The sequence below is a fragment of the Sorex fumeus genome, unplaced genomic scaffold (genome assembly GCF_029834395.1).
Source record: "Sorex fumeus unplaced genomic scaffold, SorFum_2.1 ptg000054l, whole genome shotgun sequence".
Classification (NCBI taxonomy): domain Eukaryota; kingdom Metazoa; phylum Chordata; class Mammalia; order Eulipotyphla; family Soricidae; genus Sorex; species Sorex fumeus.
This window is the reverse complement of record NW_026606111.1, coordinates 51,120,007-51,192,095: the sequence shown is the minus strand read 5'-3', so window position 1 is coordinate 51,192,095 and position 72,089 is coordinate 51,120,007. Positions and strand designations below refer to the sequence as shown.

General features: G+C 39.0%; 2 pseudogenes; both read left to right on the top strand.

The window, feature by feature from the left end:
* Nucleotides 1-22,018: 22,018 nt before the first annotated feature.
* LOC130033683 (uncharacterized) lies at nt 22,019-22,117 on the top strand (annotated as a pseudogene).
* A 17,671-nt stretch (nt 22,118-39,788) lies between these two features.
* Nucleotides 39,789-39,887, top strand: LOC130033712 (uncharacterized; annotated as a pseudogene).
* The last annotated feature ends 32,202 nt before the right edge of the window (nt 39,888-72,089 follow it).

The window sequence follows — 72,089 nt, the reverse complement described above, 5'->3', positions numbered from 1 at the left end:
ATTGGTGGTTAAGTCATATACCTCATCTTTTTTATGCTGTCCTTCCTGGATCAATGCCCACTGACACCATGTAGGGGAAATATATGAGAACAAATCATTAAGCTCCAAATTTATCAAATAATCTTTAAACAATTCTGATCGAAAAGAAAATAGTGTGAACTGGACGGGACTACCCTCTGGCAGCCTGAAAAGTCTTTTCATTTTTCCACATTAAAAAGAGGAAATCAGTGAAGGAGGTCAGTCATAAAGCATGTTAGTTGACCCTGCTGAGCTGTGGTCAACAGGGTGTTTTGTGCTCTTTTCCCCTTCCACCAGAAGTCCCAACCCTTTTAGTTTTGCCTCTTAAGTCTGCATAAAATGAAAAATGTTTTACCACACAGGCACCTATGTAATGAGCCCAGCCAAGGTGATAAAAATAAATTTCAGCAAACTCATAAGTGAGTCACGGTGGTAGAAACTAAATATCATGTTTTTGTATTGAATCTGCAAGAGACACATATTACAAACCTTTTCATGATTCAGTTTTAATCATAGGATATTTTAACAACCAACCTCCACTAGTATACAGTTCCATTGCTACTGTCCCCAGTTTCTCTCCCACCACTCTCTCTCCCAACTCCAAACCCCAAATTTTAAAAGACTCTGGGAGTGGGGAGGACGAAAAGTCATGGACCCATAAGGATCAGTACAAGTCTTTGGGAGTGTGATAAAGGGAATGTCTAGAAAAGTTCCGATCACACTCAGCTATGTGATCTAATCTCTATATATCTATTCTCTAAATTAGATACCAGTGATGTATCCACACAGGTGTATTCATATGACTATCACGTACACTAGTGAGATCCAGGGAAATAATTCTTAGCACTGACATTCGTGGAAACTTAAGTAGTAATCAGGTTTTTATGATTAAGTTGTTATGATTTCATACCCAGTGTTAGTTTCCTTAACCAACCTGGAATGTCTTTAAAAGACCAAATACAGGAATATTAATTCATTTTAATTTAATATAGAAAATGTTGAATTTACAGTTTAAATAGTGAAGAATATCTTTTTCGATAGTTTATTTGGGACAATGTCCTTTACTAGTATTATTAGGAACTGAATGTGGTACCCTATAATGTCTAATCCCATTCCTAGTCCTCCCATTTCTACTTGTACCAATCAAGACAAACTTCACATTAGACCTAGTTTTCAGTAATCTCAACTAAACATTAAAGTAAAAAATAAGTCTAATCAAATAATTCTGTTATCGAGCAGTTATTTAAAATGCTTACACAAATGAACAGAATATTGAGAAAGAAATGAATACTCCAAATTGTGTTTGAAGAAGGCTAAGAATACGTGTTGTAATTGACCATATATAAGAAAGAAAATTAAAGTAAATTACTTGGTAAGTTCTGCTAGTCTTGGAACCATGTTTCCCATGGGGTAGTCAGCTAGATAAGTCTTCGTTAACTAGGATTTTCCTTGTTCACATCCCTGATATCACTCTTTTCCTCCTCAGATCCCATTTCCAGTAAACCATGTTCCCACCAGATCTTGTTTCAAGCTTTGTTTTCAGAGGAACCCCAATTTCAAGCCCTTCCTTTTGCACTTATTGTCTCTTTTCCCATCATTTCAGACTTTTCTCCCAACATTTTTTCCTTAGTGAATACAACATTACTTCAAGAGAGTTGAAGCTTGTTAGTTTTGAGAGATTACTGGGATCAATTCCCTCCAGCCATACATTAAGGTAGCAAAACACGTTTCACGTTTTTTTGTTCCCAGCCAGTCAACTGCCCTTGCCTGGGAAAATCTATTAACAGGTCAGTCTCAGGTCAATCAGAAACTGCGTTCATTTCCCCCCATTTTCAACAAATTAGTTACTGGTACCAAGCAGAGTTAGTTAAATATATGTTCCTGTTAACATATATTTGTACTTGGGATCCATGGGAACACCTTCCACCTGGCTTTTATTGAATTTGGTCATCCAGTTTGCTTTTCTGGTGGCATTTTGTTTCTCACTATTCCTCTCCACAGCTAAAGTGATGTGAAAATAACATATTTAGTAAATGGTATGATTCAAAGCCCAGAAGGAATGCCAGCCGTATCAGCTATCTCGGTCTTATATGTAACCTGTTATTTGGAAGCTATCTTATTTTCGTATTTTGTCGTACTTGATCAAGTACGACATCATTGGTCTGAGCGAGACAAGAAGGCACGAATCTCATCATGCCGTTTTCGACACTGGAGAAGAATTGTTCCTCGGAACATGCGATAAAAGAGGTGTTGGAGGCGTCGGTGTCCTTGTCAACACAAACTTGGCCAAGAGCATTGATTCATTCGAATGCCTAACAACCCGAATCGGACGTTTACATTTGAATAGATGTAGCTCACTGCCTGCAGTTTCTATCTTCGTTGTCTATGCACCAACATCTCATTATGATGAAAGTGAAATCGAGAAGTTCTACATGGAGCTAGAGAAGTTCTATAAAGAAGACCACACCTTCTACAAGATCATTGTGGGTGATTTTAATGCCACGATAGGACTGAGAAGATCAGTTGAAGAACTTCACATCGGGACCCATGGCCTAGAATGGAACGAACAGGGTGAGAGACTGTCAGAGTTCATCATGTCGACCAAGACCATCCATGGTAACTCACAGTTCCAGAAGGCAGAATCTAAACGATGGACATGGGAGTCTCCCGGTGGACGATTCCACAACGAAATAGACCACATCATATTCAATCGACGGTTTTGCCTGACTGATGTCGCTGTTGTCCCAAAATTTCGAACGGGATCGGACCACCGTCTCCTTCGTGCAAAATTCTACTTCACAGAGCGGGGAGAAAGGGCTGCAAAGTTCAAAAAGAGAACTCCCAGAATGACCACCAACTGGGAACTCTTTGGTACTATTGGGGCAACATGGGAAGATGCCATTGTTGACAACATTGACGAGGAATATGATCGACTTGTTCAGCACCTCCATGAATGTGCGAGGAACGCCAACAGAGAGATAGCCACAAAAAATCGCCTATCTTCGAAAACTCTTGAGCTAATTCGCCAGCGTGGTTTGGCGCATGCCTCAGGCAACCGCAAGCTAACGTCTGAGCTCGCAAAGCAGTGCAGAGATGCGATCAAGGAAGACCTCAAAGAGAGAAGACCAGAAGTACTGGTAGATGCGGCAGAAGCCGGGAAAAGTATTTGTAAGGCCCACCTGTCCTTCGCCAACTATAAGACCAAGATGACTGCCCTCCGACGCCCTGATGGATCCATCACATCCTCCAGAACGGCAATGGAGAAGATTATCCATGACTTCTACTCAAATATCTTCGACAGCCATGTCAACTTGCCAGCATACCAAATTCCACAGGATGGGTATGTTTTTCCCAATGTTCTCTCCTCCGAAATCCGACACGCCATTTCGTTGGTAAAGAAACAAACAGCACCCGGCCCAGACAAGGTCAGACCTGAACACCTGAAGAACCTGCCCTCAGTACTCATCAATACACTGGCTCGGCTCTTCACTCGCTACCTGTCTGAATGCAAGGTTCTGTCCCAATGGAAAACCAGCAGAACCGTACTACTGTTCACGAAAGGAGACATCCATGACATTGGCAACTATCGCCCAATCTGCCTATTGTCTGTCATCTACAAACTATTCACTCGATTCATCCTGAATAGGATTGGCAGAACATTAGATGAAGGACAACCATGCGAGCAAGCAGGGTTCCGCAAAGGATTCAGCACCATCGACCATATCCACACGATAACCAAGCTTATTGAGGTTTCTCGGGAGTACAAGATGCCGCTCTGCTTAACGTTCATTGATTTAAAGAAGGCCTTTGATTCTGTTGAGATGGAAGCGGTCATTGAAGCCCTAGCCAATCAGGGCATTCAAGCCCAATACAACAGGATCCTCCTTGAGCTTTATTGCGGATTCACTACCAGGATCTCACCATTCTACAAAGAAGTGATCGTTGATGTCAAGAGAGGGGTGTGGCAGGGTGATACCATTTCACCAAAACTCTTCAGTGCCACCCTCGAGAACATCATGCGACGACTGGAATGGGAAGGAATGGGAGTGAAGATAGATGGTCGGCAATTACACCACCTCCACTTTGCTGATGACATTGTTTTAATAACACCAAACATCAGCCAAGCGGCACGAATGCTGGTCGACTTTGACCGTGAGTGTCGAATGGTAGGACTACAGCTGAATCTTACGAAGACAATGTTTATGAGAAACAGCCTTGTTCCTGATGCCCCATTTGCTCTCAATGGAACGACCATCTCCGAATGCAACAGCTATGTCTACCTAGGTCGAGAGGTCAACATGACAAATGACCTGGCACCCGAGCTGTGCAGGAGGAAGAGAGCGGCTTGGAACGCCTTCAAGAACGTCGAAGAAATAGCTAAGAGGACGAAGAACCTTTGGCTCCGGGCACATCTCTTTGATTCCACTGTTCTTCCTGCATTAACATATGCCTCAGAGACCTGGGCCCTACGCAAACAAGATGAGAATGCCTTTCAGGTCTCCCAAAGAAGAATAGAAAGAGCTATGCTTGGAATATCACGTTTCACTCAAATGAGAGAAGAATCCGGAGTTCTGACATCCATCGACAATCAAGGATCAGGGATGCTATCTCATTTGCCAAGGTGTCGAAAATCAGATGGGCTGGTCACGTAATGAGATTTAAAGACGACCATTGGACTAGAGCTGTTACTGATTGGATTCCACGGGATGTCAGGAGACCGCGTGGCCGACCACCTACCAGATGGTCAGACTTCTTCGTCAAGATCATGAACGATCGGTTTGAGGCCCTTCATGTTCCCGGAGCGAACAGATGCCATTGGGCTACACTAGCATGCGACAGGGACAAATGGAGACATTACTGGCGCCCGCTCGAGCAAATCGACGACTAACGGGAAGTTAAGTGATTAAGTGATTAAGTCTTGAATCTCATTTACAAAATATATTTTAACGTATTTGAAAAACATCCACCAACTATCCCATGATGATCACCAGATTTCCAGTTCCCTACTCTTCCGGTTTCCTTTCCATCCACCCATCACCCCATTAACTCTCCTAGGATGATCTCTTTCCACCATCACCTTCCAGGCTCAAGGTCAACCGGTACCAACTGCTTTGGGAGTGGTGACCTAGGACACATGTTTTAGTACGGTACCTACCGCAACACAGTCACAACACCATTTATAAAGCTGGATCTTGTGTGAGCTACATTTTAAAGCGATGTTTAGAGAAACCTACAGGCACCAGGGACCATGGAAGACCAAAGACCAGCCCGCTGAAGCTAATATAATTTGAGCTCCCGCCACCAGAAATTTCCTGAAAGCTGGCTTGGCTACCTTGGGGAGTTTACAAATCCAAAGACTTAAATCGGCACTGGATGTCATTGTTGAAACTAGCTAGTAAAGTGTCACCGTGATAAAAACTATGAATATTGTTGGAAATAAGTGAAATGATGCAGCTAGGGGTGCTGAACAGAGGGCCCGAGGACATGGTGACTTATTTTGAATCTCCCAGGAGCTTATCTTCAGGCTTCATGCTGCAACTGTTCTCTTGGCTTTGTCACTGTTCAGAGTCATCATTGAATGACTCTGAGGGCGTTGATCACTCATCTGGTAGGTTTATTACCCAGTGTAAGTGTTCGCATCCCCCAGCCAACATTTATGGATAGACCAACCAAACATTTTAGTGATGTGTCTCAAATTTGGTTATCTTCCAAAGGTGACCATGAGGCGTAAACACAGCCTCTATGGAAGAATTTTAACTTTTCTACTGGTCATATTAGACTCATCTGCCTACCTCAGCCTATTCCAAATTTATTTTTTTAACCGAAAACCGCAGACTGTGCCATTTCTCCCATTTTTTTTTGGAGGACAACAGGGATGGGGCATACTTAACTGTGCTCTGGCCTTACTCCTGGCTCAGTGCTAAAGTTTCACATCGGGTGGGTCTCTGGGGCCCATAAAAGATTGCAAGAAATGAACTGATTCCTTCTTACTTGCAAAGCAAATGCCCTGTCAGCTATATTCTTCCTCTGACCCTACCCCAATCTTCCTCAGGTCCATGCAATTTCTCGCCTCTTATGGGCTTTATAACCCTGGACAAAGTTTGTATTTCTTGGAGTCTTGCCTATTCCCCCTTTTTCCTCTCTCTAACTTCCCATTCTTTCCCATCAAATCCTTCAATCCCCAGCCACTCCCAAATCAACCATAGTGGACTGCATCTCAAAATTCTGAACTTTTATTAAGAACCAATTAACTATGTTACATCTATTTAATTTGAAAAATATATTAGAATAAATAAAAGGTGTATGGCATTTTAGTGTTTGCCTAGGGCAACCATCTGGTACATAAATTGGAACCTACCATTCCAGCTCTCTAATTACGTAGCCATAGTAGAGGGAGATGTTCATCGCTTTTTCCCTCTCAATAAAGAACTGCACTTTCCCCCAACGAGGTGTGCTTGGCAGCATTCTCACGCTCCTGCTGAACCTTCCTTTTCATAGCCTCAGGCTCTGTTCTCTGCTCTTTGGTGATGGGCTTTGACATGACTTGCTCGGGAACATTGGGCTTTCTCCATGGAATCTGTTGGAAACGGAAGTCTTGGAGGAGAAAGTGACTCTGACGTTTGGGTGGCGACTGCCGCTTGTTCACAGAGACAGGAGGAGCCTCCCACTGGAGAAATGTGCCAGCTGCTGTCTTGTAGGGAGCAGGTATTGAAGCTGCAGGGTGACGAATAGGCTGGCTACTGGGTTTATGCAAACCTGGTTGAGATGGTTTGGTTGAAATGGACTGAGCAGGTTTGGCAGAACCAGACAAATATGCAGTGGTTGAACGGGAAGAATTGGCAGCAGTTGACTGAGCTGCATTGGTAGATCCAGCTTGGCAGGGTCAGCTGCAGCAGGATGATGTGAGGCCACAGATTGTCGCCTCTGAGGAACAGGTCGAGCTTGCAGTGTCTCCATGTTAAGAAAAGGCAAAGGTACCAATTTGACCTATCCAAGGAGGTGGCAGCTCAGACTGGGTTGGAGATGAGCGTTTTTCAGCACTGCTATTTGGTTTCTGAGCTTTGACCTGCGTTTTCTCAAGGACTTTTCCATCCTGTGCAGCACCTAGCCATGGCTTGACAGCTGTGGGTGGCTTGATATCTGTAGGCTTCTTTGAGCTACTCAGGACCTGTGAGGAAGAGATTCCAGGTTTTGGATCACTCTTCTTCCCAGAGCATGAAAAACTTTGACAGAATCCAGCAGGTGTATGCCTAGGTAGCGGCGGGGCTTTTTAACAGCATCTTGGCAAGCATTGGGTTGACTTTTCTTGTGTTTCATCTTGCCAATGGTGGGCTTTTCTTCTACCTTGACCTTGTTCCCTGGATGCTTACACTCGTTAGATTTCTTAGATTTTTCTCCGGTGTTTTTTATCTTCTCTTGCCCACGGCTCTTTGTCTTGCTGATCCTGCTGGATGCAGCTTTGTGAGGTTTGCTGTTAGTTATGGCAATGGTCACAGGACACCTATCACTGACTGCAGCATTATGAACAATCCCCGCTCCCCCTAGCAAGCAATCTCGGACTTTTGGCTGGATTTTGGCCTTGGGTTCTCCCTCAAGAGGCTCAGAAGCCTCCTTTTTGTTCTTCCGTTTTGCATGGGAGGTCCCCTTGGTGCCACTTGAATTTTCTTGCACCTGCTTCAGAGTGATGGTGTCACTGGTGTTCATTACCTGCAGGTCTTTGCATTGATCTACGTCGACTGGGATCTGGTAGGTCTCCAGAGCTTTTGAAAGCCCATGGTTCATCTGATCAAAATTTATACCTTTTTGTTCCTGAGTTGGAGTAGGGGTCAGCGCCAGGTTACTTTGGGCTGGAGATATTATGGGAACTTTCCCAATCTCAGGTGGTGGATTACTCAAAGGTCTTTGAATCCTGCTACTGCAAATGTGGGCAATTCGGAAATTTGTGTGAAACCAAATGTCTGACCTGAATGTTGCGATGGCAGGGAAGTCTCCATCCCCAGGAAATTCATCACTAAAAAGGAACCAAGGAAGAATTCAGTCCCTGCAAAATGAGATATTCCCTCCACAAACCTAGTGCTGCAACATCTGTGCACCTACCAGCCATAGGGAAAGCATTGTTACTGAGTATTCTACGGATAATGGACAAGGCCCTGTGCTAGAATATTGGAGGTAACTGTTATAGTTGTTACTGTTGGTCATGTGATGCTGTTGATTTTTGGTTTTCTTTGTATTTGAAAGAGTTTCTGTGTAAACTAACTTAAAAAATAAGAGACGTGGACAGAGGGATAGTACATTTGGTAAGGCACTGGCCCTACGCACAGCTGACCTCCGTTTGATCTTTTGTATCACGGATGATCTCCTAAGCATCTTCAGCAGTGATCCCTAGCACAGACCCAGGACTAATCCCTGAGCACTTCGGACTGTGACACAGATTCAACCTCCTCCAAACAAAAGCTTTTTTTAAAAGAAAACTTACAGTCTTTTAAACTAATAAATGCCATACAGAGCTTAGCATTGTAATGTATTTTACTCTCAATTTATTCACTTTCATAGAAAAATAAAAGGACGTTAATATCATAGAATAAGAGTATGAATGAAGCACTCCTTCAGCATGATATTTGTGCTGAAGTACAGATTCTAGGTTTCATGATTTGAGACAGAATCTCTAAACCACAACTGTATTCAGAACCTTGCTGCTCATTAATGGAAGGAAAAGTTAAAGTGGTACCATTACAATAAGAGTTCTGAAACTTCTTACGAAAATAACAAAATACTAGTTTAAGACTTGTATTTAACTTTTAGTGTGGTAATTCTGGAGGACTGCTGAACTAGAAGAGTGAAAAATGTGGCATTCCATGCCACAGATGCTGGGTGGGATGGGGGGTATGGGTGGTGGCAGGAATACTAGTATCCGTGGTGGTGGAGAATGGGCACTGGTGGAGGGATAGGTTCTCCATCATTGTATAAATGAAAGGCAAGCACAATAATTTGTAAGTCTACAACTCTGCCTCATGATGTTTAACTAATAAAAATTAAAAAATAAATGAAATAACTTGGGAAAAAATGTGGCATTCTTTTGTGTGCTCCTGAAGTTCATTATAAGAAAAGTAGTTTTCCAATATACTATCATACCTTCCAATGTGCATTCGGAGCTCTTATGTTGAGTGTGAAAATAATATGCTATAAAATGGGTGAGGGGAGTAAACATGAACTGAGTTTAGTTAACTTCATTTCATAAACTTAAAAATCTCAGTGTATTTAAATACCACCTGTCTATGGACAGTTTTCCTCTTCTTTGACCCCAATTTTTGAGTTTTCTTTCCCTTCTCTCAGTTTATCTCACCTTGATAACTCGATTCTGTGATGGGTTGAGCAGACACAGAGAAGTGGATTCCAGAGGAGGTGGCTGGAGGTTGGTTATTTGGGGGCAGGACCTCCTTCAGCACAATAACCATATCTCTAGATGAGTTCCTGTAAGCTTGGGGGGCAGAGCCATTTTGTCCTGTGTATGAAATGGAGTCATAGGACTGCAGGCCGAAAGGAGAGTTCCCAGACCTCCTTGATGATTGTAATACACCTGGTAAGGAAGTGACAGACTTTGACTCTGATATGGATACCGAGACGGTGTTCTCTCAACAAGACTGGCAGAAAGTGATGGGTACACAGACACCGTGTTGTAGGTATCTAGGGTTCTCTCATAGCAAGCTGCCTTAGACATGGAAGAGACAGCGGTGACTTGGTCAAGGACAGTCACAGAAAAGTCTCCCATGGAAACTTCCTGCAATATCCCATTCCAAAACACTCGGGTAGGAAGCAGCTGAGGTGGATATATGACTCTGGTTTAAACACTCCAGATAGCATTGTTGTGCTGAAATTTTGGTAAAGTTAGACACTACCCATCAGTGGTTGGAAAGAGGTGCCAGAGGCTGAGGGCAGGAGCCAAGCAGAACTACCAGCTGGAGCAGATTCTCTGGAGTAGTTGCAGGCACTTCCTGTTAGGGAAGCTGCATAGTTCACCATGGGAAGGGAATGCTGCCGAGTATGTGAAGTTCCAAATACAGATGGATTTTGAAATTTTTCTGTAAGGAACAATAAGGTGATGAAAGAAATCTGTGAGACTAATAATCTCCTTCAACGCTGAGAGGAACAATATAAACTTAAAATTTAAGCCATTGAGATGCTTCTAGTACCAACAGTCAAGTGAGTTTCCAAAATTCCAACAATATGGGGTGATTCAAAGTCTGGAACATTTTGGCACTTTGTGTATTTGGTATCGTGCTCCCAAATGAACACAGAACTGTAGAGCCACCAGGTGATCTTTTCTGTATCTGGATTTCTTGGTTACAGATCGTTTTTCCTTACCCTAGCAATGCCTGTAGCTTGCTCTCCTATTGATTCATATGTTATTTCCTATAAGGGAAGCTTTTCCAAACTAGGAAGTCTAAGAGAATGGGTAACATTCTTTGGACAAGAAGAAACCTGAGGGCCAGAAATGACAAAGAGACTTCATGTTTTCCAATAATTTTTATTGGTCATGTTATGGAGTATAATTTGGACCAATAACTTACAGTGTTCTTGGGCTCTTTCTGGCTCTGCACTCTGAATGACCCCTTGTAACATTCAGAAGAGTGTATGCAGTGACAGAGGTCCAACCTGATTGGCTGTGTACAAGGCAAGTGCCTTATCTCCTCCAGTACTCTCTCTCTGTCCCTTATGAATTTCCAAGTTATGGAACCTAAGCATGTGGACTTTTTTCCAGGACTCTGCATGATCACTACAATGCAGAAATGGTTAGGAAGATACCTTACATTAATATAGGCATTTGGGGTCGGTCTTTACAACTATTACCATTGTAATCATCAGGTTTCCATTTGACTTGTGCAATGAATATGTGCTAGTACGGTTCACTTATGACTTAATCATGTTGATGCATTGAAAGTTACCCTGATTTTTGATCCACTTCAAAAATGACTACTTGAGTTTTTCCCATGAAATGTTTTTGGAGGGAAAAATTTATTTAAATTCTGTGTCTTAAGTTGTTTATAAATAACTCTAAGAATAATAATGCATACACAAATATAATTTTTCCACTTCATGTGTTTTCATAGGAGGAAGTATAAAGAAAACATCATGAAAAATATGTATCACAGAACTGAAAAAGAAGTATATAGATATCAGTGAAATCTGGGCTATGTAGCAAGCTGTATAGTACAGTAAGTTATTGAGAGCAGACCCAATAGTAAACCCTTAAAAACTGTGGATGTGGTCTCAAACAAAACCAAATAAAACAGTCCAATAAGTTTATTAAAAAATTGTTACACATCGATTCCTCCGCCCCTGTCGGAGAGCCCGGCAAGCTACCGAGAGTATTCGATATGCCAAACACAGTAACAACAAAGTCTCCAATGGAGACGTTACTGGGACCGCTCAAGCAAATCGATGATCTACGGGAGGGCCTTTTACTTATACAATATGAATAGTGTATTCTGTTTTAGAAAAAACTGCTAGCCAAGAAATGGAATAGAAGGTGATTTTTGAGAGCACACTTTACCAGTCCATTAAACAGAAAAGATTTACCAGTAACTACATAAAAAAAAGAAAATAGGAATAAACTTGATTGTATTTCATAGGTAAGCAATGTTTTAAATGAGTAAAATAGAGAAACTTCGTAATTACAAAAAATTATTCTCATCAATACCTCTGAATATTAAACAGCAAACAACACGTGTTAAACCTAGCATATGATTTCAGTTTATCACACAAATAGAAAAGACCATATAAAATGATCACAAAATATTGAAAATTGCTTTCAAAACCTAGTGTTGAATTATCTTTATTAACCTGGAAAACGTTCTTCTCAATGTTAATAAATGAGCACCAAAATTCCATTAAATATTCTTAATGTGGAACAATCAAAATGAAGAAATATGACAAAAATGTGTAATTCGACATGTGTGACTTGATTTTCCTCTTTCCTCTTAGGATCTAAAAACGGAAGTTGACTATTATCAAAATACTCTCATGTTAGGAAGAAAAAAAATCACATGAAATAATATTTGTAAAGATGACAAGCAGCTTTAACCTGGAACCTACTTACAACACAAATGAATCAAATCTCCTGATTCAAGTTAGAATATATCATATTTTTTATTTTAACAGGCAGCGCGTACATGTACTTAAAAACTAGAACGTCATTAAAACATTGAAGATTCTATTTCTTCCACCCACCTAGATAGCCACTATTAGCTATTAATGGGATGCATCATTTCTGAAGCATGTTCATATTCCAAATTGTCATGTACCAAGTACTGTGTTCTAAAAGGTAATAAGGAAAAAAGTCACCAAGGATGGCTTTCTGATATACTGGTTTTCCTATTGGTACCCTACTCAAGGAATTGTATACTTTCTAGTCCTGGCATTTATTGAAGTAAATTGCTTTGACTTGCTCTCAGTGTATTTACCTCAGCATATTTAACATATATTCTTTCTTTTTTGACTTTAAATCCTTGGTTTTCTTCAACATTCAATCCAGATGGTTTCCCCTTCCTTGATAATTGCCATCCATATTCTTTCTTTCTTTCTTACCTATTTTATTCTCTCTCATACAGTCTTGGTTTCGATTGGTCAATGTTTGAAGAAAGTGATCCCAAACTTTCTTACCTTAGAGGGCTTGCCTCCCTACCGCTCAGCACTCCACACCTTCCCCATGCCCCAAATTTTCTTATAACCTGGTTTAAATAGAAAACTCAAAGATAAATGATTATTACTGTGTAATAGCACTATATTTAAACTACTGAAGTATAAATACAAGAGGAGAGACCATTACAGAGAAACCATGCGGGTATATATTAACAGGTTTCCACAGCATCTACATTTTCTGTTTCGGTAAAAATACTGTCTTTGATTTACTTTTGTCAATCGATATTTTATAAAATACACGATTAAAAGAAAAAAAACACAGAGAATCAACATATATATATATATGTTTGTATTTGAGCTCGTAAATACGTCTAAAATATAAAGTAATCAATGAGGAAAAACAGTTTGTATGTGAGAGAAAGAAAGCCAATGTCTAAAATCACACAGGAAATATCAAAGTCAAGCTAAAATGAGACTTATAAAATTCTACTTGAACACTTTCTGTCATTACTACGTGCTGGTTTTACTAGACTTCTTTTAAGTTTAGTGATGATAAATCTAATTAAAAGCTTTGAAAAGTATTATACCTTACCTGACATGGTCAGAGAAGAGGAAATACCGATGAAAGGTAGACGAGAAGAGGAGACGGTAGGAGAGTAAGTCTGAATACTGGAGCGGCTAAAGACCACAAGTGTCCAGTACAGATGACTGGTCAATGTTGATTGGTCATTTGTCACTGGTCACTTTCCAGTATGATTCAAATTTGTTTACAAACAACCGTATGGGAACCCCAACATTCGACCAATTGGTGGTTGGTTTGGTGGGAAAATGATGTCATAAAATAGGCAGTTAAAGGTAGAGCCTAGCCAATCAGGAGGTCAGATTCCCAGGAAGAATACCGGATTGGATAGAGAGAGGGGTAGAATGAAGCAGGCTAGGGAGATGGAATCCTGCAAGACAGTTATAACAGTTTCAAATTCCTCAGACTATTGTGTTAGAAAACTACTCCCATTATACTCAAGAGCTTACATATTTCATTAACAAATCAGGAAAATTACTAAATAATCATTTTATTGCACTGTTAAAGAAATAACATTCGGTATTACTAGTATATTTTATATAACGTTTACAGCACAGCGCGTACAGCATTTGCCTTGCAGAAGGCCAACCCTGATTCCGATTCCTCTCCCGGCAAGCTACCCAGAATATCTCGCCCTCATAGAAGAAACCTGGCAAGCTACCCATGACGTATTCGATAGGCCAAAACCAGTAACAACTAGTCTCACAATGTGTTGTAAGATGTTACTGGTGCCTGCTTGAGCAAATGGATGAACCACGGGAGGATAGTGCTACAGTGCTATGATTGAAAAAAATGGTGGTTTCTTTCAATATGACAACACTTACTATGATAAGTTGTAGATGAATTGAGATGTGTTAAAATATAAAAATAATGAGAAGAAATTTTAAATGCACAGGTATCTCTATTTTACAAAACAAACAGTTGTTCTCAGTTTAAAACTGTAGAAGATAAAGAAAAACATATGCTCATTTCTGTGAAAATCTTACAATCTGAAAGAAAAGATAAAAGGTAAATTAAGTGATCAAAAAACAAGGAAAACATACAACTAATGTCAATTAATATAATAGATAAAAGATGAATGTTTTTAATAAATTAGTGCTGTGAAATAAATCAGTATTTAGCTATTAAACTTGTATAGAAAAAATAAGCATAAATTATGATCATATAATCTATATTCAAAGAAGTGTAAATAACTTGTAAACACAAGAGCAATTTTCAAGCTCAGTAGTAGACAAAGAGCACAAATTAAAATGACAAATTAAAATGTGTCCCAAATTACAAACATTTAAAAATCAGGTAACATCTTTTCCTAGCAAAGATGCTAAAAATAGACCTTTTCAAGTTATTTTATTGATAATTAAATCTGTATAATAGTATGGCAATATATACTTAGTTTTAAGCAGTTTAATATTCTTTAAGTAAATTAGCTTTTGTGTGCGTATATGGAAATTCAGGTATCAAACCCATAACCTCACAAATGTGAGGCAAATATTTTACCACTGAGATATGTTTTCAACCATAGTCAGTGATTTTGGTTTTTTTTCTATAGTGTGAGGGATAGAACCCAAAATTTCATATTTGCAAGCCAAGTGCTTTAGCCCTGAGCTACATACCCAGTCATAAGTAAGTTAGCTTTTTTTTCTTTTTGGGTCACACCTCGCGATGCACAGGGATTACTCCTGGCTCTGCACTCAGGAATTACCCCTTGCGGTGCTCAGGGAAACATATGGTATGCTGGGAATTGAACCCAGGTCGGCCGCTTGCAAGGTAAACATCCTACCAGCTGTGCTATGGCTCGAGCCCTAGTAAGTTAGCTTTTAATATCAGATCTTAAGTTAACAATCAGAAAAGTAGACAAATAGATATAAATGTTCACAACAATATCATCTTAACAGTAAATCATTACAATTATAAAAAACTCAATAAAATGTTATAGTAACTGAAATTTATTTTTTAACGATTATACTTGTATATATACTAATATAAATACATAATTGAAAGACTTCAAAGAAATGTACCTTCATTTTACTTGTATGTTTATTGTGGTTCTTTTCTCTTTTTAATATAGTTATCCCATCAACAATAAAAATTTGGACTTCTGTATGATTTTTTTGTCAAAAATTATATTTTGAAACTTTTTTGGAGATTGGTAAAGGAAAAGGCCCACCCGTTGATCATCGATTTGCTCGAGCAGGCCCAGTAACGTCTAAAGCCCTATTTACTATTGTTAGATCTTTCTCTGGTTTTATTTTTACTTTATGTTCTAATCTTAATGCTACCACCATCTACTCAGTCAACCTAGCTAAACCCTAAGGTCTCTTCCACTTTCTCCTGCACAAGTTTCTGCTTTCTGACAAAAGGGAGGACCTCAGAATGCTGACATCAATCTAATACCCAGGGCCGCAGGAGATAGTGTAGTGCTTATGGAACTTGCCTCACATGCACTCAATTTGACTCCCAGCACCACCTGATTGCCAGAGTATCAAAGGCTGTATAGCCTCGGAGGACCCCAAGCACCATGGCCACGTTTTCTGAGAATTGTCTGTAGAGCCCTCACACCTCCTGAGCATTGCTATAGAGACTCTCCCAGCAACCGAAAAATATGTAATGCCCCAGAAACATGTACTTGTCTTAAATAGGGACCCTCACTTGAGGTGAGGTTCACAAGGAAATATTGTATGAAAACATAAATCAAAGAAGCAGGGGAGAAAGGATATATCATGTGAGAAGAGATCATATATTTGGTGAAATGTGTTAAGATTCAGATGCCCTAGTCTTCCCACCAGGGATATTCCTTCAAAAATGCCCCCATTATACTGGAAGGGTGCTAGAACATTATATGACTGAAACTCAATTATGAGCATCTTTGTAACTGTGTATCTCTTGGTGATTCTAATTTTTAAAGTAATTTTTAAATGCACCCATCAAAATTACCTTTTTACCACTAAATGGGAAAGATACTTTCTAATACTTATCCTGACCAAAAGCTCAACAGAGTGTGACACTTGCCAGGAAATGTCCTCCCTTGCATTTTTCTCATGATACTTATTAGTACTTCACTCTTCTGTTTCTTCCCTCTTCTCATGCCAAATCTTTCCGTCTCCCTTGCAAGCTCCTCAAACATTATGTCTCTATTCAACACTGATGCTCTTTGCCACTTGCTCCTCTTGATTTCTTGTCCATGAACTGATTCTAAAACATAGCATAGCTGCAATTACAATATTCATGCCAAAGACAGTCATTGATGTATCTTTGGGTTTAGCATTCTTCAAGCTATTGGCACACAGGGGAGTAACATTATTTTCCTACAGAGAACACAAAAATAGTTATGCTGGGTTTTAATGTTCTATCAGTAGTCTGAGTTACAAATTAAGGATATATATTTGTAATGTTTTTTTGAATATCTGTGAGATAGACCATTACAAATCTATTCATAATTTGCTTCCAGTCATATAACGATCCAATATCCATCCCTCCACTAGTGTACATTTCCCACCAATGTTCCTGGTTCCCTAAAGCCATCCCCCAACACCCTACCCCCAACGCCAGCCTGTCTCTATGGCAGGATCTTTGATTCTTTCTCTCTGTCTCCTTTTTATTTTGTGCATCATGGGTCTCGTATATGTACTAAGAGGTCATCATGTTTGCTCAAGGAATTTAGTATTTTTTACAGGAAGCTACGACTGGAGTAGCTTTGAGGTATGGAAATGACTGCTGAGGCTTCCATAAGTACAGGGCAGTGGGGATGGGATGCCCATTGTGACCCAGAGAAAGCCTGGAGATTTCAGTCACAAAACCCGCATATCCGAATTTTCAGCTGTTATATTTCAGTGAGAGCCATCCTGAGAAGTTGGAAACCAGATGAGGGCATGGTGGCGATTTTCGATTGTGGGAGCAAGTGGCTGCACTGGGTTCTGGTTGGGTGGGCACCCAACTAACCTGCCTCCCTCGATTTACCCTAGTGTGTTCATCCTTTTGCAGGTCCAAGATTAACTGTGGCTTTTGATCTCTTTCAAGATTTGTTTATGGGTCTCTGAAACGAGACCAATCCATTAGCTTGTATAGCTGAGCCAGGGGTGGTTTGTGAACATGGCTCCCACATATCTTTAGGGAGTTTAATTTCTCGGGAAACTTAGTCCTGAGGTGTTGGGATCCAGCCAGCAGCACAGTGGCAATTTGAGGTTATCAGGAAGCATGAAGACACCATCAGACTGTTGATGCACTCACCTAAGAGTCTAGGTGGACTTCCTGGAGGCATTGCACCACCAGACTAACAAAGATTCATTGAATTAATAAGCGAATAATCAACATTTTTAAAATGTGTCACTTTATTGCATTTTAGAAGGGTAAATTCTAACAAGGAAATAATATTCAGGGTATAATCAAGATATAGGATTTATTCTTAATATGTTTAATAAAAGCTACACATTTTGGAAATTTATACAAAGAAATTTTTATAGTATCTGTCTTCATAATTTACTTGTAAATTACTAAGATATCACTGTATATTCCACTGTTCTTAGCATAGAAATTTACAGACAGAAAGTGCTACGTAAAAGTTCATTTTGGCACTTCTGTTCAAGGTGGTACTGGAAGTACTTGCAACAGAAATAAGGTAAGAAAAATATATTAAGGGTTTTTATGTATGAAAGGTAGCAATAAACTCTCACTATTCACAGCAGATATCATACTCTATTTAAAGAATACTAGAACCTCTACCAAAAAAGCTTCTAGAAACAATAGACTTTCATAGTAAAATTGCAGATTATAAAACCAATACCCAAAAGTGTATGGCTTTTTTATATGCAACTTATGAGAGAGAAGAAAGTGACATGAAAAAGCAATTCCATTCACAATCGTGCCTCAGAAAAATCAAGAACCTTGGAATCTGCTTAACTAAGGAGGTAAAGGACCTACACAACAGGAAATAACAAAGGACACTAGGAAATGGAAACATATCTCCTGCTTATGGAATGGGTGAATTAATATTGTCAAAATGGCAATTCTCCCCAAAGCATTGTACGAATTCAATGTGATCCCTATAAAGATACCCATGACATTCTTCAAAGAACTTGATCAAGCACTCCTGAAATTCGAATGGAACAACAAACACCCACTAATAGCCAAAGCAATTCTTGGGGAAAAAACGATGGATGCATCACCTTCCCCAACCTCAAACTCTACTATGAAGTGATAATAATGAGAACAGCATGGTACTGGAAGAAAGGCAGAGCCGCAGACCATTGGAAATGGATTGAATATACTGACACACAACCACAAATATATAATCATCTAATCTTTGATAAGGGAGCAAGAAATGTGAAGTGGAGCAAGACAGTCCTCTTTAACAAACGGTGCAAAAAAAACTGGACAGCTACATGCAAAAAAAAAAAAAAATGACTCAGACCTCTACCTAACACCATGCACAAAAGTCAGATAAAAATGGGTCAAAGACCTCAAAATCAGACCAGAATCCCTCAGGTACATTGAAAACAAGGGCAAATCCCTCCACAACATTGAAGTTAAAGGTATCTTCAAAGATAACACTCCACTTGCAAAGCAACTGGAAACAGAGATAAACAAAGGGGACTATCTTAAATTAAGTAGCTTCTGTACTTCAAAAGAAACAGTGACCAGAAGCACAGACTCTGCCATGCGGGCAAGATACTCACAGAAGCCTACCAAGTTCCCTGAGAGTGAGAACTGGACAATAAGAGTTGTTATCTTATCAACAATATCCAATCTCTGGATCTTGGCCATTGATGGGATTACATGGCTCCAGGGGCTGTTCCTGGTTGTAACACTTAGCTACTAGAAGATGGGGGATCTGGATGGAGGGGGCCCAGTCTTGATCTGAGCAGCCTTGGAGATCACATCCCCCTGTCCCGCACACCTGGGTTCTGTTGAAGTACACGGGGCTTAGGTTTATCCAATTGCACCCATCACAGTGCTCCCGAGTCACTTCCATTACTTTGTCTGTCTGTAACCACTTCTATGCTCTCTGCCCCAACCAATTTGTAAGGTCTCATCCTTCTTAGACACTGAAGCTGTACTGTAAGTTATTGCCTTCCTCCTCTCCTTATGTCTTTTGAGCAGTTTACCTTAATGCAATGTCCTTTTGTATAGATACAGGAAGACAATTAATTCATATGCTTTGCAACTTAGGAATTGATTGGCTTTGAATATTATTCACTCCTGGGCTTCTGTCTTCTCAACTTAAGCCTCAGTTGCCCTCACTTCCTAGCACCCCAAGGGCAGGGTCCCGACGTGGGCCTGGATGTTACCAGGGCAAGCCGGTAAGTTATGTGCTAACCTGGCATCGCGATGGGCCAGGCCAAGGTGCCACGATTCTTAACTATAAGTTAAGAGGTTGATCATAGGCAAATGATGTCATGATCCAAAAGTAACGACAACACTAGGGCCCTGCTGCTAGGAATAGGAAAGATATCTTGCCTGAGCACTGCAGTCTGAGATCGAGATGACCCTAGGAGAGCAATTCTACAAGCTCAAAGTATTTCTTACTGTGTCCATACAAAATGATTAATATTATATATGCTTATATGTTGGTTGGACAAGGAGAGGAGAAAGACCTCCTATAAGCTGTTTTCCTGTGTGTCCTGACTAGCTTGGATGAAACTGCTTTCTCCCCTTCAAACTGCCTTTGTTGGGGCGCAGATCGTGATCTCCCTTTAACGACAAAGAGACTCCAGAGACTGCAAACATCAAGCAAGGTTTATTGTAAGACTGGCTAGCCAGGGTCAAGCCGCCTACACAGACACGCAGGTGAGTTAGGTGAGGCAAGACCCCGAACTTCTTCAAAGGGGATCTTATATAGGCCTTCACTGGCCGTTACAGCAAAGCCTGCGCATTTCATAGCCAATAGATTTGTAACAACATATGCTTTCTTAACCAATCCAATTAAGGGTAAATCACTTCTTAGCCTATAGTTTAAAGATCAGCATTTTGGGTTGGTGCCTAGGAACTGACAGGTTTTTAAGGCAGTCCTGGGTCTTGCAACATGGGTCTTGTGAGAGATATCCGGTTATCTGGTCTGACCCCCACCCTTTGAGTACCTGTATCTGAATTCCTTGCTCAGGGGCAGAAAAACCAGTTATTTTGCAGTGCAGGCTCCTATAAAGCAGATCTGAAAAAGCTTATCTAGACCTGTTTCTTGAAAAACAAGTTATTTTGCAGTGCAGGTTCCTATTAAGCTAAGCTAAAATAATTCTGGTGGTAGTCCATTTTGGGCCTGTCCCTTACACCTTCAGTAAATGATTTCAGTATACTGAGACAGTTTTCCTTTTCTTTCAGAAACCTAGCTGGTCTTAGATCTGCAGATATCAGGTGCTAGCCAGGACTGATCTTTGGGATGTAGATTCCCAGCTCTACCCAGGCTGGTCTTTGGGATGCAAATCAAGGTGGTTGCAGCTTGTGAAAGTGATTGTGGAAGGTTTCAGTTTGGCTTTGTATCTTCTTTCCTGAGGAGTATTACTACTGGCCTGCTGATGTAAGGAAACAATGTGGATGTAAAGAAACAATATATGGTTTGCTGCCTCAATGTTCTTTCTGTAACTCCTTTTGATGACATCACTGTAATGCCCCTTTTAGAGGTTCTATGATCTATATAAGGGGATCTTCCTGGATCTCAGTGCCAGCACGTGCTTGAGGATTCCTGAGGCCTCTATGACATACACCTCTTCCGTGTAATAATCTGCTGCTCCACGACCAACCAGCCTGACCCCCGTTTCCTTCCATCTCCTGACCATCGCCATCGACCTCCATGGAGTGGGGAAACGGCCTGACCGCCAGCCTTTTATTTTTTGTGTGTTTACACAGGTTCTGCTTCCACTTCCTTCATGCATGAGTCTCCTTCAAGATTGGGCAGAGTGGTCTTAAGCGTACCTATGGCTGGTTGCAGAGGTCTTCAGCTGTCGGGGTTCTACTCAGGGCAGTGAGGGAAATTCACCCCTCCCCGTCCAAGGGGCCCCGGTAAGGAAAGCCAGGTGCGGGGTCAGGAGCCTGTCGTTTTAGACATATTTGGAATTAATTTTAGATCGAAAAGTACTTATGTGCTTAGTAATAAATTACTATACACTTTTCAATCACCTCAGAGACCCCACTCTGCTTAGAGAACTAGATTTTTAAATACAGGGCTGTTTTGCCTGTGTGTCATGACTGAGAATCACTCTCAGTAGATATGAAACTCACTATACACAAAGATGCACACAGGCTACTTTGAGTCATCTGTGTTGTTAATGTGTGTTGGCCATTAAACTTCACTGAGACCCCTTAATCTGTCCTTTACAGGAGCCTCATGAGTCTCACCTTCCATTCAAGTTGTACTTGTAATAAGGTGGAATGAAATCATCAATATTCTCCTCACCTCTTCCTTCAGGAGAAAAGTCCTACTTACATTCAAGGTGGTCAAATTGCAGACAACACCATCCACCTTTTCCTGGAGATGTACACGGGACTGAGGTGACAACAGCAAAAGGCTCTAGTTTAATGGTTTTAATGAAGGTTTCAGGGAAGGGCATTAAAGAAGACTCATATACCATCTTCCAAAAGAATTATTTTGTAAAACTGATGCCTTGGGTATGGTAAAAGATAATATGGTAAAAACCATATTTTTCTTTCTAGGACATTAAAGTTCTAAATCTAACTATTCAAGCTGCTTTGAAATACATTCCTTGATTTGGAATCACTGTCTGCCATAGGAGTGAGTAAGGACAGCACTCAAAGTAATAAGAAGAGAAAAATATGGAAAAATTAACTCATACTATGTTTTGTAACATATATACTAAAATTGAAATGATACAGAGATTAGCATGGTCCTTGCACAGAGATGACATGCAAACTTGTAAAGTGATCCATATTTTTGTTTCAAGAAGAATTAACAGGGCGACTTTAAGCTAAGAAAATCCACACAAGTACAAAAATTCTACATAAAGATAGCACAAATCCCCATCACAACAATCTCCTCAATGTCAGTGGACTAAATGTGTGCCAATTCAAAGGCACAGAAAGGGAAGATAAATTAGAAAACTGATCCCAACATTCTGCTGCCTGAAGAAACACTTCTGAACAATCAAAGCAACCATGGGCTCAAAGCCAAAGGCTGGAAAACAATTCTTCAAGAAAGAAAAGAACACCTCCACAAAGCTGGAGTGGACATACTAGTATCAGGCCATATGGACTTCAGGTTATAGGTTATAAGAGACAGTGAAGGTCATTTCTTCATGATCATGGGATCTGTACATCAGAAAGAACTCACCCTCCTCACTGTAGGTGCTCCTAATGACAGACCAGCAAAATACTTAAAAATAACTTCTAATATACTTATAGAAAAACATTGAGAGCAACACAATACTAGTAGGAGATTTCAACACTTCTTTGTCACTTCTCGATAGATCAAACAGACTGAAGCTCAGCAAGGAAATATTTTCTTTAAGGGAAGTAATGAACAACCGATGGCTTAGGGAAGAAATCAAAGAGGAAATAAAAATTTCCATAAAGAAATGAGAATGAGGACACGAGCTACCAGAACTTGTGGGTCACAGCAAAAGAAGTGTTAAGAGGAAAGAGTATAGCTCTACCAGAATTCATCAGGAAGAAAGAAAGGGCCTGCATGAATAAATTAGAGCTCAAGATTTGGGAAAATGACCAACAAAAGTAGTCCAAACTAGGCTGGAAGAAGGAAATAATAAAACTTGTACCAGATATCAATGAGCTAGAATCCCAAAATACAATCCAAAAGACCAATAAGAGCAAAAGCTGGTTCTTTGAGAAAATAAATAAGATCAATAAACCATGAGAAGCTTCTCAAAGAAACAAAGAGAAAGAACTCTAATAAGTCAAATCAGAAATGCAAAGGGGCATATCCTAATAGAAACTACAGAAATCCATAGGATCATCAGAGATTATATTGAGAATCTTTACAGCAGGAAATGAGAGAATCTTATATAAATTGATAAATTTTTGGATTCCAATTACCTCCCAAGGCTGAACCAAGAAGATTTGGAATACTTGAACCTATCACTTCCAAGGAAATTGAAATGATGATGGAAAGTATCCCCCCAAACAGAATCCCTGGCCCAGATGAATGGATTCAATAGTGAAATATTTCAAACCTTTAAAGAGGAAATACTGCCAACATTTTTCAAGATTTTCCAGGAAATTGAAGAATCATAAATACTCCCAAATAGTTTCTATGAGGCAAAGATCACCCTAATACTCAAATCAGACAGAGACACCACAAAAAAAGAAAATTACAAACTTATTTCCTTGATGAATACAGATACACAAATTCTCAAGAAAATACCAGCAAAGAGAATCCAGAAACTCAACAAAAGATCACACACTATGACCAAGTAGGTTTATTTTGGGGATGCAAGGATGGCTTAACATTCTCTAGTCAATCAACAGAATACACCATCTCAATAAAATAAAGATAAAAGTCATATAATCATATCAATATATGTAGATAAATCATTTGATGAGATCCAGCACCCATTCATGATGAAAAACTCTCAACAAAATGGGAGTTGAAAGTACTTTCCTCAATATAGTCAAAGCAAATTATCACAAACCCACAATAAGCATTATTCTCAACGGGGAAAAACTGAAGGCTTGGAGCAGAAATCAATGAACTAGATTCCAAAATACAATCAGGCACAAAACAAGTTACCCACTCTCACCACTCCTATTCAACATAGTACTTGAAGTATTTGCCATATGATTTCGGTAAAAAAAAAGATATCAAGGACATCCAGATAAAAAAGGAAGAACTCAAGCTTTTACTATTTGGAGATGACATGATACTATACTTAGAAAATCCCAAAGAATCTATAAAAAAGCTCCTGGGAACAATAGATTTGTTTAGTAAAGTAGCATATTACAAAATCAATATCTGGTACGCCATGGCTTTCCCATATATTAATAATGAAAGAGAAAAAAGAGATAGAGAAAAACAATCCCATTCACAATAATACCTCAGAAAATCGAGTACATTAGAATCAACTAAAAATGTTAAGGATCTATACCAAAAAAAAAACCCTTCAAAGCTCTACTTTATGAAATAAGAGAGTATATGAGGAAATGGAATCACATCCCATGCTCATGGATTGAGAGGTTTAACACTGTCAAAATGGCAATACACCCCAAAGCTCTATAAAGATTTAATGCACATTCTATAAGGATACCCATAACATTTTTCAAATAAATAGATTAAACACTCTTGAAAGTCATACACAACAATAAACTCCCATGAAGAGCTAAAGCAATCTTTGGTTAAAAGAAGAAGGGAACACCTTCCCCAACTTCAAACCCAACTACAAAGTTGTAGTAATCAAAATACCATGATATTCAGATAAAGACAGGCCTCAGATCAATGGAATATAGTTAAATATCCTGACGCTGGCCCTCAGATTATTATTACCTAATCTTTCATAAAGGCTCAAATACATCACAGGTAGCTTGCCAGGCTCTGCCGTGAGGGCTAGATACTCTCTAAGCCTGCCGGGCTCTCCAAGAGGGGCGGAGAAATCGAACTCGCATCGGACATGTTGGCTGCGTCCAAGGCAAACGACCTACTCGCTGTGCTATAGCTCCAGCCTATTAGATGTATTCGATATACCAAACACAGTAACAACAAGTCTCATGATAGAGACGTTACTGGGCCCGCTCAAGCAAATTGCAGCCAACATGGCTGACCCAAGTTCGATTCCTCTGCCCTTCTCAGAGAACCTGGCAAGCTACCGAGAGTATCTCAACCGCATGGCACAGTCTGGCAAGCTCCCCATGATGTATTCCATATGCCAAATACAGTAACAACAAAGTCTCCAATGGAGACGTTACTGGGCCCGCTCGAGCAAATCGACGAACAATGGGAGGACCTTTACTTTTACCTTACCTTCATAAAGGCTCAAGAAATATGAAGTTGAGCTAGGAACTCTCTTCAGCAACTGGTGCTGGGAAAACTGGACAGCAACATGCAAAAAAAATGAACTCAAACCTCTTTATAGTGCCAGGCACAAAGTCAGATCAAATGTATTAAAGACCTCAATATCATACCTGAATTCTTAAGATATATGGAGAAAAATGTGGGAAGATCCCTGCATGACATTAAAGCTAAGGGAAACTTCTAGAATGAAACACCAATGACCAAGGAAGGGGAAGTGAAGATAAACAAATGAGACTACATTAAACTAAGAAGTTTCTGTAACTCAGAAAAAATGGTGACCATGATAAAAAGAGAGCCCACATAATGGGGAAAAATTATTTATGCAATACCCATACAATTAACCTCAAAATTCTGACTGCTGTATCATTAAGAACGCTAAATAGTTCCTGTGAATTTTATTCTTTTTCACATATATTTACTCTAAAATATTTTAGATTTCCTTTTAAACGACAGGTAAAAAGGTAAATTTATGAGTTTTTTTAAAAATTAAAAATACCCCTATACATAGCCAGGTGCGACCCAAAAAACAAAAAAGCAAGCAAGCAAGAAAGAAAGAAAGAAAGAAATTAAAAATTAAAAAATAATGCTGTTTGCAATGCTAAGGATCAATCCCAGATCATCATACAATGGAAGGCAAATGCTCTTTCACTGAGTTATATCCCTGTTCTTTAACATTTAATAAGTTCTTAATTGATGTCTCATTGCATTTTCTTTTTTAAAAAATGCTTTTCTAAATATTCCTGGTCGCCAATGTACCTCCTACATTTTGACCCTCGCTTCTCTTCTATATTTGACCTCTAAGACTCAGTTGTCACCTTATCCTTCCTATAGCCATGTTTTCCTTGGAAAAAGTTTCCAAGATCATGTCTGGCTTGCTTTAACTTGACATAAAATGGAAACCTTATTTTCTGTATTAAAAATACCCCTGTATGCTCTCATGCTAGAGGTGATGATGTTTTCGACCCAGGTGAACTCTTTTCTGGGGAACTTTCTGGCTGTTTCTATTTGACTTCAAAATATCTAAAGGTAATTCATCATCTTTTTTTTTTTTTTTGCGTTTTTGGGTCACACCTGCCGATGCACAGGGGTTACTCCTGGTTCTGCTCTCAGGAATTACACCTCATGGTGCTTGGGGGGACCATACAGGATGCTGGGAATCTAACCTGGGTAGGCCGTGTGCAAGGCAAATGCTCTACCTGCTGTACTATAGATCAAGCTCCGCCCCCCGCATCCCCATAATTCATCATCTTGAGTGTCTCAGATTTTTACCTTCGATTTAGAAACTTCATCTTTACATTGACACAGTAAATTGAAACCACAAAACCATTGAATGTTATAATAGTAGCAGCCATGAGCAAACATTGATAACCTATAAGTTGGCATGAACGAATTCTGTCTCAGAGGCTTCACTTCTGAGAATACCTGTCACTACCTCCTTTCTGTTACGTATCCCAGGATCAGAATCTACATCAGGCCATCAGTAGAAATTGTTCACCCGAAAGCTAGCCTTCCACTGGGATCAGAATCCATGATCCATCTAACTTGTAATTTTTCATTCATGATTTGTTGACCTTGTTTCAGTTGGAGGCATCCAGAGCATACACTCTGCTTTCCCGTTGTTTCCACAGGAAATCCAAATACCTAAGAATGTTATCATTTCTGACGCCACTGTGAAAGATATTTTTGGAATCCCACCGTAAGATACTATCATTAATGTTATAATATTACTGTTCTCAATAGTCCGGATCTCCCCAAAGAACTCTCTACCCTCCTCACTCCAAGTGCAGACTCCAGTTTATCATGCTCCTGAACGTACTTCTAATAGTTTCACTCAGGTTATCCCCTAAAGTGCACAAGTTAATTTCATACCACTCCAAGTTCTTATTCCTAAACTACCAGAGTGGGATTGGTCCTCAAGCTTATGTTCTCCCTTGAAGAAATACCGTGCTTCCTTTCTCTATGTCTCTCTTTGCTTCCTTTGTTAAACGAGTATTCTCACTTGAACATATATTCCATTCCACCCTACACCGGTTTAACAAGTTTCTAAGTGTTTTTCAGTAAAATCTATTTTGCTTCACTAAACTAAAAATTTTAAACCACCAGAGCATTGTTTAAACCAATATTTCTATCCTTTAAACCAAAAATTTTGAAAATGAAAGGGAGTAAATCAATGGAATACTACTCAGCTGTATGAAGTGAAATCTTATTATCTGTATAAAATTGGATCACATGAGGATATTATATTTAGTGACATAAACCAGGCAGAGAAAGATAGGCATCATACAAGTTCATGCATATGTGGTTTATGGAGAAAACAAATTAAAAGGATAAAATGAGACAGACAAACGACTAAAACATTATTTACATTCTATGATTTATAATTCAATTAATAATGGTTTCTCATACACATAATTCCAACATGACACTCCTAATTCTCTCAAAAAATAAACCCTCCCTCTCCCCCAAACCCCCAGAATCCCTCCTTCCCAATCCCCTGACTCAATTGTGTGGATCAGTTCTCCCCTTACATTGGCCTTGAACCTTTGTTTCTACCTTGCTGTGTGTCCTTACATCCCACATATGAGAAAAATCTCTCTGTATCTGTTCCTTTCCTTAAGGCTAACTTTACATGCATGATATCCTCTAGTTTCATCCAATGTTGAAAATTGCATAGTTTTGATCTTTTCAAAGCAATAAAAACAAACTTTAGAACAATGAGACTATTTAATTACCAGATGGAAAGGTGTAATCAAAGTGGAAAAACTGAACAATGGTGAATGACAGAGTAGGCCTTTCAGTAGTGAGTGTAATATGATACATGAACGTTGATTCTGCATAGTCCTAAAATTTATGAAATTCTAGTAATTCTATAATGTAATTTTAAATAATCAAAACAGTATTTAAATAACTTACATTTATCTATGATTTTGACATATATTTTGTGTCAAACTATCAGAAATAAAAATAATGTGAGATAGAGATATTGTGTATCACTATACTTTTAAACAAGAGAAGTGCTGAAAATTTCTGTGTCTTGATGAACTGTCATATAAATTGACTACTTGGGTTTTTCCCAAGAAATGTTTTTGGAAGGAAAACTTTATTGAAACTCTGTGACTTAAGTTGTTTTTTCTAAAATGTAGTTACTAATAACTCTAAGAATAATAATGCATACATGAATATAATTTTTACATTTCATATGGTTTACATAGGAGGAAGTATAAAGAAAACATAATGAAAAATATGTATCACGGAACTGAAAAAGAAGTGTATAGATATCAATGAAATCTGGGATCTGTAGCAAGCAGCATAGTACAGTAATTTATTGAGAGCAGACCCAAGAGTAAGCCCTGAATAACAGTGGATGTGGTTTCAAACAAAACCAAATAAAACAGTCCAATAAGGTTATTAATAAATTGTTCCACATATACAATATGAAAAGTATATTCTATTTTAGAAAAATATGCTAGCCAAAAAATGGAATAAAAGGTGATTTTTGAGTGCACACTGTACCAGTCCATCAAACAGAAAAGATTTACCAGTAACTACATAACAAAAAGAAAATAGGAATAAACGTGATTGTATTTCATAGTCAAGAAATGTTTTAAATGAGTAAAATACAGAAAGAAACTTCGTAAGTACAAAAAAAATTATTCTCATCAATACCTTTGAATATTAACCAGCAAACAACACCTGTTAAAATAGCATAGGATTTCACTTTATCACACAAGAAACACAAAAGACCATTTAAAAAGTGATCATAAAATATTACAAATTTACTTTCAACACCTAGATTAGAATTATCTTTATCAGTCAGGAAAAAGTTCTTCTCAATGTTTAATAAATGAGCACCAAAATTCAATAAAATATCTTTAATGTAGGAAAACTCAGAATTCACAAATATGACAAAAATGTGTAATTAGACATGTGATACTTGATTTTTCTATGTCCTCTTAGGATCTAAAAACAGAAGTTGACTATTATCAAAATACTCTCATAGTAGGAAGAAAAAATCTCATGAAATAGCATTTGTAAAGATGACAAGCAGCTTTAACCTGGAACCTACTTACCACACAAATGAATCAACAATTCTCCTGATTCAAGTTAGAATAAACCATTTTTTAAAAATTTTAACAGGCTGCCTGTACGTGTACTTAAAAACCAGAACGTAATAAAAACATTGAAGATTTATTGTCTTCAACGCCCCTAGATAACCACTATTAGCTATATATGGGAAGCATCATCTCTAAAGCTGTTTATATTCCAAATTGTCAAGTACCAAGTACTGTGTTGTAAGAGATAATAAGGAAAAAAGCCAGCAAGGATGGCTTTCTGATAAACTGCTTTTCCTACTGGTACCCTAATCAAGGCATAGTATACTTTCTAGTCCTGGCATTTTTTGAAGTAAATTGCTTTGACTTGTTCTCAGTGTATTTATCTCAGCATATTTAATATATATTCTTTCTTTTTTGATTTTAAATCTTTGGTTCTCTTCAACATTCTGTCCAAACGTTTTCCCCTTCCTTGATAATCGCCATCCATATTCTTTCTTTCTTTCTTTCCTATTTTATTCTCCCACATATCGTCTTGGTTCTATTGGTCAATGTTTGAAGAAAGTGATCCCAAACTTTCTTACCTTTGAGGGCTTGCCTCTCTACCGCTCAGCACTCCACACTATCCCCATGCCCCATATTTTCTTATTACCTGGTTTAACTGGAAAACTCAAAGATAAAGGATTATTACTGTGTAATAGCACTATATTTAAACTACTGAAGTATAAATACAAGTGGAGAGACCATTACAGAGAAAACATGCTAGTATATATTAACAGTTTTCCACAGCATATACATTTTCTGTTTCTGTCAAAATACTGTCTCTGATTTATATTTTTTCAATGGATATCATGTAAAATTCTCTATTAAAAACAAAAAGAAACACAGAGAATCAACACTCATACATATATATGTGTATTTGAGCTTGTAAACATTTCTAAAATATAATGTAATCAATGAGGAAAAGCACTTTGTATATAACAGAACGAAAGCCAATGTCAAAAATCACACAGCAAATGTACAAGTCAAGCTAAAATGAGGCTTATAAAATTCTACTTGAATACTTTCTTTCATTACTACATGTTGTTTTTACTTGACTGCTAAGTTTAGGGATGATATATCTAATAAAAAGCGTTGAAATGTATTATTCTTTACCTGCCATGGTCAGAGAAGAGGAAATACCGATGAAAGGTAGACGAGAAGAGGAGACGGTACGAGAGTATGTCTGAACACTGAAGCGGCTTAAGACCACAAGTGTCCAGTACAGATGACTGGTCGCTGGTGATTGGTCATTGGTCACTGGTCACTTGCCATGATGATTCAAATTTGTTTACAAACAATTGCATGGGCACCCCAGATTCTACAAGTTGGTAGTTGGATGGGTGGGAGAATGATGTCATAAAGTAGGCAGTTGAAAGGTAGAGGCTAGCCAATCATGAGGTCAGATTCCCAAGAAGAAGACCGGATTGGATAGAGAGAGAGGTAGAATGAAGCAGGCTAGGGAGATGGAATCCTACAAGACAGTTATAACAGTTTCACCTTCGTCAGACTCTTGTGTTAGAAAAATACTCCCATTATACTCAAGAGCTTAGGTATTTCATTAACACATCAAGAAAATTATGAAATAATCGTTTATATTGCACTGTTAAAGAAACAACATTTGGTATTACTAGTATATTTTATATAACGTTTACAGCACAGCGGGTAGGGCATTTGCCTTGCAGGAGGTCAACCCTGATTCCGATTCCTCTGCCCGGCAAGCTACCCAGAGTATCTCGTCCACATAGCAAGAGCCTAGCAAGCTAGCCATGACGTATTCAATAGGCCAAAACCAGTGGCAACAAGTCTCACAATTTCTTGTAAGATGTTACTGGTTCCCGCTTGAGCAAATTGATGCATCGAGGGAGCATAGTGCTACAGTGATATGATTGAAAAAAAATGGTGGTTTCTTTCAATATGACAACACTTACTATGATAAGTTGTAGATGAATCGAGATGTGTTAAAATGTAAATATAAAGGTAAAGGTAAAGGTAAATGCCCTCCCGTTGATTGTCGATTTGCTCGAGCGGGCCCAATAACATCTCCATTGGAGACTATGTTGTTACTGTGTTTGGCGAATCGAATACTCTCGGTAGCTTGCCGGGCTCTCCGAGAGGGGCGGGGGAATCGAACTCAGGTCGGCTATGTTGGCCGCTTGTAAGGCGAACGCCCTACTGCTTGTAAATGCACAGGTATCTTATTTGTACAAAACAAACAGTTGTTCTCAGTTTAAAACTGTAGAAGATAAAGAAAAACATATGCTCATTTGTGTCAAAATTTTAGAATCTGAAAGAAAAATTTAAAATTCAAATTACGTGATCAAAAAACAAGTAAAACCAACAAATTCTGGCAATTAATATGATAGTCAAAGTATGAATGTTTTTAATAAATCAGTGCTGTGAAATAAATCAGTATTTAGCTAGTAAACTTGTATAGAAAAAATAAGCATAAACCATGATCATATAATCTGTATTGAAAGAAGTGTAAATGACTAGTAAACACAAGAGCAATTTCCTTTTTTAAATTTTTTTTTTGTTTCATTAGTGAAACACCATGAGGTACAGCTGTAGACTTACAAGTTGTTGTGCTTGGGTTTCAGTAATACAATGATCGGGTACCCATCCCAGCACCAGTGCCCATTCTCCACTCCAAACAATCCCAGTATCCCTCCCAACCCCCATCCCCATCCCACCCTGCCTCTTTGGTAGGGCACTCCCTTTTGTTCTGTCTCTCCCTTTGGGTGCTGTGGTCTGCAGAAGAGACATTGGGTGGCAATCCTGTTCAGTCCTTAGACTACTTTCAGCAGGCATCTCCCTTCCTGGGCAGATCTTCCCAGCACCATTTATTGGGTGCTCCCTTCTCTATCTGCGCTGCCTTTACCCCTAGAGAATGTAGTTGGCCTCTAAGCCATGGAGTGAACAACCTGATATTTATCACAGCTGTTCTTGGTTGTTAGTCTCTTATTTTGTTACTTTATGTTACCCAGATGAATGCAACCTTTCTATGTCTTTCCCTCTCTTTCTGACTCATTTCGCTTAGCATACTTTTTTCCATGTAGTACCACACAAGAACAATTTTCAAGCTCACTAGTAGACAAAGAGCACAAATTAACATGAGAAATTAAAATTTCCCCACAAATTACAAATATTTAAAAATCAGGTAATATCTTTTCCTAAAGATGATCAATATATCCTAGATATATCAAAGAATCTAAGAAAAAGTATGCCATGAATGTATAAAATATATGCAGATAATTTATTTGATTGGAACCCAGACTTAGTATAGGGATTAAAGCAATTACCATGCACACAGTCAACCCAAATTAATGGCTGGCTCCACCAGGAATGACCCTTGAGCACAGAGTCAGAAGTACCAAGAACCACATACTATGGCCCAAATACCCCACAAAAGCAGAAATATAATTTATCACTTATTACTATAAAATACAAATGTATTATAAAGTCCATTATAAAATGCATTATAATTTTTTAAAATGTATCACAATGCACAGATTTCTATACCACACATATCACTACTTAGACAATGTAAGTAAATACTATTAAAAAACCATCTTCAAAAAAAAAACCATCTTCTTGGTCAATAGCAAACTAATAATTTTGGGGGCTTTCAAAAATTATATAGGAATTAGCAACCTTAACCTCTATGTTACTCAAGTATCAGTTATATGTTTTTCTTTTCTTCCTTTTTTGTGGCGAAGGGAGCGCACCCAGATGTGCTCCGGGCTCACTTTTGACTCTGTATGCAGAGATCACTTCTGGAAGTCTCAGGATTCTGGGGATTGAACTCAGATTCGCTGCATACAAACCCTCTACAAATTGCACTAACTATGTGGCCCATATGTTTCTTTTTAAATAACATTTTAATAAAACATTTTAAATAATTTTTTTAAAAAACGTTTTTAATGAAATATTTCATTAAAAAGATTAATATAGAGAAATACTCTTTTAATGATTAAAGTAAATTTAAAAATTGGAATAATACTTGGTAAAGCATAGGAACACAGCAGAAATATATGATGAAATATACGATGGTATATATCTTATTTGTAAATTTGTAACTGTAACACATTGTCCTTTTCCATTTCAAGGATGAGATGAATCCATATAGTAGATTCGTTCACTCACAATACTATATTCTCTCCTGGATGCTTTTTAAAACTACTTGCCAATGTGACTGTTTCTAAACTTTTTGAGTACTATAGCCCTGTTTATAATTGTTAGATCTTTCTCTTGTTTTATTTTTACTTTATGTTCCAATCTTAATGGTATCACCGTCTACTCAGTCAACCTAGCTAAACCCTAAGGTTTCTTCCAATTTCTCCTGCACAAGTCTCTGCTTTCTGACAAAAGGGAGGACCTCAGAATGCTTACATCAATCTAATACCCAGGGCCGCAGGAGATAATGTAGTGCTTATGGAAATTGTCTCACATGCTCTCAGTTTGACTCCCAGCAGCACCTGATTGCCAGAGTATCAAAGACTGTATAGCCTCAGAGGACACCAAGCACCATGGACACGTTTTCTGAGAATTGCCTGTGGGGCCCCCACACCTCCTGAGCATTGCTTTAAAGACTCTCTCAGCAACCAAAAATATATAATGTCAGAGAAACATGTACTTGTCTTAAATAGGGACCCTCACTTTTGGTGAGTTTCACAAGGAAATATTGCGTGAAAACGTAAATCAAAGATCAGGGGAGACATTATAAATCATGTGAGTACAGATCATATATTTGGTGAAATGTGTTAAGATTCAGATGCCCTAGTCTTCGCACCAGGGATATTCCTTCAAAAACACCCCCATTTTACTGGAAGGGTGCTAGAACATTATATGACTGAAACTCAATTATGAGCAACCTTGTAACTGTGTATCTCTTGGTGATTCTAATTATTAAAGTAATTTTTTTTTAAATGCACCCATCAAAGTTTCCTTTTTACCACTAAATGGGAAAGATACTTTCTAATACTTATCCTCACCAAAAGCTCAACAGAGTGTGACGATTGCCAAAAAATGTCCTCCCTTGCATTTTTGTCATGATACTTATTAATACTTAACTCTTCGTTTTTTTCCCTCTTCTCATGCCAAATCTTTAGTCTCCCTTGCAAGCTCCTCAAACATTATCCATTCAATATTGTTGCTCTTTGCCACTGCTTCTCTTGACTTCTTGTCCATGAACTGATTCTAAAACATAACATACCTGCAATTACAGTATTCATGCCAGAGACAAGCATTGATGTATCTTTCGGTTTAGCATTTTCAAGCTATTTGCACACAGGTGAGTAACATTTTTTTTTCCTACTGAGAACACAAAAATAGATATGCTGGTTTTCAAAGTTCTATCAGTAGTCTGAGCTACCAATTAAGGATATATATTTTTAAATTTTTATTGAATATCTGTGAGATAGACCGTTACAAACTTCATAATTTGCTTCCAGTCATACAACGATCCAACATGCTTCTCTCCACTAGTGTAAATTTCCCACCACCAATGTCCCTGGTTCCCTACAACATCCCCCAACACCCTCCCCCACCCCCAGCCTGTCTCTATGGCAGGCCCTTTAAATTCTTTCTCTCTCCTTTTAATTTTGTGCATTATTGTTCTCATACAGGTACTAAGAGGTCATCATGTTTGTTCAAGGAATTTAGTATTTTTATTGGGGGTGTCACATCCGGCGATGATCAGGAGTTATTCCTGGCTCTGCACTCAGGAATTACTCCTGGCGGAGCTCAGGGAACCATATGGGATGCTGATATTCGAACCCGGGTCGGCCGCATGTAAGGCAAACATCCTACCCACTCTGCTATCGTTTCAGCATATCCGAAATTTCAGCTGTTATATTTCAGTGAAATCCATCCTGAGACAATGTAATGAGACTAGGGCATGGTGGAGATTTTGGTTTGTGGGAGCAAGTGGCTGCCCTGAGTTCTGGTTGCGTGGGCAACAAACTAACCTGCCTCCCTCCGATTTACCCTAGTATGTTCTGCCGTGTGCAGGTCCAAGGTTAACTGTGACTTTTGATCTCTTTCAAGATTTATATATAGGTCACTTAAGCAAGACCAATACATTAGCTTGTATAGCTGAGCCAGGGGTGGTTTGTGAACATGACTCCCACATATCTTTTGGGAGTTTAATTTCTTGGGAAACTTAGTTCTGAGGTGTTGGGATCCAGCCAGAGGCACAGTGGAAATCTGGGGTTATCAGGCAGCATGATGGCACCATTAGACTGTAGATGCACTCACCTCGAGTTTGCAGATTGGCTTCCTGGAGGCACTGCACCCCCAGACTAACACATATTCATTGAATTAATGAACGAATAATCAACATTTTCAAAATGTGTCACTTTATTGCATTTTAGAAGGGTAACTTCTAACAGGGAAATCATTTTCATGGTATAATCAAGACCTCCGGTTCATTCTTAACATATTTAATAAAAGCTACACATTTTGGAAATTCATACAAAGAAATTCTTTATATTATCTGTCTTCATAATCTACTTGTAAATTACTCAGATATCACCGTTTATACCACTGTTCTTAGCATAGAAATTTACAGATAGAAAGTGTTTAGTAAAATTTCATTTTGGGGGCTGGAGCAATAGCACAGGGGTAGGACGTTTGCCTTGCATGCAACCAAACTACGTTCGATTCCCAGCATCCCATACGGTCCCTCGAGTACCGCCAGGAGTAATTCCTGAGCGCATGAACCAGGAATAACTCCTGAGCATCGCAGGGTGTGACCCAAAAAGAAAAAAATTCATTTTGGCACTTCTGTTGAATATAGTACTGGAATTACTTGCAATAGGAGTTATATAAAAAAAGATATTAAGGGTAGTCATGTAGGAAAAGTAGAAATCAGGCTCTCACTATTCACAGAAGATGTGATACTATATTTAGAGAATTCTAAAACCTCTACCAAAAAACTCCTAGAAAAAAGAGATTTATATGGTAAAGTTGCAGGGTATAAAATGAATACCCAAAAGTCTATGGTTTTTCTATATGCAAATAATGAGAGAGAAGAAAGTGACATGAAGAAAACAACCCACTCACAATCATGCCTCAGAAAATCAAGTAACTCAGAATCACCTTAACTAAGGAAGTGAAGGACCTATACAACAGAAAATAAGATCCCCAAAACATTGTATAAATTCAATGTGATCCCTATAAAGATACCCATAATATTCTTCAAAGAAGTTTATCAATCACTCCTGAAATTCATATGGAACAACAAACGCCCACGAATAGCTAAAGCAATTCTTGGGAAAAAGACGATGGGAGGCCTCACCTTCCCCAACCTCAAACTCTACTACAAAGCGATAATAATTAAAACAGCATGGTACTGGAACAAAGGCAGAGCCGCCGACCAATGGAACATCATTGAATATACTGACACACACCTTCAAATATATGTTCATCTAATCTTTGATAAGGGAGCAAAAAATGTGAAGTGGAGCAAGAAAGACTTCTTTAACAAACGGTGCTGGAAAAACTGGATAGCGACATGCAATAAAATGGGCTCAAACCTCTACCTAACAGCAAGCACAAAAGTCAGATGAAAATGGGTCAAAGACCTCAACATCAGAACAGAATTCATCAGGTACATTGAAGACAAGGTGGGCAAAACCCTCCACGACATTGAAGCTAAAGGTATCTTCAAAGATAACATGCCACTGGCCAAAAAAGTGAAAACAGAGATGAACAAAGGGGACTATCTTAAATTAAGTAGCTTCTGCACCTCAAAGGAAACAGTGACCAGAATACAAAGACAATCTACAGAATGGGAAAGGATATTCACCCAATGCCTATGTAATAAGGGGTTGATATCAACAATATACAAGGCTCTGGTTGAACTCTACAAGAAGAAATCATGCAACCCCATCAGAAAATGGGATGATGAAATGAACAGTAACTTTCTCAAAGAAGATACCGAATGGCCAAAAGGCACATGAAAAATGCTCTTCATCACTAATCATCAGGGAAATGCAGGTCCAACCAACAAAGAGATATCACCTCACACCACTGAAACTGACCCACATCCAAAAGAACAAAAGCTACCGGTGTTGCCATGGATGTGGGGAAAAAGGGACTCTCCTTCACTGCTGGTGGAAATGCGGACAGGTTCAGCCGTTTTGGAAAACAGTATGAACGGTTCTCCAAATACTAGAAATTGAGCTCCCATTTGACCCAGCAATATCACTCCTGGGAATATAGCCTGGAGAGGCAAAAAAGTACAGCCGAAATGACATCTGCACTTGTATGTTCATTGCTGCACTGTTCACAATAGCCAAAATCTGGGGAAAAAAACCCCTAGTGCCCAAGAACAGATGACTTGTTAATGCCACTTTGTTTCATCTACACAGTGGAATTCTATGCAGCTGTTAGAAAATAAGAAGTCATGAAATTTGCATAAAGTGGATCAACATAGAAAGTGAAATGAGTCAGAAAGATATGGACAGACATCGAAAGATTGTACTCATCTGTGGAATATAAAGTAACAGAATAAGAGACTAATACCCAAGAATAGAGTGATAAGGACTAGGAGGTTTGCTCCAGGCCTTGGAAGCCGACATCACATGCTGGGGGGAAAGGAAGCTCAGATAGAGGCCAGAACACCAACTAAAGGGTATTTGGAGGACCCGCTCTGGGTGGGAGATGCATGCCAAAAGTAGACCATAGAGCCATTCTTTCTGCCCCACCAAGATCACGATTTGACTCTCACAAGAGGCTATCCAGCATGACCACAGCCCCAGAGGCACATGGATCCAATTCGGAACCCAGAGGCTTTGGGCAGAAATGTGACTGAACTATGCATTAAGCTACGGCACCATTCTCCCTCAGGTGGGAAAGGGTATTTGTCGCTTCTGCCTTTCTCCCCCCTGGCGGCACGATGCCCACCACCTCAGAGATTATTGGACAGCCAGGTATGAGCTAGGGTGATAGGGCAACTACAGTCTCATGGGATTGGGGGTGAGGGGTAAAACTAGCCCATTCGTCCTGCCAGCCAAGACCATGAGTTGCCCACCACGAGTGGCTCTCTGGCATGCCATGGCCCCAGAGAAAAAAAGAGCATGTCCTGCCACAAAGGCATGTTTTGGGGCATGGTGGGAGGAATACTGGTATCATGCACCAGTTACATCTCCATTCGTCCTAGCCCTGAGATTTTAGCAAGTGCCACATTGGAGGTTTTTTCACGGTCAGGGAAATGAGATACTTCATTGTTACTGGGTTTTGGCATATAGAACACACCACGGGTAGCTTGCCAGTCTCTGCCATGTAGGCAAGATACGCTTGGTAACCTGCCATGTTCTCTGAGAAAGAGAACTGGACAATATGAGTTGTTATCTTATCAACAAGATCCAGTATCTGGATCTTGGCCATTGATGGGATTACATGGCTCCAGAGGCAGTCCGTGGGTGTAACACTTAGCTACTGGAAGATGGGGGATCTGGATGGAGGAGGCCCATTCTTGGTCCGAGCAGTCTTGAATATCTCAGCCCCGGGTCCCGCACACCTGGGTTCCTCTGCCAGTTCCTTCATGCATGAGGCTCCTTCAAGTGTGGTGAGAGTGGTCTTAAGCATAACTATGGCTGGTTGCAGAGGTCTTCAGCTGCCAGGTCTCTGCTCGGGGTGGTGAGGGAAACTCAACCCACCCCCTCCAAGGGGCCCCAGTGAAGAAAGCCAGGTGCGGCATCAGGAGACTGCCATTTCAGAGATATTTGGACTTAATTTTTGATCGAAAAGTACACATCATTCAAACAGTTGTATGTGCTTAGTAATAAAATATTACACACATGTTCAATCACCTAAGAAAGCCCATTCTGCTCAGAGAACTAGATTTTTAATTACAGGTCTGTTTTGCCCATGTGGAATGACTGAGAATCACTATGAGTAGATATAAAACACACTATACACCCAAAGATGCACACAGGTTACTTTGAGTCATCTGTGTTGTTAATGTGTCTGGGCCATTAAACTACATTGAGACCCTTTTTCTGTCCTTTACAGGAGCCTCATGAGTCTCACATTCCCTTCAAGTTTAACTTGTAATAAAGTGGAATGAAATCATCAATATGCTTCTCACCTCTTCCTTCAGGAGAAAAATCCTACTTACTTTCAAGGTGGTCAAAGTGCGGACAACGCCATCCACCATTTTCTGGAGATGTACACGGGACCGAGGTGAGAATAGCAAAAGGCTCCAGTTTAATTTTCTTAATGAAGATTTCAGGGAAGAGCATTAAACAACACTGATTCTCTATCTTCCAAAAGAATTATTTTGCAAAACTGATGCCCTGGGTATGGTAAAATATAATATTGTAAAAACCATACTTTTCCTTCTGGGACATTAATGTTCTAAATTTATCACTTCAAGCTCCTTTGAAATACCTTCCTAGATTGGGAATCACTGTCTGCCATAGGAGTGAGTAAGGACAACACTCAGAGAAATCAGAAGAGAAAAATAGGGGAAAAAATCAACTCTTATACTGAGTTTGGCAACACATATACTAAAATTGAAATGATACAGAGATTAGCATGATCCTTACACAGAGATGACAGGCCAACTTGTAAAGTGTTCCATATTTTTGTTGCATTAAGAATTAACAGGGCTACTTTAAGCTAAGACAAGCCCCACAAGTACTCCAAATTTCGACATAAAGATAGCAAAAATCCCTATCACAATGATCTCTCTCAACGTCAATGGACTAAATACACCAAGTCAGAGGCACAGGACGGCAGGATGAAATAGAAAACTGAACCCAACATTCTGCTGCCTGCAAGAAATACATCTGAGCAATCAAAGCAACCATGGGCTAAAAGTAAAAGACTGGAAAACAATTCTTCAAGAAAAGAACACCTCCAAAAAGCTGCAGTGGCAATACTAGTATCAGACCACATGAACTTCAGACTAAAGGTTATAAGAGACAGTGAAGGTCATTTCTTAATGATCATGGGATATGTACATCAGAAAGAACTCACCCTCCTCAATGTAGATGCTCCTAATGACAGACCAGCAAAATACGTAAAAACAACTTCTAATAGACTTAAAGAAAAACATTGATAGCAACACAATACTAGATGGAGATTTCAACAGTACTTTCTCACTTCTCAATAGATCAAACAGACAAAAACTCAGCAAGAAAATATTTTATTTGAGGGAAGTAATGAAGAACCATTGGCTTAGAGAAGAAATCAAGGAGGAAATAAAAAGATTCCAGAAAACATGACAACGAGGAACTACCAGAACTTGTGGGACAGAGCAAAAGCAGTTCTAAGAGGAAAGTTTATAGCTCCGCCAGAATTCAACTGGAAGAAAGAAAGGGCCTACAAAAATAACTTACAGCTCAAGATTTTGGAAAATGACCAAGAAAAGGAGTCCAAACTAGCCAGGAGGAAAGAAATAATAAAACCTGGAGCAGAAATCAATGAGATATAATCCCAAAATACAATTCAGAAGACCAACAAAAGCAAGACATGGTTCTTTGAGAAAATAAATAAGATCGATAAACCACTAGCAAGACTCACAAAAAGAAAAGAGAAAGAATCCTAATAAACCGAATCAGAAATGCAAAGGGAGGCATCATAATAGAAACTACAAAATCCATAGGATCATCAGAGATTATTTTGAGAATCTTTAAAGCAGGAAATGAGAGAATCTGAAATAAATTGATAAATTACTGGATTCCAATTACCTCCCAAGGCTGAACAAAGAACATTTTGAAAACTGGAACCCATCACTACAAGGAAATTGAAATGATAATCAAAAGTATCCCCCAAAACAGGAGCCCAGGCCCAAATGGATTCACTAATGAAGTATTTCAAACCTTTCAGGAGGACCTACTGCCAATATTTTTTAAGATTTTCCAGGAAATTGAAGAAACAGAAATACTCCCAAGCAATTTTTATGAGGCAAAGATCACCCTGATATTCAAATCAGACAGAGAAACCACAAAAAAGAAAATTACAGACCTATTTCTTTGATAAATACAGATGCAAAGATCCTCAAGATTATACCAGCAAAGAGAAATCAGAAACTCCTCAAAAGGTCACACTCTATGACCAAGTAGGTTTATCTTGCAGATGCAAGGATGGCTTAACATTCTCAAGTCAATCAACAGAATACACCATCTCAATAAAATAAAGATAAAAATCATATGATAATATCAATAGTTGTAGATAAAGCATTTGATGAGATCCAGCACCCATTCATGATGAAAAACTCTCAACAAAATGGGAGTTGAAAGTACTTTCCTCCATCTAGTCAAAGCAAACTACTACAAACCCACACCAAGCATTATTCTCAATGGGGAAAAACTAAAGGCGTGGAGAAAAATCAATGAGCTAGATTCCCAAAATACAATCAGGCACAAAACAAGTTACCCACTCTCACCACTCCTATTCAACATAGTACTTGAAGTACTTGCCATATGATTTTGGTAAGAAAAAGATATCAAGGGCATCCAGATAAAAAAAGGAAGAACTCAAGCTTTTACTATTTGGAGACGACATTATAGTATACTTAGAAAATCCCAAAGAATCTAGCAAAAAGCTCCTGGGAAGAATAGATTTGTTTACTAAAGTAGCATATTACAAAATCAATATCCAATAGTCCATGGCTTTCCCAAATATTATTAATGAAAGAGAAAAAAGAGATAGGCGAAAAACAAACCCATTCACAATAACCTCAGAAAATCAAGTATACTAGAATCAACTAAAAATGTTAAGGACCTATACCAAAAACACTCTACAAAACACTACTTCATGAAATAAAAGAGGATATGAGGAAATGGAATCACATCCCATGCTCATTGATTGAGAGGATTAACACTGTCAAAATGGCAATACACCCCACAGCGCTATAAAGATTTAATGCACTTTCTATAAGGATACCCATAACATTTTTCAAAGAAATAGATTAAACCCTCTTGAAACTCATACACAATAATAAACTCCCATGATGAGCTAAAGCAATCTTTGGTAAAAAGAAGAAGGGAACAGCTTCCCCAACTTCAAACCCTACTACTAAGTCGTAGTAATCAAATTAGCATGATATTCAGATAAAGACAGGCCTCAGATCAATGGAATATAGTCAAATATCCTGACGCTGGCCCTCAGATTATTATTACCTAATGTATCATAAAGGCTCAATAAATATGAAGTTGAGCAAGGAAGTCTCTTCAACAAGTGCTGCTGGGAAAACTGGTCAGCAACATGCAAAAAAAAATTTAACTCAGACCTCTTTATAGTGCCAGGCACAAAGTCAGATCAAATGAATTAAAGACCTCAATATCATACCTGAATTCTTAAGATATATGGAGAAAAATGTGGGAAGATCCCTCCATGACATTAAAGCTAAGGGAAACTTCTAGAATGATACACCACTGACCAAGGAAGAGGAAGTGAAGATAAACAAATGAGACTACATTAAACTAAGAAGTTTCTGCAACTCAGAAAAAATGGTGACCATGATAAAAAGAGAGCCCACATAATGGGGAAAAATTATTTATGCAATACCCATACAATTAACCCCTTATTGTATATAACCCAAGATATATATGGCACTGGTAGAACTTTATGAGAAAAAGACATTCAACCCCACCAAAACATGAGGAGAAGAAATGAACAGAAACTTCCTCAAAGAATAAATACAAATGACCAAAAAACAGAGGTAAAATTTTCTACATCATGAATCATCAGGGAGATACAAATCAAAACAGCAATGAGATATCTCATACCACAGAGATTGACACACATCAAAAAGAACAAGAGCAACCAATGTCAGCATGGAAGTGTGGAGAAAGGGTCTCTTTACTGTTGGTGGGGATGCCGATTGCTTCAGCCTTTTCGGAAAACAATATGGGCATTTCTCAGAAAGCTACAAATTGAGCTTCCATGAATCCAGCAATACCACTTTTGGCAATATACTCCCAGGCCCCAAAACACACAGCAGAAATGCTATCTGCACTTCTATGTTCATTGCAGCACTATTCACAATAGTGAGAATCTGGAAACAACTTGTATGCCCAAGAATCCTCAATGATTAGTTAGAGAAACTATGGTATATCTAAACAATGGAATACTATGCAGCTGTTAGTGAAAATGAAGTTATGAAGTATGCTTATAAATGGATGTACATGAAGAGTATCATGCTGAGTATGATGAGTCAGAAGGAGACAGACAGATATAGGATTTTATTCATTTGTGGGTTATGAAAAAACATAACTTTAGATTAATACCTTAGGACAGTAGAAATAAGGGCCAGGATGATTGGTCCACTGTTAGAAGCCTACCTTATGGGCTGGGGGAGATGGCAGTTGGGATCGAGAAGAGACCACTATGACAAAGATAGTTGGAAATGATCATGCTGGAAAAGAACTGTGAAGTGAAAATAGGTAAAGGAAGAAACATGGTAACCTATCAGTTCCTGTGTTGTAAACCATGATGCCTCAACAGGGAGAGATCGGTAGATGGGTAGATAGGTAGAATAAAGGGAGAGACAGGGGGCGGGGGTGAGGAGAGAGAGAGGGAGAGAAAGGATTTCAGGGGGAAAACTGGGGACACTGTAGGTGGGAAATGTTCACTGGTGGAGCAATGGGTCTTGGAACACTGTATGACTGAAACCTACTCATGAACAGCTTTGTATCTCTTTATGTCCTAGTGATTCAGTCAACCACTCATGGTGATTCAGTCAATCACTCAATCAATCAATAAGTAAATAAATAAAAATCAACTCTTTGGACCCAACCATACCTAGAGGGCACTCCAGCTTTATAGGTACATGAATCAAGTATCTTCTTAGTTTAAAATGAGTGTGGTATGAGTTTGTCACTTTCAAACATAAGAATTCTGATTAATCACCATGGAATGTTTGTTTAATATAATGTTTTCTGAATAATTTTTATGAGACAAGATCTGTGAATAAAACCTTCAAGTGAAGAAAACAACATTCAATTATTTCTGTCACTTATTCATTTATTCAATTATTATTATGGAGAATAGGATTCAGGTGAGAAAACGAGAAATCTTTTACTTATAGCATGAACCTCTAATGTCTGGACTGCACATTTCTAACATCTTTAGAATGGCTATAATATAGCTAGTTCTGCTTGAGAAATAATTGACTTCTGTCCAATATTCTGAATTTTGCCTTATTGTGTGGCCTGAATAAGTATTTCTATGAATAGAAATTATTAATTATCATTAGAACCCACTTGAATGTCAACAATACTGTGATTTATATTTTAATCTAATTACTTTTTCTAAAAGAGATAAATTTGGATGTGGCAGATTAAATCCAATTGAGTCCTGAAGAGGTCAGGGAGTAAATGAAAATTATAGGAAGAATTTGATGAATTGGGGAGGGGAAGGGCTTAAAGGCCAACATATTTCACCACCTGAATTTAATAAAATTTATTTATTACATTCTCATAATGAATGACAGCATCACTTGGTACAGTAGTTCAGGTGAAATATAGGATTTTTCTAAGAAAACACACACACACGGATACATGCACACACACTCATTCTCTTTCTCTCTCTCTCTCTCTTACTCACACATGCATGCATGAATTCTTATAAACTCAACATTCTCACACAATAGCACTCATAAACACACACACTTATAATCTCTTCCCATCTTTCCACCCTCCCCTGCAGTCCGCACTACCCCTGATCCCTATCTCCAGCTACTTAAATACATGCTACCCATCTACAATTTTCATCCAAGCAATTGCTAAAGAAAGAACAAAAGTGTTCATGTGTGTACATATTTACTCATTTTATTTTGCCTCCTTTATATACCTTAGGCCTTCAACATTTTAAAAACGCAATACTGTTTATTATAGAATATACCACTGCCACCCCTAATATCTACAAGCTACTAGAGAAAAATAAATTATCAAAGAAGCTACACAACAGTCCTGAATTTTCTTGTTTGGTATCAATTAACCTCTAACAAATATTATAATAGGTTGGGTCCAAAATGCTGCTGCGTGTCAGTATTTCCTGGGGCACTATCTTGAGAATCCAAGTATGGAAACCCTTGCTCATAGCATTGTCACTCCCGGTGTGGGTGTGGGCAGCAGCATTGATGGTACCTGACCACTATTTTTATGCATTGCCTCACTTTTTATTCTTTTAATGCTTATTACTGAAACACCAGGAGGTACAGTTGTAGACTTACAAATTTTTGTGCTTGGGTTTCAGTTATACAATGATCCAGTACCCATCCCTCAATCAGTGCCCATTCTCTGCCATTTATATATTTTTTTAATTTTTGTTAGTGAAACACCATGAGGTACAGTTATAGATTTCAAATTTCTATGCTTGGGTTTCAATTGTACAATGATCAAATACCCATCCCTCCACCAGTGCCCATTTTCCACCACCACGGGTCCCAGTGTCCCTCCCACCCCCTATCCCCCAATCCCACCATGCCTTTGTGGCAGGGCATTCCCTTTTGTTCTCTCTTTCCTTTTGGGTGTTGTGGTTTGCAAAAGAGGCATTGACTGGCAATCATGTTGGTCTATACTCTACTTTCAGAATGCTTCTCCAATCCTGGGAGGATCCTCCAAACACCCTTTATTTGGTGCTCCTTACTCTATATGAGCTCCCTTTCCCCCTAGAATGTGTGGCTGGATTCCAAACCATGGAGCAAAACTCCTGGTATTAATCTCACTGGCCACTTTTTGAATGAAAGCTGGTGTCTCTGGTTCCATGCCAAACAATTTAAACAAGCATCTGCAATAAAGGTTCCCCACTTATTTTGTGAAATGAGAGTCTTTCTTAAGAGCCTTTCAGACTGGAGTGATAGCTCACTGGAACGACTGTGGACTTTGCCTGTAAAAGAAGCAGACTCTTTTCCTGGCACAACATAGTACCCTGAGCAACAATGGAAGAGACCCTTGAGCCAAAGCAGCACCTGAACATGACTGGATGTGTCCCCAAAGAACCAATAATCATCAGAACATCTAGTTAGAGTAACCGTCAACAAAATAGTGCCTCTTTTCTCCATTCATAATACTCAAAGTTCTGACTGCAATATCATTAAGAATACTAAATAGTTCCTGTAAATTTTATTCTTCTTCACATATATTTACTCTAAAATAATTTATATTTCGTTTTAAACTACAGGTAAAAAAGTAAAATTATAACTTTTTTAAAAAATTAAAATTAACGCCTATACATAGCCAGGTAAGACTCAAAAAATTAAAAAGAAAGCAAGCAAGAAAGAAAGAAAGAAAGAAATTAAAAATTAAAAACAATGTTGTTTACAGTGCTAAGGATCAATCACAGATCATCATACAATGGAAGACAAATTCTGAATCACTGAGTTATAACCCTGTTCTTACATATTTACAAAGGTCTTATTTGATGTCTCATTACATTTTCTCTTTTTATTAAAAAATGCTTTTTGTAGTGGACCTGATTGCCACCTTACCTCCTACTTCATGACCTTTGCTTCTCTTGTATATTTTAAGATACATATTATATTTTAATATAAATAAATATATATATAAATACTTATAAAATATTGTATATTTTAATATATATATCTTGTATATTATAAGACCCAGTTGTCACCTTATCCTTCCTAAATCCATGCTTTCCTTTGACAGACTTTCCAAGATCATGTATGGCTTGATTTAACTTGGCATAAATGGAAACCTTATTTTCTGTATGCTCTCACGCTAGAGGTGATGATGCTTTTGATCCTGGAGAAGTTTTTTCTGGGGAGTTTTCTGGCTGCTTCTACTTGACTTCAAAATATATAAAGGTAAGTCATCATCTTTTTTTTTGCGTTTTTGGGTCACACCTGGCGATGCACAGGGGATACTCCTGGCTCTGCACTCAGGAATTACTCCTCACGGTGCTTGGGGGGACCATACAGGATGCTGGGAATCTATCCTGGGTATGCCGTGTGCAAGGCAAATGCCCTACCTGCTGTACTATAGCTCCAGCCCCCCCCCCCCCATCCCCACAATTCATCATCTTGAGGGCCTCAGATTTTTACCTTTGATTTAGAAACTTCATCTTTACATTGGCACAGTAAATTGAAACCACAAAACCATTGAATGACATGTTATAATGGTAGCAGCCATGAGCAAACATTGATAACCCATAAGTTGGCATGAATGACTTCTGTCTCAGAGGCTTCACTTCTGAGGATCCCTGTCTGTTACGTATCCCAGGATCAGAACCTACATCAGGCCATCAGTAGAAATTGTCTAACCAAAAGCTAGCCATCCACTGGGATCAGAATCCTTGATCCATCTAACTTGTAATTTTTCATTCATGACTTGTTGACCTTGTTTCCGTTGGAGACATCCAGAGCATCAACACAGCTTCCCAGTAGTTTCCACAAGAAATCCAAATACCTAAGAATGTTATCATTTCTTACGCCACTGTTAAAGATTTTTTTGGAATCCCACGGTAAGATACTATCATTAATGTTATAATATTACTGTTCTCCACAGTCCAGATCTCCCGAAAGAACTCTCTACCCTTCTCACTCCAAGTGCAGACTCCTGTTTAAGATATCCTGAGCATACTTCTAATAGTGTCACTCAGGTTCTCCCCTAAAGTGCACAAGTTAAGTTCATACCACACCAAGTTCTTATTCCTAAACTACCAGAGTCGGCTTGGTCCTCAAACTTGTGTTCTCCCTTGAAGAAATACCGTGCTTCCTTTCTGCATGTCTCTCTTTGCTTGCTTTGTTAAACGAGTGTTCTCTCTTGAACATATATTCCATTCCACCCTACACCTGTTTCACAAGTTTCTAAGTGTTTTTCAATAATATCTATTTTGCTTCACTAAACTAAATATTTTAAAGCACCAGAGCAATGTTAAAACCAATATTTGTATCTTTTAAACCACAAATTTTGAATATGAAAGGTGGTAAAGCAATGGAATACTACTCAGTTGTATGAAGTGAAATCTTCTTATTATTTGTATAAAAATGGATAACATGAGGATATTATGGTTAGTGACATAAACCAGGCAGGGAAAGATAGGCATCATACAAGTTCATGCATATGTAGCATATGGAGAAAACAAATTAAAAGAATAAAATGGGATTGACCAACGTCTAAATCATTGTTTATATTCTATGATTTATAATTCAATTTATAATGGTTTGTCATACACATAATTCCAACATGACACTCCTCATTCTCTCAAAAAATAACCCCTCCCTCTCCCCCAAACCCCCAGATCCCTCACTCCCAATCCCCTGACTCAATTGTGTGGATCAGTTCTCTCCTTACATTGCCCTTGAACCTTTGTTGCTACCTTGCTGTGTGTCTTTACATCCCATATATGAGAAAAATCTCTCTGTATCTGTTCCTTTCCTTAAGGCTAACTTTACATGCATGATATCCTCTAGTTTCATCCAATGTTGAAAATTGCATAGTTTTGATCTTTTCAAAGCAATAAAAACAAACTATAGAACTATAAGTCTATTTAGTTACCAGAAGGAAAGGTGTAATCAAAGTGGAAAAATTGAACAATGGTGAATGACAGAGTAGGCTTTTCAGTGGTGAGTGTAATGTGATACATGCATGTTGATTCTGCATAATCCTAAAATTTAAGCAGTTCTATAAAGTAATTATACATAACAAAAAGTATTTAAATAATTGACATTTATCTATGATTTTGACATATCTATTGTGTCAAACTATCAGAAATAAAAATAAAGTGAGATAGAGATATGGTGTATCACTATACTTTTAAATAAGAGAAGTGATGAAAATTTCTCTGTCTTGATAAACTGTCAAATAATTTGATTCCAAAATCAAATTTATATACTCAAGGAAAAATAAAAGTCAACCAACTTAATCTTTTGCCTTCACTCAGGTTCCCATCTATTGATCTCTGGCAGACAAAACAATTTGTATTTTATTTTATTTTTAATTTTTATTAGTGAAACACCATGAGGTACAGTTGTAGATTTACCAATTTTTGTCCTTGGGTTTCGATTATACAATGATCAAATGCCCATCCCTCCGTCATTGCCCATTTTCCACCACCATGGATTCCAGTATCCCTCCCACACACATCCACCCATCCCACCATGCCTCTATGGCAGCGCATTCCCTTTTGCTCTCTCTCCCCTTTTGGGTGTTTTGGTCTGCAAAAGAGGCATTGAGTGGCACTCATGTTCTGTACATAGTCACAATTTTTATTTTCAAGGGATTTCTTGGCAGAGATTTGGCATTCTTTGCTAGCAACCAACTCGTTTTCTTCGGCTTTTTTTCTAGAAATATATATTTATACTAAGACTGACTAGTCATGGCACCAAATTGACAAATGTCCCTGTTTTTACTTCAGTTCTGTTGACTAATTATCATAGATTATTTGCCCCACCCTACCCTGCCCTGTCTGCTACCATCAACCACCCAGGGATCAAAATGTGTACAGGAGACCCACCCTACCCAGATAAATACCCCACTGGCAGACTTCCACTCTCGACACTACTTCGACTACCCAGCCCTCGCCACACTCCAGGACACTTTCCGGACCCGCGTGGCAGCTCCGGCTGAGACCCACGCACAACTGAAGACCCACAGAACAAGATAAGCGGAACTCTCTAAGACCTTGGACTCCAGGCTCCGCGGACCCAGGGACAGAGCTTCTCTGCTTGCTCCCACCACCACAGGTGACAAAGGGATTCTAATCAGGAGCCCCACCCTACCCTGCCCTGTATGCTTCCATCAACCATCCAGGGATCAAATTGTGCACAGGAGACCCACCCTACCCAGATAAATACCCCGCTGGCAGACTTCCACTCTCGACACTACTTCCACTACCCAGCCGTCGCCACACTCCAGGACGCTTTCCGGAACCGCGCGGCCCCTTGCGGCCGAGCGACACATCATAAGACACTAAATACCCATCCTCTGGAATTGTCATACCATATTTGATAGGGTTCAAATATGGTAACACCTACAAGGGTGATTAGAGGTCACCCCAAAAACCTCTATCCCTCTCGGAAAGATTGGCAAGCTACCGAGAGTATTCCGCCCGCACGGAAGAGCCTGGCAAGCTATCCGTTGTGTATTCGATATGCCAAAACAAGTAACTACAACTGGTCTCATTCACCTGACCCTGAAGGCTTCACCGACATGGCAGCACTGAGAAGGATGAGAAAGGAGAGGCCGACAAAATCTCAAGGTCGACCTAGGCTGCCACAACGAAGGAAGACAAAAATGATCGTCTGTACTTTCAATGCACGTATGCTAGCATCAGATGCATCCATCGAGGACCTGATGGTACAAGCACGAATGATCAAGTACGACATGATTGGTCTGACCGAGACAAGAAGGCACGAATCTCACCATGCAGTTTTCGACACTGGAGAAGAATTGTTCCTCGGAACATGAGATAAAAGAGGTGTTAGAGGCGTCGGTGTCCTTGTCAACACAAACTTGGCCAAGAGCATTGATTCATTCGAATGCCTAACAACCTGAATCGGACGTTTACATTTGAATAGATGTGGCTCACTGCCTGCAGTTTCTATCTTCGTTGTCTATGCACCAACATCTCATTATGATGAAAGAGAAATCGAGAAGTTCTACATGGAACTAGAGAAGTTCTATAAAGAAGACCACACCTTCTACAAGACCATTTTGGGTGATTTTAATGCCAAGATAGGACCGAGAAGATCAGCCGAAGAACTTCACATCGGGACCCATGGCCTAGAATGGAACGAACAGGCTGAGAGACTGTCTGAGTTCATCATGTCGACCAAGTCCATTCATGGTAACTCACAGTTCCAGAAGGCAGAATCTAAACGATGGACATGGGAGTCTCCCGGTGGACGATTCCACAACGAAATAGACCACATCATATTCAATCGACGGTTTTGCCTGACTGATGTCGCTGTTCTCCCGAAATTTCGAACGGGATCGGACCACCGTCTCCTTCGTGCAAAATTCTACTTCACAGAGCGGGGAGAAAGGGCTGCAAAGTTCAAAAAGAGAACTCCCAGAATGACCACCAACTGAGAACTCTTTGGTACTATTGCAGCAACATGGGAAGATGCCATTGTTGACAACAATGACGAGGAATATGATCCACTGGTTCAGCACCTCCATGAATGTGCGAGGAATGCCAAGAGAGAGATAGCCACAAAAAATTGCCTATCTTCGAAAACTCTTGAGATAATTCACCAGCGTGTTTTGGCGCATGCCTCAGGCAACCGCAAGCTAATATCTGAGCTCGCAAAGCAGTGCAGAGATGCGATCAAGGAAGACCTCAAAGAGAGAAGATCAGAAGTACTGGTATATGCGGCAGATGCCAGGAAAAGTACTCGTAAGTCCCGCCTGTCCTTCGCCAACTATAAGACCAAGATGACTGCCCTCCGACGTCCTGATGGATCCATCACATCCTCCAGAACGGCAATGGAGAATATTATCCATGACTTCTACTCGAATCTCTTCGATAGCCATGTCTACTTGCCGACATACCAAATTCCACAGGATGGGTATGTTGTTCCCAAAGTTCTCCCTTCCGAAATCCGACACGCCATTTCGTTGGTAAAGAAACAAACAGCACCTGGCCCAGACAAGGTCAGACCTGAACACCTGAAGAACCTGCTGTCAGTACTCATCAATACACTGGCTCGGCTCTTCACTCGCTACCTGTCTGAATGCAAGGTTCCGTCCCAATGGAAAACCAGCAGGACCGTACTACTGTTCACGAAGGGAGACATCCATGACATTGGCAACTATCGCCCGATCTGCCTATTGTCTGTCATCTACAAGTTGTTCACTCGAGTCATCCTAAATAGGATTGGCAGAACACTAGATGAAGGACAACCATGCAAGCAAGCAGGGTTCCGCAAAGGATTCAGCACCATCGACCATATCCACACGATAACCAAACTCATTGAGGTTTCTCGGGAGTTCAAGATGCCGCTCTCCTTAACGTTCATTGATTTAAAGAAGGCCTTTGATTCTGTTGAGACGGAAGCGGTCATTGAAGCCCTAGCCAATCAGGGCATTCAAGCCCAATACATCAGGATTCTCCGTGAGCTGTATTGTGGATTCACTACCAGGATCTCACCATTCTACAAAGAAGTGATCGTTGACGTAAAGAGAGGGGTGCACCAGGGTGATACCATTTCACCGAAACTCTTCAGTGCCACCCTCGAGAACATCATGCGATGACTGGAATGGGAAGGAATGGGAGTGAAGATAGATGGTCGGCAACTACACCACCTCCGCTTTGCTGATGACATTATTTTAATAACACCAAACATCAGCCAAGCGGCACAAATGCTGGCAGACTTTGACCGTGAGTGTGGAAAGGTCGGACTACAGCTGAATCTTACGAAGACAATGTTTATGAGAAACAGCCTTGTTTCTGATGCCCCATTCGCTCTCAATGGAACGACCATCTCCGAATGCAACAGCTATGTCTACCTAGGTCGAGAGGTCAACATGACAAATGACTGGCACACGAGCTGCGCAGTAGGAAGAGACCCGCTTGGAACGCCTTCAAGAACGTCAAAGAAATAGCTAAGAGGAAGAAGAACCTCCGGCTCCAGGCACATCTCTTTGATTCCACTGTTCTTCCTGCATTAACACATGCCTCAGAGACCTGGGCCCTACGCAAACAAGATGAGAACGCCTTTCAGGTCTCCAAAAGAAGAATAGAAAGAGCTATGCTTGGAATATCACGTTTCACTCAAATGAGAGAACGAATCCTGAGTTCTGACATCCGTCGAAGATCAAGGATCAGGGATGCTGTCTCATTTGCCAAGGGGTTGAAAATAAGATGGGCTGCTCACGTAATGAGATTTAAAGATGACCGTTGGACTAGAGCTGTTACTGATTGGATTCCACGGGATGTCAAGAGACCGCGTGGCCGCCCCCCTACCAGATGGTCAGACTTCTTCATCAAGATCATGAATTATCGGTTTGAGGCTCTTCATATTCCCGGAGCGAACAGATGCTATTGGGCTACACTAGCACGCGACAGGGACAAATGGAGACGTTACTGGTGCCCGCTCGAGCAAATCGACGACTAACGGGAAGTTAAGTGATTAAGTGATTAAGTGATTTGCAGTGGATAGAAAATAACTGCCCAAAATTCTTGGGGTAATGGAAAATGTTTATTCTTCCCTTAGTTTGGAAAATCCCTGTCACTAGTATAGTGACATTCATCGAAATTTGTAAACACAATGATTAATAAGAGGTAAACCATGACTGCCACTTCAAGGAAGAAAGGGCCTTCAGCAGACATCTTCGTTTGCAGAAGGATAGCTCTGGCCTGGGTGTGGGTAAAACAAGAGAACTGTGAGCTACTGGCAGTTAATACATGCTCTGAGGCTATGTGGTGACACTGCTAGAAATGTGGATAGCCCTGATTAGGTAGGGTCATGGGGGAGAATGGAATGATGAAAAGAAAGCAGAGCAATAAGACAAGGTGATAGATTCCTTTGTATAAAAGTTTTCATCTCTATTGTACTAATCTGTGAAAAAGAGAACCAGCTTCTTATCATTCATTCTGGCAATATATTATACTTAAATAGTGCTTCAGGAAAAAAACGGTCCCCTTGTTAGTTGATATAGCCTGAATATCTGTGAGGTCTTTGAACTCTATGTATACACTGCTGATGACTTAAACCAATCTCTCTATTTAACTACCTAAACTGCTATGGTCTCACCATTTAACTCTCTAAACTCTGATGGCTCCAAATCTTCTAAGATCAACTTTCATCTCTTCCATGATATCCAGGATTCTCTTCCCAACCTTCAACTCTCCCTTTCTTTCTCCATCTCTCTACCAACTATGCTCTCCATGCCAAAATTTGCAAAGACAAGCTTTCTTGAAATATAGATATGAGTTGACTTCTCTTTTTTCAACATTTAGGCAATTTTGATTTACAAAGTCATTTATAATGGAGTTTTGTCATACAATATTCCAATTCTAATCACACCACCAGTGTCTTCAACCCTCGACCAACAAACGACCCATTTCGCCCTGCATTCCCACCGATTTCCTTGACGAACACATTTTGAAGTTTAACTATTGTACTTTGGGTTCCATACTTACAGTGGTTTTGGCATTGGTGGTTAAGATATACACCTCAACTTTTTCATGCTAGCCTTCCTATATCAATGCCAAATTATACCATGTAGGGAAAATATATGAGAACAAATCATTAAGCTCCAATATTTTTCCTTTTTTTTCCTTTTATTAGTGAAACACCATGAAGTACAGTTGTAGATTTACAATTTTTTGTGCTTGGGTTTCTATTATACAATGATCAAATACCCATCCCTCCCCCAGTGCCCATTTTCTGCCACCGTGGATAATATGTCTCCCACCTCCACCCCCACCCCATCCCACCCTGCCTCTGTGGCAGGGCATTCCCTTTTGTTCTCTCTCTCATTTTGGGTGTTGTGGTCTACAAAAGAGGCATTGAGTGGCAAACATGTTCAGTCCATAGTCTACTTTCAACATGCATCTCCCCTCCTGGGTGGATCCTTCAAACACACTTTATTTGGTGCTCCCTCTCAATCTGAGCTGCCCTTTCCCCTAGAATGCCCGGCTGGCCTCTAAGCTATGGAGTAATGCTCCTGGTGCTGATCTCAGCTATTCTTGGGTATTAATCTCATACTTTGTTACTTTATATCCCCCAGATGAATGCAATCTTTCTATGTCTATCCCTCTCTTTCTAACTCATTTCGCTTAGCATTATACTTTCCATATTGTACCAGTTGTATGTAAATTTTATGACTTCATCTTTTCTAACAGCTACATAGTACTCCATTGTATAGATGTACCAAAGTTTCTTTAACCAGTCATCTGTTCTTGGGCATTCAGATTTATTCCAGTTTCTAGCTATTGTAAAGAGTGCTGCAATGAACAAACAAGTGCAGATGTCACTTTGACTATACATTTTTGCCTCTCTGGGATATATTCCCAGGAGTGCTATTGCTGTGTCAAATGGGAGTTCAAGTTCTAATTTTTTGAGAATTGTACATGCTGTTTTCCAGAAGGACTGAACCAGTCGGCATTCCCACCAACAGCGAAGGAGTATCCCTTTCTTGCCACATCTGTGCCAGCATTGGTTGCTTTTGTTCTTTTGAATGTGGGCCAGTCTCTGAGGTGTGAGATGGTATCCCATTGTGGTATCTCATTTTGATCTGCATCTCCCTGATGATTAATTATGTAGAGCATTTTCTCATGTGCTTTTTTGCCATTCGAAGTTCTTCTTTGAGAAAGTTTCTGTTCATTTTATTGCCCCATTTTTTTGATGTGGTTGGATGTTTTCTTCTTGTGGAGTTCAACCAGTAATTTGTATATCCTTGATATCAACCCCTTGTCAGATATGTGTTCAGCGAATATCCTTTCCCATTCTGTAGACTGTTTTTGTATTTGGTCACTGTTTCTTTGGAGGTGCCGAAGCTTCTTAGTTTAAGATAGTCCCATTTATCTATCTCTGTTTTCACTTGCTCGGCCAGTGGCGTGGCATCTTTGAAAATACCATTAGCCTCAATGTCATGGAGGGTTTTGCCAACTGTGTCTTCAATGCACCTTATGCTGAATGGTCTGATGTTGAGTTCTTTAATCCATTTTGATCTTACTTTTGTACATGGTGTTAGGCAGAGTTCTAAGCCCATTTTTTGCATGTTAAGCTCCAAATTTTTAAAATAATCTTTAAACAATTTTGATCGAAAAGAAAATAGTGTGAACTGGAGGGGACAATCCCCTGGCAGCCTGCAAAGTCATTTTACTTTTCCACATTACAAAAGAGGAAATCAGTGAAGGAGGTCAGTCATAACGCAAGTTAGCTGACCCTGCTGAGCTGTGTTCATTAGGGGATTTTGTGCTCTTTTCTCCTTCCACCAGAAGTCCAACCCTATTAGTTTTGTCTGTTAAGTTCCCATAAAACAAAAAAAGTTTTACCACACAGGAACCCATGTAATGAGCCCAGCCAAGGTGATAAAAAGAAATTTCAGCTAATTCATAGGTTAAGCATGGTAGTAGAAACTAAATATCATGTTTTTTTGTATTGAATCAGCACAAGACACAAATTACAAACCTTTTCAGGATTTAGTTTCAATCATAGGATATTTTAACACCCAACCTCCTCTAGTATACACTTTCATTGCTATTGTCCCCAGTTTCTCTCCCACCACTCCCTCTCCCAACCCCAAACCCCACCTGACAGCCTGCTGTCTCTACACTATGACAAGCACCTCTCTCTCTCTCTCTCTCTCTCAACTTTTGGGCATTATGGATTGTAATACAGATATTGAGAGGTTATCACCTTTGTTCCTTTACCTACTTTCAGTACTCAGTTCTCATCCAGAGTAATCACTTCCAAATATCATTGTCATAGCGGTCCTTTCTTTATTCCAAACGCCTGCCTTCAGCACTTGTGGCAAGTGTCCAACCATTGACCAATTCTCCTGGTCTGTGTTTCTGTTATCCTTGGGTATTAGTCTCATACTCTGGTTTTTTATAACCCAAAAAAGGGGTAGTCCAATCAGTATATCCCTTTCCTTATGTCTGATTTCATTCAGCATGATGTTCTTCCTTGTACATCCATTTATAAGCAAATTTCATGACGTCAGTTTACTAACAACTGCATAGTGTTCCATTGTGCAGTTATATCATAGTTTCTTCTGGCTATTGTGAATAGTACTACAATAAACATAGAAGTGCAGATGGTATTTCTGTTATAAACATCATGTTTAATGTAGGTTTCCAGGTTCCATACATACAGAATCCACTTACAAACCCACCTTTTATAATTTTTTTAAAATAATATAATTTATTATAATGCTTTCTAAGAAACTGAAGCTATTAACAAAAACTCAGGGAAAACATATTCTATAAAAGCAACAAAAATAACCTTAAGAAACGATCACAGCCATGTGTTCTTGCTCCTCAAATATCCTTGATATATTGTCAATATCTTTCTATAGACTTAAAATTCATCAACTTTATTTCTAAACATTATTTAAAGTTATATTAATTTTAATAGGTGTAATCAGCTTTATAGAATATGTATTTGATTCCTTCATATTTTGCATTAACAAAGTTTGAATTCACCATATCACTGTAGCACTGTCCTCCCATTTATTTGCTCAAGAGAGCACCAGAAACATCTCTATGTTGAGAACTGTTGTTACTGTTCTTGGAATATCGAATACGTCACAGGTAGCTTGCCAGGCTTTGCCATGCGGGAGGGTTACTCTCAGTAGCTTGCCGGGCTCTCCTAGAGGAGCAGAGGAATCGAACCCAGGTTGGCCGCGTGCAAGTCAAACGTCTTACCCACTGTGCTATCGCTCCAGCCCATATATATATTTATACATATATATGTGTATTTACACACACACATACATATCTATATATTCATCTTACATGGCCCTTAAGCTCCAACTCTGATTTCTTCCTCCTCCAATTATTTACTACTTCTCTCCCCCTAGTTGGGGCTCAACTAATGTGCCGAGTGCCTTCAGAATGCATTTCTGAGGCCAGGATAAAGGCATGCATAACACATAAATGAAAGGAAGGCACAAAGCATATGTAGATAAATGTTATATGGACACATAATTGAGATGACTTGTTTACAAACTGTATTGGCTTCAAGTACAGTGTTCCTAATCTCAGCAAGTGTGTATTCATACTCCATGCATTTTCAAATATCCAGCTACTGTCCACAACCAACAACACTCCCCCACATTTTTCAGTCATTTACTTCCCCTCTTGTTAGCACCGTTTTGATGTCAGAGTGTAAAGGTTTGATTTTGTTTTTGTTTAATTAGTCCATTTGATATTTTTCATTATATTCCAGAAACAAATGAAATATTTTTTAAAAAAATACAGGACAGGAGGTGATATCAGGCAACAAATGAAATAGTTCATGTGGTTGACAATCAGCAAGAGACTTTCAGGTCAGTGTGATGAAAGGAACATCCAGTTTTCCTTCCCAGCATATTTCCAAAGGACTGGCTTGTAGCAGGGTACATGCTGGGAAGAACAGCAGGACAGTCTCAGTGTCTTGAACAAATAGGGGCCTATTTTCTTCTTTGAAATTGTAATGGTATTGACCTCCATTGCAAACCACAACACCATAAAGGAAAGAGAAAGCAAAAGGGATGCCCTGAGGTGGGGCTAGCTGGGGGAGATGGGGTGTGGGAACTGGGTACATTGGTGGTGGAGAATGGGCACTGGTGGAGGGATGGGTGCTTGATACTTGTATAACTGAAACCCAAGCACAAAGGTATGTAAGTATACAACTATACCTCATGGTGTTTCACTAATAAAAATTAAAAAATAAAAATTAAAAAATTAATAGTGCTATCAGCTGGTATAAAAAAAGAAAATGTAATGGTGTTGACTAGATTATATCAAGATCATTTTTAGCTATACGTTTCGATGATTCATCCTTGATTCACTGATTGATACTTTGAAATGTCCCAGTTCATTCTCATTCAGAGAAGTCATTTATTTTTCCTAGTATTTATGTGTACAGGGAATTTGTCACAAAATTCTTTATATAAAGTATATTGAGGGACTCAATGATAATGTTTTATTACAATTTTGCAAAGAATTAAAAAATACACTTTTAAAAGATTTTCTTGGTTATATATATAAAAGCTAAAGTACAACAATTAAGGTTAACTCAATATTTTCTAAAGTTGTTACATTAGTATTTGAAAAGAAATTTTAAAAGATTCTGGGAGATGGGATGGGAAAAAGTCATGGATACTTAAAGATCAGTAGAAGTCTTTGGGTATGTGGGGCAGGGGAGTGTCTAGGAAAGTTGAGATCACACTCAGCTACGTGATCTAATCTCTATATATCTAATCTCTGAATTAGATACCAATGATATATCCTCACAGATGTATTCATATGACTATCATGTACACTAGTGAGACCAAGGGAAATAATTCTTAGCATTGACATTCTTGGAAACGGAAGTAATAATGAGGTTTTTATGATTGAGTTGTTATGATTTCATAAGCACTGTTTGTTTCCTTAACCAAACTGGAATGTCTTTAAAAGACCAAATATAGGAAAATTAATTCACTTTTAATTTAATTTAGAAAATGTTGAATTTACAGTTTAAATAGAGATATCTTTTAAAAAGTCTTTCAGAGACACTGTCCTTTACTTGTTTTATTAGGAACTGAATGTGGTAACCTATAATCTCTAATTCCATCTGTAGTCCTCCCTACTCTATTTCTAACAATCCAAATAAACTTCACTTTAGACCTAGTTTTCAGTAATCTAAACTAAACTTATAGTAAAAAAAAAATTCTTAATCATTAAAAATCATTTCTAATAAAACATATAATTAAAAAGTTTAATGCAGGCAAATACTGTTTTAATCCTTAAAGTAAATTTAAAAATCATAATAATACTCGGTAACGCATTGAAACATAGTAAAAAATAGATGGTATATATCTTATTTGCAAATTGGTAACTGTAACACATTGTCCTTTTCCATTTCAAGGATGAGATGATTCCATAGAGTAGATTTGTTCATGAACAGTGCTATATTCTCTCCTGGATGCGTATTTAAAAATACTTGCAATGTGCCTGTTTCTCAACGTTTTGTGTACTATAGGCCTCTTTGCTATTGTTAGATCTTTCTCTTGTTTATTTTTAGTTTATGTTCCAATTTTTTTATTTTTAATTTTTAAATTTTTATTAGTGAGACACCATGAGGTACGGTTGTAGACATATGAATTTTTGTGCTTAGGTTTCAATGATACAATGATCAAATATCCATCCCTCCACCAGTGCCCATTTCCCACCACCAGGGATCCCAGTATGCTTCCCACCACCCATCCCCTCATTCCAATCTGACTCTGTGGGAAGGCATTCCCCTTTGTTCTCTGTCTCCTTTTAGGTGTTGTGGTTTGCAAAAGAGGCATTGAGTGACAATCATCCTTGGTCTATATGTTCAGCATTCTCTACCATCCTGGGAGGATCCTCTCAACACCCTGTATTCGGTGCTACATTTTCTATCTGAGCTGCCTTTTCTGCTAGCTTGTGTGGTTGGTCTCCAAGCTATGAAGAAAAATTCCTGACACTAATCTCGGCCACTCTTGGGAGTTAGTCTCCTATTTTGTTATTTTAGGTCTACTGGGATCTGGGAGGTCTTCAGAGATTTTGAGAGCCCCGTTTTCATCTGGTCAAAATTCTTAACTTTTTGTTCCTGAGTTGGAGTTGAGGTCAGCGCCAGGTTACTTTGGGCTGCAGATATCATGGGAACTTCCCTTAGCTCAGGTGGTGTATTTCACTTCAATACCACCTGTCTATGGAGAGTTTTCATCTATTTTGACCCAAATTTTTGAATTTTGTTTCCCTTCTCTAAGTTTTACTCACCTTGAAAACTCGATTCTGTGATGGATTGAGCAGACAGAGAGAAGTCGATTCCAGAGGAGGAGGCTGGTGGTTGGTTATTTGGGGGCTGGACCCCCTTGAGAACCATAACTATTTCTCGCGATGAGTTGCTGTAAGTTTGGGGGGCAGAGCCCTTTTGCCCTCTGTATGTCATGGAGTCATAAGACTGCAGGCTGGATAGGAGAGTTCCCAGAGTGCCTTGATGATAGTAAAACACCTAGCCTCCTTCCGGGTAGGGAAGTGACAGGCTTTTACTCTGATGTGGAACCAGAGATGGTGTTCTCTCAACAAGACTGGCAGAAAGTGATGGGTACACAGACACCGTGTTGTTGGTATCTAGGATTTTCTCAAAGTGAGCTGCCATAGACATGGAAGAGACAGCGGGGTCTTGGTCAAGGACAGTCACAGAAAAGTCTCCCATGGAAGACTTCTCTTCAGCACTTCCTGCAATATCCCATTCCAAAACACTCGGGTAGGAAGCAGCTGAGGTGGATATATGACTCTGGTGAAACACTCCAGATAGCATTGTTGTGCTGAAATGTTGGCAAAGAAAGGCAGTACACATCAGTGGATGGAAGGATGTGCCAGAGGCTGAGGGCAGGAGCCAAGCAGAACTACCAGCTGGTGCAGATTCTCTGGAGTAATTGCAGACACTTCCTGTTCGGGAAGCTGCATTGTTCACCACGGGAAGGGAAAGCTGCAGAGTATGTGCAGTTCCCAATACAGATGGATTTTGAAAATTTTCTGTAAGGAACAAGAGGGTGATGAAAAAAATCTGTGAGACTAATAATCTCCTTCAACGCTGAGAGGAACAATCTGAACTTAAAATTTAAGCCATCGTGATCCTTCTAGTACCAACAGTCAACTGTGTTTCCAAAATTCCAACAACTTGGGGTGATTCAAAGCCTGGAACCTTTGGGCACTTTGTGTATTTGGTATCGTGCTCCCAAAGTGAACACAGAACTGTAGAAGAACCAGGTGATCGTGTGTGTACCTGGATGTCTTGCATACAGATAGTTTCTCCTTAGCTTGCTCTCCTATTGACTCCTATGCTATTTCCTAGAATGGAAGCTTTTTCAAACTAGGAAGTCTAAGAAAAGGGACACATTCTCGGGACAAGAAGACACCTGAGGCCCAGAGATGGCAAAGAGATTTCCTATATTCCAATAAATTTTGTTGGGCGGGCGTAGGGTGGTGTAGAGTTTGGACCAACATCTGACAGTGATCTTGGGTTCTTCCTGGCTCTGCACTCTGGAGTGACCCCTTAGAACATTCGGGAGAGTGTATGCTGTGACAGAGATTCAACTGGATTGGCTGCGTACAAGGCAAGTGCCTTATCCCCTCCACTACTATCTCTCTCTGTCCCTTATGAAATTCCAGGTTACACAACCTAAAGGATGTGGACTTTTGGCCAGGACCCTGCATGATCAATACAAGCCCAGAAACCGGAAGGAAGATACCTTCCATTAAGATAGGCATTTGGGGTCTTTGCAACTATTACCATTGTAATCATCAGGTTTCCATTTGACTTGTGCCATGAGTACCTGTTACTTACGGTTCACATACGACTTAATCTTGTTGATGCATTTTAGGTTACCCTCCTTTTTGATCCACTTCAAAAATGACTGCTTGAGTCTTTCCCAAGAAATGTTTTTGGAAGGAAAACTTTATTGAAAATCTGTGTCTTAAGTTGTTTATCTACAATGCAGTTACTAATAATTCTAAGAATAATAATGCATATATGAATATAATTTTTCAATTTCATGTGGTTTACATAGGAGGAAGGGTAAAGAAAACATCATGAAAAATATGTATCACAGAAATGAAAAAGAACTATATAGATATTAATGAAATCTGGGCTCTGTAGCAAGCAGCATAATACAGTAAGCTACGGAGAGCAGACCCAAGAGTAGGCCTTGAATAACAGTGGATGTGATCCCAAATAAAACCAAATAAAACAGTACAATAAGGGTATTAATAAATCGTTCCACATATGCAATATGAAGAGAGTATTCTATTTTAGAAAAAAACTGCTAGCCAAAAAATGGAATAGAAGGTGATTTTTGAGTGCACTCTTTACGAGTCCATTAAAGAGAAAGGATTTATCATTAATTACATAACAAAAAGAAAATAGGAATAAACGTGATTGTATTTCATAGACAAGAAATGTTTTAAATGAGGAAAATACAGAAAGAAACTTCGAAAGTACAAAAAAATTATTCTCATCAGTACCTTTGAATATTAACAAGCAAACTACACGTGTTAAACATAGCAGAGGATTTCACTTGATCACACAAGAAACAGAAAAGACCATTTAAAAAGTGATCACAAAATATTGCAAATTTACTTTCAACCCCTAGATTAGAATTAGCTTTATCAACCAGGAAAACGTTCTTCTCAATGTTTAATAAATGAGCACCAAAATCCAAAAAAATATCTTTAATGTAGGAAAACTCATAATTCATAAATATGACAAAAACATGTAATTAGACATGTGAGCCTTGATTTTTCTATTTCCTCTTAGGATCTAAAAACAGAAGTTGACTATTATCAAAATACTCTCATGTTAGGAAGAAAAAATCACATGAAATAATATTTGTAAAGATGACAAGCAGCTTTAACCTGGAATCTACTTACAACACGATTGAATCAAATCTCCTGATTCAAGGTAGAATATACCATTTTTTTTTATTTTAACAGACAGCGCGTACATGTAATTAAAAAGCAGAACAGAATAAAAACATTGAAGGTTCTGTGTCGTCCACCGCCCTAGATAAGCACTATTAGCTATTTATGGGAAGCATCATTTCTGAAGCGTGCTTATACTCCAAATTGTCAAGTACCAAGTACAGTGCTCTAAGAGATAATCAGGAAAAAAGCCAGCAAGGATGGCTTTCTGATAAACTTCTTTTCCTACTGGAACCCTATTCAAGGCATAGTATACTTTCTCGTCCTGGCATTTATTGAAGTAAATTGCTTTGACTTGCTCTCAGTGTATTTATCTGAGCATATTTAATATATATTCTTTCTTTTTTGATTTTAAACCTTTGGTTCTCTTCAACATTCTGTCCAAACGTTTTCCCCTTCCTTGATAATCTACGTTCCTATTCTTTCTTTCTTTCCTTTCTTTTGTTCGTTAGTTCTTTCTTTCCTATTTATTTCTCCCTCATATCGTCTTGGTTTTAATTGGTCAATGTTTGATGAAAGTGATCCCAAACTTTCTTACCTTTGAGGGCTTGGTAAGCCCTCCCTACCGCTCAGCACTGCACACCTTCCTCATGCCCCATATTTTCTTATTACCTGGTTTAAATAGAAATCTCAAAGATCAATGATTATTACTTTGTAATATCACTATATTTAAAATACTGAAGTATACATACAAGTGGAGAGACCATTAGAGAGAACACATGCTAGTATATATTAACAGTTTTCCACAGCATCTATATTTTCTGTTTCTGTAAAAATACTGTCTCCGATTTACTTATTTTCAATGGATATCATGTAAAATTCACTATTAAATGGAAAAAAGAAACACAGAGAATCGACACTCATATATATGTATATGTGTGTTTGTATTTGAGCTCCTAAGTATGTCTAAAATATAATGTAATCAATGAGGAAAAACACTTTGTATGTGAGAGAAAGTAAGCCAATGTCTAAAATCACACAGCAAATGTCAAAGTGAAGCTAAAATGCGGCTTATAAAATTCTACTTGAATACTTTCTTTCATTACTACGTGCTGTTTTTACTTAACTGCTAAGTTTAGGGATGATAAATCTAAGGAAAAGCTTTGAAAAGTATTATTCCTTACCTGACATGGTCAGAGAAGAGGAAATACCGATGAAAGGTAGACGAGAAGAGGAGACGGTACGCGAGTTCGTCTGAACACTGAAGCGGCTTAAGACCGCAAGTGTTCAGTACAGACGACTGCTCACTGGTGATTGGTCATTGGTCACTCGTCACTTACCGTGATGATTCAAATTTGTTTACAAACAACTACATGGGACCCCCAAGATTCTACCAGTTGGTGGTTGGTTTAGTGGGAGAATGATGTCATAAAGTAGGCAGTTGAAAGGTAGAGGCTACCAATCAGGAGGTCAGAATCCCAAGAAGAAGACCGGATTGGATAGAGAGCGGGGTAGAATGAAGCAGGCTAGGGAGATGGAATCCTACAATACGGTTATAACAGTTTCACCTTCGTCAGACTCTTGTGTTAGAAAAATACTCCCATGATACTCAAGAGCTTAGCTATTTCATTAACACATCAAGAAAATTATGAAATAATCGTTTATATTGCACTGTTAAAAAAACAACATTTGGTATTACTAGTATATTTTAGACAAGGTTTACAGCACAGCGGGTAGGGCATTTGCCTTGCAGGAGGCCAACCCTGATTCCGATTCCTCTGCCCGGCAAGCTACCCAGAGTATCTCGTCCACATAGCAAGAGCCTGGCAAGATACCCATGACGTATTCGATAGGCCAAAGCCAGTGACAACAAGTCTCACAATTTGTTGTAAGATGTTACTGGTTCCCGCTCGAGCAAATGGATGAACCGCGGGAGGACAGTGCTACAGTGCTATGACTGAAAAATGAAAAAATTGGTGGTTTCTTTCAATATGACAACACTTACTAGGATAAGTTGTAGATGAATCGGGATGTGTTAAAACGTAAATAAAATGAGAAGAAATAGTAAATGCACAGGTATCTTATTTGTACAAAACAAACAGTTGTTCTCAGTTTAAAACTGTAGAAGATAAAGAAAAACATATGCTCATTTGTGTCAAAATTTTACAATCTGAAAGAAAAGGACAAAAACCAAATTAAGTGATCAAAAAACAAGCAAAACCAACAAATACTGGCAATTAATATGATAGGACAAGGATGAATGGTTTTAAAAAATTAGTGCTGTGAAATAAATCAGTATTGAGCTATTACCCTTGAATAGAAAATATAAGCATAAACCATGATCACATAATCTCTATTGAAAGAAGTGTAAATGACCAGTAAACACAAGAGCAATTTTCTTTTTTTTTAATTTTTGTTTTGTTTTGTTTTAGTAGTGAAACACCATGAAGTACAGTTGTAGACTTACAGGTTGTTGTGCTTGGGTTTCAGTTATACAGTGATGGAGTGCCCATCCCACCACCAGCTCCATCCCCCATCCCACCCTTCCTCTTTGGTAGGGCACTCCCTTTTGTTCTATCTCTCCTTTTGGGTGCTGTGGTCTGCAGAAGAGACATTGGGTGGCAATCCTGTTTGGTCCATAGACTACTTTCAGCAGGCATCTCCCATCCTGTGCAGATCTTCCCAGCACCCTTTATTGGGTGCTCCCTTCTCTATCTGCGCTGCCTTTACCCCTAGACAGTACAGCTGGCCTCTAAGCCATGGAGTGAACAACCTGGTATTTAACACAGCTGTTCTTGGGTGCTAGTCTCTTGTTTTGTTTCTTTATGTTACCCAGATGCATGCGGTCTTTCTATGTCTGTCCCTCTCTTTCTGACTCATTTCCCATAGCATAATATTTTCCATGTAGTACCATACAAGAGCAATTTTCAAGCTCACTCGTAGACAAAGAGCACAAATTAAAATGAGAAATTAAAATGTCCCCCCAAACTTCAAATATTGAAAAATCAGTTGCTATCTTTCCCTAGCAGAGGTGCTAGAAGAAAGACGTTTTCAAGCTCTTTGATTGAGAATTACATCCTTTTAATAGTTAGGCAATATATAGCTTAAAGCAGTTGAATGTTCATTAAGTCACTGTCACTGTCACTGTCCTCCCGTTGTTCAACGATTTTCTTGAGCGTGTCCTGTTAGGTCTCCAGTGTGAGACTTTGTTGTAATTTAGCTTTTGTGTGTGTAGATAGAAATTCAGGGCTCAAACCCATAACCTCAGAAATGTGAGGCAAATATTTTACCACCGAGGCCTATTTCCAACCACAGTTAGTGGTTTTGCTTTTGTTTCTATAGTGCGAAGAACAGAAACCAAAGTTTCATACACGCAGGCCAAGTTCATTTGTCCTGAGCTACATATCCGGTCACAAGTAAGTTAGCTGTGAAGAATTGATCTTATGTAAACAATTAGAAAAGTAGACAAATAGATATAAATGTTCACATCAAGGTCATCTTAGCAGTAAAACATTACAATTATAAAATCTCAATAAACATTTTATAGTAATTGATATTGATTATTTAAAAATCAAACTTGTATAGAGACTAATATAAATGCATAATTGAAAGAATCCAAAGAAATGTACCTGCATTTTACTTGCATGTTTATTGTGGTTCTACTTTCTTCTTAATATAGTTATCCCATGAACAATACGAATTTGGACTTCTATATGATATTTTTCAATAATTCTATTTTGAAAATTTTTGGACATTGGTAGGGATGTGAAATAATTAAAGGTGATCAATATATCCTAGAAATATAAAAAAATCTAAGGAAAAGTATGCCATGCTTGTATAAAATATATGCAGATAATTGATTTGGTTGGACCCCAGACGTTGTATAGGGGTTCAAGCACTTACCATGCACACTGTCAACCCAAATTAATGGCTGGCACCACCAGGAATAACCCTTGAGCACAGAGTCTGAAGTCCCAAGCACCACATACTACGGCCCAAATACCCCACAAAAATAGAAATATAAATGATCACTTACTACCTTAAAATACAAATGTATTATAAAGTCTATTATAAAATCCATAAAAGTTTTTAAATGTATCAAAATTTACAGATTGACAGGCCACACATAGCACTAATTGCAGACAATGGAATTAAATACTATTAGAAAACAATCTTCTTGGTCAGGAGCAGACTATCTATTAAATTTGGGGCTTTTCAAAAGTTATAGAGGAGTTAGCACCCTTAACGTCTATGTTACTCAAGAATCAGTTATATGTTTTTCTTTTCTTTTCTTCCTTGTATGTGTGGAGGGGAGCGCACCCAGATGTGCTCCGGGCTCACTTCAGACTCTGTATCAAGAGATCACACCTGACAGGCTCAGGGTTCTGAGGATTGAACTCAGGTTAGCTGCATACAAGGTAAACACCCTCTACATGCTGCACTAGCTTTTTGGCCTATATGTTTCTTTTAGAAAATGACATGTGAATAAAACATTCTTAATCATTAAAAATCATTTCTAATAAAACATTTACTTAAAAAGTTTGATGCAGGCAAATACTATTTTAATCCTTAAAGTAAATTTAAAAATAAGGATAATACTCGGTAAAGCAAAGAAACATAGCAAAAAATAAATCGCGTATATCTTATTTGCAAATTGGTAACTGTAACACATTGTCGTTTTCCATTTCAAGGATGAGATGAATCCATAGAGTAGATTTGTTCACGAACAATGCTATATTCTCTCCTGGATGCGTATTTAAAAATACTTGCCAATGTGCCTGTTTCTCAATGTTTTGAGTACTATAGGCCTCTTTGCTATTGTTAGATCTTTCTCTTGTTTTATTTTTACTTTATGTTCCAATTTTTTTATTTTTAATTTTTAAATTTTTATTAGTGAGACACCATGAGGTACGGATGTAGACATATGAATTTTTGTGCGTGGGTTTCATTTATACAATGATCAAATACCCATCCCTCCACCAGTGCCCATTTCCCACCACCAGGGATCCCAGTATGCCTCCCACCCCCCCATCCCCTCATCCCACCCTGACTCTGTGGGAGGGCATTCCCCTTTGTTCTCTCTCTCTCCTTTTAGGTGTTGTGGTTTGCAAAAGAGGCATTGAGTGACAATCATGCTTGGTCTCTAGTCTATGTTCAGCATTCTCTCCCATCCTGGGAGGATCCTCCCAACACCCTTTATTTGGTGCTCCATTCTCTATCTGAGCTGCCTTTTCTGCTAGCGTGTGTGGTTGGTCTCCAAGCTATGAAGAAAAATTCCTGACACTAATCTCGGCCACTCTTGGGAGTTCGTCTCCTATTTTGTTATTTTATGTTCTCCGGGTGAATGCAATCTTCTCTGTCTGTCCCTCTCTTTCTGACTCCTTTCGCTTAATATGATACTGTCCATGCAGTACCACTTCTATGTAAATTTCATGCTCTTCCTGCCTGAAGATGTCTCTCTGGCTTCCTGGAAGGACAGGGAGGGGAGAGGCAAAGTCCTGGTCCTAAGCAAACAGAGGAGGGGAAGAATTATCTAAAAAAATACCAAAAGAGGCATTGAATGGCAATCATGTTCGGTCTAGAGTCTACATTCAGCATGCATCTCCCATCCTGGGAGGATCCTCCCAACACCCATTATTTGATGATCCCTTTTCTATCAATAAAAATTAATAAAAAAATTTAAAAAATCACACAAGAACAATCAGTTTTGAATCACATGAAATATGGAATTTCGGAATTTCATGAGTAAGAAATTTTCCTTGGCTTCACTGAAAGGATTAAAAATTAAATTGCACAAAACAGCTTTGCAATGGCCCATCTCATGGTGATTCAATTAAAAAATAAATGAGGAAATTTTAAATCACTCATAAAGATTAAAACTGCCACACCAAATACATGCATCTTGATTTGAAACAGATAACTCACCTTTGAAAAGAGAGAGAGAGAGAAGGACTAAAACAAAATGAACAAAGCAAATGACTCCTTAGGATGTCATATATATAGTAATCAAGGTGGGAGGAGGTGGTGCTGGAGCATACGAAAAGTTATTTATGATTCAAGGATTCACACCCACAGATCTTACTGCAAAATTTCGAAAATATATAAAACTATTTCACAATACCCACAACCATGTATGGTGAGACTCGAAATTGGATACCAATTATTTATTCACACAGATGTATTCATATGCCTATCGTATGCACTAGGGAGATCAAGGGAAATCATTCTTAGCACTGACATTCTTGGAAACTCAAGTAGTAATCAGGTTTTTATGATTAAGTTGTTATGATTTCATAGGCAGTGTTTGTTTCCTGAACCAACCTTGAATGTCTTTTAAAGACCAAATACAGGAATATTAATTCATTTTTAATTTAATATATAATGTGCTGAATTTACATGTTAAACAGAGATGGATATCTTTTTCAATAGTCTATTTGGGACACTGTCCTTGACTTGTTTTACTAGGAACTAAATCTGGTACCCTATAATCTCTAATTCCATCCCTAGTCCTCGCTACTCTACTTCTACCAATCAAAACAAACTTCACTTTAGACCTAGTTGTCAGTAATCTCATCTAAACATGATAGTACAAAATAAGTCTGATCAAATACTTGTGTTATCCAGCAGTTGTTAAAGATGCTTACACAAGTGAACAGAATATTGAGAAAGAAACGAACACTCCAAATTGTCGTTGAAGAAGGCAAAGAATACATGTTGTAAGTGACCATATAAAAGAAAGAAACTTAAAGTCAATTCCTTGGGAAGTTCTGGTAGTCTTGCAACCATGTTGCCCATGGGGTAATCAGCTAGCTAAAAGTCTTCCTTCACTTAGATTTTCCTTGTTCACATCCCTGATATCGCTCTTTTCCTCCTCAGAACCCATTCCCAGTACATCATGTGCTCACCAGATCTTGTTGTTTCAAGCTTTGTTTTCGCCAAATTTCAAGTCCTTCCTTTTGCACTTATTGTCTCTTTTCCCATCATTTCAGACTTTTCTCCCAGCATTTTTTCCTCAGTGAATACAACTTTCCTTCAAGGGAGTTGAAGCTTGTTAGTTTTGAGAGTTTACTGGGATCATTTTCCTCTAGCCATACATGAAAGGTAGCAAAACACTTTTCAAGTAGTTCTGTTCCCAGCCAGTCAACTACCCTTTCCCTGGAAAATTTGTTAGCAGTTTAGTCTCAGGTCTGTCAGAAACTGCATCCGCGTTCCTCCATTTCCACCAAAGTAGTTACTGGTACCAAGCAGAGTTAGTGAAATCCATGTTCCTGTTAACCCACTGGCACTTGGGATCCATGTGAACACCTTCCACCTGGCTTTTATGAACCGTGGTCATCCAGTTTGCTTTTCTGGTGGCATTCTGTTTCTCACTTTTCCTCTCCGCATCTAAGTGATGTGAAAATACCATCTTTAGTAAATGGTATGATTGAAAGCTCCAGAAGGAATGCCAGCCCTTTCAGCTCTCTCGGTCTTATATGTAACCTGTTCTTTGGAACCTGTCTTATTTTCGTATTTTTGTTTTGCTTATCATTACGAAAAACATGTTAACGTAATTAAAAACATCCACCAACTCTCCTATGATGATCACCAGCTGTCCAGTTCTCTTCCCTTCCCGGTTTCCCTGCCATCCATTCCTCACCCCATTAACTCTGCTAGGACCATCTCTTTCTGCCACCACCTTCCAGGCTCAAGGTCAAGCGGTACAGACTGCTTTGGGAGTGGTGACCTAGTGCGCATGTCTTAGTCCGGTACATCCCGCAACGCAGCCCCAACGACACTGATAAAGTTGGTTCTTGTGTGAGCTGCAGTTAAAAGCGATGTTTAGAGAAGGCTACAGGCACCCGGGACCATGGAAGACCACAGAACCGCCCCTCAAGGTAATATAATTTGAGCTCCCCACTCTTCATCAGGCCCATGCAATTTCTCCTCTGATGGGCTTTAGAACCCTGGACCAAGTTTCTCTTTCTCATAGTCTTGTCTATTCCCCCTTTGTCCTCTCTATACCTTCCCATTCTTTCGCATGCCATCTTTCAAACCCCAGCCCTCCCATAAACAACCACATTTGACAGCATCTCAAACTTCAGAAACTTTATTAGCAACCAATTAATTACTATGCATCACTTCACTTGGTTAAAAAGGTATTAGAATTAATAAACTGTGTATGGCATCTCAGTGTTTGTCTAAGGCAACCATCTGGTACCTCAAGTGGAACCTACCATTCCAGCTACTCACATTACATAGCCATATTAGAGAGAGATGTCCATCTCTTTTTCACTCTCAATAAAGAACTGCACTTTCCCCAAAGAGGGGTGTTTGGGATCGTTCTCAAGCTCCTGGGCTGGAGCGATAGCACAGCGGGTAGGGCGTTCGCCTTACATGCGGCCAACATTGCCGCCCCGAGTTCGATTCTTCAGCCCCTCTCGGAGAGCACTGCAAGCTACCGAGAGTATTCGATATGCCAGACACAGTAACAACAAAGTCTCCAGTGGAGACGTTACTGGGCCCGCTGGAGCAAATCGATGATCAACGGGAGGGCCTTTACCTTTTACATTTTACCTCAAGCTCCTGTTGAACCTTCCTTTTCATAGCCTCACACTTTGGTCTCTGCTCTTTGGTGATGGGCTTTGACATGACTGGCTCGGGAACATTGGGCTTTCTCCATGGAATCAGTTGTAAACGGAAGTCTTGGAGGAGAAACTGACTCTGATGAATGCGTGGCGAGAGCCACTTCTTCACAGATACAGGAGAAGGTTCCAGATGTAGAGAAGTGCCAGCTGCTATCTTG